Source organism: Malaclemys terrapin, chromosome 17, assembly GCF_027887155.1.
Source record: "Malaclemys terrapin pileata isolate rMalTer1 chromosome 17, rMalTer1.hap1, whole genome shotgun sequence".
Classification (NCBI taxonomy): domain Eukaryota; kingdom Metazoa; phylum Chordata; order Testudines; family Emydidae; genus Malaclemys; species Malaclemys terrapin.
Genome location: NC_071521.1, coordinates 20,421,827 through 20,493,195, shown reverse-complemented (window position 1 = coordinate 20,493,195; position 71,369 = coordinate 20,421,827). Strand labels below are relative to the sequence as shown.

Below are 71,369 nucleotides of genomic sequence, written 5' to 3'. Positions count from 1 at the left end.
CGCCGCGGCACGAAGGGTTTGCAGCACGACGGCCAGGCTGCCCGGCCAGATCAGCAGGACCCATAGAAGTTCAGCCCCCAAAGTACCAACATTCATTTTAAACAAATAGCGATGATCGAAGAACAACAAAGACTGGCTTGCCAGAACATCAGCCTCTGTATCTGTCCAACGTACTCCCTGCTCCTCCAGGAACCTTCCCCTCTCATTCCGGAACTCATATGCAATAACTTTTGCTTTGTCTTTCTTTTTGCTCTTTTCTATGGGGAAACAGACTTGACTGACTAGTCCATAGCTGCCACCAATTATAATTCTTAATACTTAGTAGTTTATATTCTCTCATTCTGCCCTGTGTCTGTTGGGTAACGTAACAAGGCCTCTTTAACAATGCCCCATTTCCTCTGACGTTTTTACTAAAAAAACAAGGTGACAACAATCCCATTAAGATGTTTGAATTCCTTAGAAAGCTCTTCCCTTTCTTTAGCAAAGCCCTTACATACCCATAAAAGGTGCCGGGTTGTTTCTGCCACCTTACAGAGCGCATATAATCCATCTTTGTGTCTGTTTATTTGAAAAAGATTTTTGTTTAAGTCACAATGGCCAGTTAATACACTGAACAAAGGCACTTCATTAATCCCATCCAGGCCCTGAAGTATGTCATTACCTTCAACTCTAGGGCACAATTCAAACAATTTTCATTAATCCAAATTTTTTGCCTCTCTTCTTTTAATTTTTTCTGTACGAGGCTTTTCAATTTCTGTTTACTCGAGGATATTCTAGGTCAGTCGTTCCGTTTCTTACATTGCTTTGTCCACCATTTCATTCCCTGGTTTCCCAGGATGCACTGGGTTCCAAGCTAATGCTACAGATGTCCCCATCTGTACTCTGTTGTTAGAGCGATCACTTCATTGATTAAATCACTTCTATGAACGGAGACACCCTTTTTTATTGCCATAAGGCCTGAGAGTGAATCTGAAAAAAAGTGACACTGCTGCTAGGCGGACATCCCAGATCCAATGTCACGCTCACATTATTGCTGTACTGACAACTATGTAACAGGATATTCTTTTAGATGTACGAAGCCCCCATTTTGGTATACAATGAATATGCCATCCCGACTCTTTCTGGATTTTTCCTTTTTTAGACCCATCTGTGTATATTTGACAAAACCAACTCCACTTTTAATCTCTATACTGGTACACTTCATTTGGAATACCCACCATCTCTTTTTTACACTTACGGTTCTAAAATAAATCTAATTCCATGTTTGGACATGTGACTTTCCATCCATAGCTAGTTTTCCCACGACTACAAGTTCTGACTTCATTTGGCTTTTCCTTGTCTTTCAACCCTGGCCTCCACACTTTAATGCCGATGGCATGTGGAGTTCACCTGTCGAGTTCCCAACAATCCCCATATTTGTTCCATACTTTCATCACTGCAGTTCCCAGTAACTTTGGCCCAGTTAGCTCCAGTAGTTTCATTTGCAGGGTGTCTGTAGTGTACCTAGAGGGGCTGTAACAAGTGTACTGCAGGCAATTCACAATGCCTGGGCGTGTGTTAAATCAAATGTTTTTAAATGCTGATTTTGACGCTGACCCAAAAGCTAGGCGGCCATAGTCAATAAATTGGTTGATTAAGGCTCCGTGTACCATCAGCAATGTTTTCTTATCCCCCCCCCCCCCCCCCATCCCCATTAGTCTCAGCAAGACTTTTAAGGTACGTCTGCACTGCAATAAAATACCCGCAGCTGCCCCGTGTCAGCTGATTCGGGCTCAGGTGAGTAGGGAGGGTCCCAGAGCCCAGGCTCCAGACCAAGCCTGAACATCTACATTTTAATTTTATAGCCCAGCAGCCCAAGTCAGCTGACCTGGGCCAGCTGCAGGCGTTTTACTGAAGTGTAGACATACCTTTCAGCAGGTCGATCCTTTCTGCACATCTCTCTTTAACATTGTGTATGGGAGCTTTCCAGCGTCATTTAGTGCCTAAGGATTTGAATCTTTTAATTGTGTCTGTGCAGAGAACAAAGTTTACATTCCTTTGTAACTTTCCTTTTCGTAAAGATCAACTCTGCTGCTAAAACCAAAGGGAACTTGAAACCCCATGCATTTCCTCAGGCAGCGCTCACCCACACCACTTCCTTGATTCTCTTTGCTGCCACCTCAGTACTTCTGCTCCTAATGCAAATACCACCAGCATCTGTGATTAGAGCGACACCTACACACACTTAGATGTTTCGGGAGATTGTTTGTCATAATATTGAATAAGGCTGGGCTGATAACACATCCCGGTGATGCACCAATATTAGCATTATATATATATTCAACATAACTTTCCCGCCTCCCACCTGCATTGTCCTTTCACTTAAAAATTCTCTAATCCTCCCATACATTCTTCCCTTTATCCCTAGTACACCAGCTTTGTACAAGCCTTCCCTCCGTAGCGTGTCATACGCCCCTTCGATATCTAGAAACACAGCTATCATGAAACCTTTATGCCTCATTCTTTATGGTATTTCGGTTTCTAACGTAACAATGTGATCAATGGTGCATCTTGGTCTCCTAAAACCACTCTGCACTTCATCTAGAATGCCATTGTATCTTTCATTCACCGTTCTCGCCACAATTTTACCCAGACAGGACGTCAGGGCAATTGGTCTATAGGCATCCGTTTTTGTGGATAGTTTGCCTGGTTTTTGTAGTGGAATTCCAACCTACCAGGATCACTCCTTTTTCCCATTCAATGTTAGATAATTCCAAGGGAACCCCCAGATTGCTTTCAGAGAGCTATTTAAACATTATGTAACATATACTGTATTATCTTTACCTGGAGATGTATTCTTGTGATATCAATAGCTTTCTCAAGTTCCCACATACAAAACCATTCATTCAGTATAGTATCTGTAGTTGGGGTGAACACGAAGAACAGATTATGACTCTCCTCAATTGTCTTTTGATCTGGTGGAAAACTTCACTTTGTTTTTCATTATTACTCACCCCTCAAAGTTTCTCCTAAAACTTCTGCTTTCTCGTTATCAGAGCTTCTAACTGAGCTGTCAGTCCCAACAAGACCTGGGATGTGGCTACGCTTAGGCCTGGTCCACACTAACCCCCACTTCGGACTAAGGTACGCAAATTCAGCTACGTTAATAACCTAGTACCTTAGTCCGAAGTACCTTAGTCCGAACTTACCGCGGGTCCAGACGCGGCAGGACGGCTCCCCCGTCGATGCCATGTACTCCTCTCGGCGAGCTGGAGTACCGGCGTCGACGGCGAGCACTTCCGGGATCGATTTATCGCGTCTTAACCAGATGCGATAAATCGATCCCAGAACATCGATTGCCTGCCGCCGGACCCTGCGGTAAGTGAAGACGTACCCGTAGTCTGAATTCCATTCATTCTTCTAATTTGCTTGTATATTTCTGATGTCTTGGTGTCTTTATTCATCTGCCTGCAGTACTTCCTCCAACACATTTTCTTTGATTTTTTTGTAAATAAATTCTTTGTGCTATTGCCTTACGTCTTTTATATGTCATTAGATCTTCACACTATAGTTTGCTTTGTTATAGGCTTTGTTCCTTTCTTTATCTGCCATTTTCCACACCTCATTCCACCATGGAAGTGAGTTTTTAGTTGTGTGGTACTTCAATATCTTAGGTACAGCTACAGTAGCTGCTACTATTAATCCCTTTATTACCTAGTCATTGAAATTCTCTATGCCATCACCCACATAATGATTATTCACAAAATCAGTACAAAAAGAACAGGAGTACGTGTGGCACCTTAGAGACTAACAAATTTATTAGAGCATAAGCTTTCGTGGGCTACAGCCCACTTCTTCGGATGCATATAGAACATATATTGAAGAGATGTATATACATACATACAGAGAGCATGAACAGGTGGGAGTTGTCTTACCAACTCTGAGAGGCCAATTAAGTAAGTGAAAAAAAACTTTTGAAGTGATAATCAAGCTAGCCCAGTACAGACAGGTTGATAAGAAGTGTGAGAATACTTACAAGGGGAGATAGATTCAATGTTTGTAATGGCTCAGCCATTCCCAGTCCTTATTCAAGCCTAAGTTGATTGTATCTAGTTTGCATATCAATTCCAGCTCAGCAGTTTCTCGTTGGAGTCTGTTTTTGAAGTTTTTCTGTTGCAAAATTACCACCCGCAGGTCTGTCATTGAATGACCAGACAGGTTAAAGTGTTCTCCCACTGGTTTTTGAGTATTAGGATTCCTGATGTCAGATTTGTGTCCATTAATTCTTTTGCATAGAGACTGTCCGGTTTGGCCAATGTACATGGCAGAGGGGCATCGCTGGCACATGATGACTCAAATAAATGTGTTAGTCTCTAAGGTGCCACAAGTACTCCTGTTCTTTTTGCGGATACAGACTAACACGGCTGCTACTCTAAAATCAGTACACTTACTTGTAAATAGCTCCCAGTTAGCGTTCTGAAAATTCCAGGTGGGTAAATTTTCTATTACCTTCAACCTTACCTTGCCCTTGAAAAGTAAAAATGGTAGGGAAATGAGTATTCCCCATTCTTTCTTCCTTATATATTTTTCTAGTTGTATCTATTTGCAATATCTGCTATTATAATTCCCAGGTCTAAGCAAGAAAAACTATCATCTGTTGCATTAAATCTATAAAATCATGATTGGTGTGGAGAAAGTAAATAAGGAAGTGTTATTTACTCCTTCTCATAACACAAGAACTAGGGGTCACCAAAGGAAATAAATAGGCAGGTTTAAAACAAACAAAAGGAAGTATTTCTTCCCACAATGCACAGTCAATCTGTAGAACTCTTTTTGAGAGGATGTTGTGAATGCCAAGACTATAACAGGGTCCAAAAAAAGAACTAGATAAGTTCATTGATGGCTATTAGCCAAGATGGGCAGGGATAGCCTCGGTTTGCCAGAAGCTAGGAATGGGTGACAGGAGACAGATCACTTGATGGTTACCTGTTCTGTTCATTCCCTCTGGGGCACCTGGCATTGGCCACTGTCAGAAGACAGGATACTGGGCTAAATGGACCATTGGTCTGACCCAGTCTGGCCGTTCTTATGTTCTTAGCTGGGGTGCCATCATTTAAATTGTTGTCATCAAACTTTTCTGAGCATGTACCATGTTTTCCAGTTATCTTACTTTTTTATGACTATTTAGGTCACCACATATAGTCTGTCATAGGGTCCACTCACTCTCCTCCTGCTAGCCATCCTGGGGATTAGCTCTGCCAGTTGGTATGTCCTCATCAGGTGGTGCTGATCCCATTGTCCTCTCACCTTGCAGACCTGCCTCACTCCAGGAACTACACCATCATCTTCATGACTTGGCCCTCCAGCTGGGTCGCTCAGTGTTCCCCCCCCTTCTGGGATAGCAAAGTCCCTTCTCCTTAGCAGTCCTAAGGAGCAACTGCAGACTTCTCTGCAGTCCCCAAACACTCCTACCACTTGCCCAGGACTAACTGCCCTTTCCCAGCCACCCTGCTCCTGGGCTTTCTAGGCCACACCTCTTCCTGCCCAGCTGAGCCTCATTTACTCAACTCCCTGCTCTTGGCTCCTCCCCCAGGTGCAGCCTGGGCAGTTAATTGGCCTACCTGGCCACTTTAACCCCTTTCCTCTTTCATGCTGAAAGACAAAAAGGAGTTTCTGAAAGAGGAAAGGGCTTGTAGGGGGTGTATGAGGAGAGGGTTCACCAGATGCAACAAGAAACTGCCAGACTTAAGCTCCAAGTCAAAAAAACAATGGAAGAAGAGCAGAAACTGTATCCTCTTGACAGTCCAGTTTATAACAATGTTGGTCTGTTGTATGACTCTGAACAGTTGTCTGTGTTTAACCAGTTTTGCTATGGCCAGGGAGAGGGGGACTCTAACCTGGGAAAGGTGGCAAAGAGCTGTTTGTCTGTGAGTGAAGTTTATGAATGTTTGTCAAATGTCTCAGAAGTGAATCTGGAATTAGATCAAGCACAGAAAGAATTCATTAGTCAGGAAAAAGTTTCTCAGGAGCAGATTAAAGTGGATGGTCGGATGAAAGCCCTAGCGGAGGAAGGAAAGGGAAGATTTTTGATGGGTGATGGATTGTTGGCTAATACAGCTTAAAAAAGGAAACCTGAAAAAGGTGACTGTGATTTGCTGGAAGTAGCTCAGTGTAGTGCGGAGAACAGCAGTTTACCTGGTAAAGAAGCTGCCCCACTCTCCTGGTATTTGTCTGTAACCAGCCCTGTGTGCTGGGACAAGGGAGAGGAGGATGAGGAAGGCAGGGAAAGTTTGCATGAGCCCAGGCAGCCTTGTGAGCTGATGACTTTGTCTAGTCAGCAGTTTGGGAAGGCCAGGAGAGTGGAAGACGAGTGTCCATATACCTTACCTGTTATCTGTGTGGAGAACTGTGACAGTGAAGGAAATGTGCCTGTGTCTGTTAAGGGTATTGACTTGCCTATGGAGGGAGTTACTCCAATCTCCAAGCAGTTGTCTGTGAACAGCCCTGTGTGCTGGGACAAGGGAAATGAGATCCCAAGCTGTGGGTCTGGTAAAGGGGAATGTTTCTCCAGCTCCTCTTTGTCTATGAAGCAGACAGAAAGTGCTTCTCAGTTTATGCTACTTGACAATTTATCAGTGGTCCCAGAATTGGTTCTGGATACAGCTAAAGCCCAGAAAGGGAATGATTCTAAGTTTGTGTCTGCTAGGAGAATAGCACTGTAACTAGGTGGCATCCACTTAGTGTCCTAGCAAATTCTGGTGCTTGTATCTTGCCTGTTGCTAATGTGTCACTGGGAAAGGGTGTAGCAACTCTGTCTGATCAGGGTGATACCCTATGTGGGGCACAAGGAAAGCACAAAGATGATTTGATTGTGTTACCTACTGGCAGTTGGAAAACTTGTAGCAAGAAGGAAAAGATTCCTGAACTTGTGTGTGGCAAAGGGAAGGAGAATGCTTCTGACTTTTGACTATGAAATATAGCAGTTTGCCTGAAAGGGGATTAGGTAGGAATCCGCTGGATGGGCCAAAAGTGATTGTGGATGTAATTGAAACTCCGGAGCAATGCTTCTGTGGAGCAAGGTAAAGGTGAATTGGTGCTTAGAAAGATTCCTGAAGAGAAAAATTTTCAAGGTAGTCTTTGCAAGCAGTTTGCTGCAACTGAAGGGTGTGGAAGTGATTTGATCAAGGAAGTTTCAGTTCCTAACCGCCAGAAATTTTGTGTTGTGAATGGATCCGCTGACTTTCCTTTGGAAAGATCCAGTGTGGATCTCAGATGAAGTAAAAGCCGTTAGAGAGTTGGACAGCCCCATAACCAAGTGGCAGAGCTTGATCAGTTTGTTGGAAAGACAAGGTTGTTGAGAGAGGAATGTCTCCATGCTAATTCAGTGGACTTAACATCTGATTCCATATGGAAGCAGAGGTCGGTAATGAAAGGACAACAGAACTTTGCATCTAACATGCTAGTAAAAATGGATGGTATCTCTTTAAGACAGAGTCCAGCCTTAGAAAATTGGTAACAGTTAAGGATCTGAAAACTGGTAAAGGGCTCCTGTCTATCTGGATGCAAATTAACTGGCTGACAGGGAGAAGAAAGACTTGCTCCTAGCTGCTAGCAAAGAGAGCACACCCAATCAGCCAGTGGATTCTGTTTAAGCAAGAGAAATCAGGGTTTGATCCTTCAGGACAAGGAGGAAAGCGAGAACTTAATTTTGCAAAGGGACGTCACAGGGTAACCCTAAAAGGCCCAAACCCCAGTGGTATTGAACCAAAGGTGTGACATGACAAAAATGATTGTAGATGGACACTTGCAATGGATTTGTTGTTATTGCTAGTGGTGATTTTTGTAGCTAATGTGTTGCTATTACCAGAAACGGTAAAAATGTACAATGTGCCTAATCTTTTGGGAAAACCCGTAACATGTTAAGAGTGATACATAAGAACACACTTTATGTTAAAAGACCTTGTGATACAGATGTTTCTCAGTTAGTGCCTGTAAACAGTCTCAAAACTTTTCTCAGGAGAAATGACATTCCACCAGACTTGATGTGTGGCATGAAAAGGGAAACTGAGGCACACTACCATATTGCTTTCACGGCTAAATGCCAAGATTCCTATACTATGGACAACATTCATATCTACATTGTCTTGATATTAATTGGGTTCCAAACATTTGCCAGAACTTGTATGGATAAAGTAGCTATTTTCATTAGCTCTTGGCAAGATCACATCAGACATACAGGACCCATGCTGCAAGAGCAGATCCAATCCACTATTGTTCTAACCAAGTTTTACCTTGAGTTTGTAAAAAGTTTCAATCATGTTATTGAACATGACTTTGACAAACCATTTCTGTTATACACTGATACGGCTTCTAATCCCATACTGTAGTAAGACAGAACCAAGGATGGGAGCTCTTGGGATGCAGTCAGCGATGTTTGTGTCATCCCTTCCTGCATCAGTTTTTTGTTGGGGGTGTGACGTTATTGACATGAACTGTGACCGTATAGATCATTGTTGCAACCAAGGTCCTATAGTTGCACCAAATCTTGTACAAAGGAGGTTAAGTGAGGTGTCTATGAAAAGGTTTTAATTTGCTGGTTATGATTATGCTGTCTGTATGTGTGTATCATTTTTGTAGTTGAAGTTATAAGTATTGGCTATGTACCTGTATCTCAATGCTTTTGATTCTAAGTAGCATTAATGAAGCATTTGGTCAGCTTCATGAGAAAGGAATTTTCAGATTAAGTGCCCAATCAAGAAACACTGAACTGACAATGGACCTTGGAAGACTCAAATCCACAGATGAGAAGCCTTCTTGGGAACGTTCAAGGTAGCATGTGAGCGATGGCTGCTCTACCTGTAAAGAACTGAGTCATACATGGACACGTGACTCCAAACTCCACCTTGCTACTGTGATTTTCCACAGTAAGAACAAAGGGGTCCTTCCACATGGCAGAGGATATAAAAGGCCCTGGAAACCCCTCCATTTTGTCTTCAATCCTGCTTCTTACCTCTGAAGGAACTTTGCTACAAACTGAAGCTCTGAACAATGGACTGAATGACCCATCCAAATCTGTGGATGTATTCCAAAGTCTTGATTTGTGCCTGCAGTTTATTCCATCACTGCTACAAGCCTGAACCAAGAACTTTGCCATTGCTGTATGAAATTGATTCCTTTAACAATTTTAACTCATCTATATTTCTTTGTATTTATGAATAAACCTTTAGATTTTAGATTCTAAAGCATTGGCAACAGAGTGATTTGTGGGTAAGATCTGATTTGTATGGTGACCTGGGTCTGGTGCTTGGCCCTTTGGGATGGGGAGAACCTTTTTCTTTTACTGGGGTATTGATTTTCATAACTATTCATCCCCATAAGGAGTGGTGCTGGTGGTGATACAAGGGAACTGGAGTATCTGAGGGAATTGCTTGTATGACTTTGGGTTAGCCAGTGGGGTAAAACGTAACTCCTCTCTGTTTGGCTGGTGTGGCGTTCCTTAAGGACACCCAGCCTTGGGCTGTGACTGCCCTGCTCCAAGCAATTGGTCCTGAATTGATACTCTCAGTGGTGTCCTGCCAGAGGCTGCATCATTACAGGATTCAGAGTAACAGCCGTGTTAGTCTGTATCCGCAAAAAGAAGAACAAGAGTACTTGTGGCACCTTAGAGACTAACAAATTTATTAGAGCATAAGCTTTCGTGGACTACAGCCCACTTCTTCGGATGCATATAGAATGGAACATATATTGAGGAGATATATATACACACATACAGAGAGCATAAACAGGTGGGAGTTGTCTTACCAACTCTGAGAGGCCAATTAATTAAGAGAAAAAAAACTTTTGAAGTGATAATCAAGCTAGCCCAGTACAGACAGTTTGATAAGAAGTGTGAGAGTACTTACAAGGGGAGATAGTCAATGTTTGTAATGGCTCAGCCATTCCCAGTCCTTATTCAAACCGGAGTTGATTGTGTCTAGTTTGCATATCAATTCTAGCTCTGCAGTCTCTCTTTGGAGTCTGTTTTTGAAGTTTTTCTGTTGTAATATAGCCACCCGCAGGTCTGTCACTGAATGACCAGACAGGTTAAAGTGTTCTCCCACTGGTTTTTGAGTATTTTGAATCCTGATGTCAGATTTGTGTCCATTAATTCTTTTGCGTAGAGACTGTTATATATGTTCCATTCTATATGCATCCGAAGAAGTGGGCTGTAGTCCACGAAAGCTTATGCTCTAATAAATTTGTTAGTCTCTAAGGTGCCACAAGTACTCCTGTTCTTATCATTACAGGAGTCCTCCAGGATTTCAGCTGGCAAGTCTCTGACGCTCAGGACGTGCTACCTCAGCTAGGGGAAGTATATAATGCACACACCTTCTGGGTGGGTGGGTGTGAGAGGGGGAAAAAAAAAAAAGTCTGCTCTACGGCCTTAGCTAACAGCCAGTTGGCTTTTAGCTCATGCTGTAGAAGCTCATGCCCTAAACTCCAGAGGTTCCTGGTTCGATCCCGCCCACCGACGACCGGGGTCTGCAGCATTACAGAGGCAGCTGCCACCCCAAAAGGGAGAGAGCTGCCATGCCACGCCCGGCCGTGAAGAGGTGCCAAGCAATGAGTTGACACCCTTCAGAGCCTCCTGTGATTGACTGCAAACTTTGGACAATAGCGGGGTGGTAGGAAGTGTCACACCCTTGTGTTGCCCTCAGAGTGTCCTGGGTCAGAGTCCAGTGGGAGGCCCTGGGCTCCCCCACCATCCACCGTGCCCTTCTCCCCCTCGCATGTCGAAGGGCCAAAACCCTGACCACTAGGCAACATCCCCATGAGCGAAGGCCATCATGAGGCGTCCCTCTCTGAAAGTTTGCAGAGGACGCGGGGGCAGAAAGGGGAGAGAGGATGAGGGTGGTTCTTGGGGAGGGGGAGAGCGGGAGCCTTATAGAAATCTCTTGTTTACCGCCATCTACCCAATGATCAGACCATTGATGCCTAGAATGTTCCCTGACGTCTTGTAATTGATTGGATCTAGATTTTAAAACTGTTACCACATTTACAGATGCAGAAATGTCAGTGAGTTGAATAGAAGGCCATTGCAAGCTCAGTTAATTATGCAATGTGGCTCCAGCCCAATTTTCATTCACATTGTTCTGTTTAGTGTTTTTCTCCAAAACACTTTCACTAATCATTTTGGTCAGCTTTGGAAAGTTAGCCCTTTCAGTGCAACAAATATCAGTATTGCTGGTTGGGACTGCCCTCTATTGGTCATAAGAGCAGCCATACTGGATCAGACCAATGGTCCAGCCAGCCCAGAATCCTATCCTCCCACAGTGGCCAGTGCCAGGTGTCCCAGACAAAATCAACAGAACAGGGAATCATCAAGTGATCCATCCCCTGTTGCCCATTCCCAGCTTCTGGCAAACAGAGACTAGGGACACCATCCCTACCCATCCTGGCTAATAGCCAATGATGGACCTATCCTCCATGAACTTATCTAGTTCTTTGTTGAACCCTGTTATAGTCTTGGCCTTCACAACATTTTTGGGCAAAGAGTTTCCCCAGGTTGACTGTGTGTTGTTCAAAGAAATACTTCCTTTTAAACCTGCTACCTATTCATTTCATTTGGTGACCCCTACTTCGTGTGTTATGAGAAGGAGTAAATAACACTTTATTCACTTTCTCCACACCCATCATCATTTTATAGACCTCTACCCTATCCCCCCTTAGTCATCTCTTTTCCAAGCTGAAAACTCCCCCCCAATCTTATTAATCTCACCTCATACGGAAGCTGTTCCATACTCCTAATCATTTTGGTTGCCTTTCCTGTACCTTTTCCAATTCCCATATATCTTTTTGAGATGGGGAGACCAGCTCCAGTATTCAAGATGTGGGCATACCATGGATTTATAGAGAGGCAATATTACATTTCTGTCTTATTATCTATCCCTTTCCTAATTCTTTCCCAACATTTGGTTTGTTTTCTTTTGACTGCCGATGCATATTGAGTGGATGTTTTCAGAGAACTCTCCACGATGACTCCAAGATCTTTCTTAAGTTGTAAGAGCTAATTTAGACCCCATCATTTTAGATGTAGAGTTGGGATCATGTTTTTCAATGTGCATTATTTTGCATTTATCAACATTGAATTTCATTTGCCATTTTGTTGCCCAATCACCCAGTTTGGTGAGCTCCCTTTGTCGCACTTTGCAGTCTCTTTTGGACTTAACTAACTTGAGTTGGTTTGTATTATCTGCAAATATTGTCACTTCATTGTTTACCCCTTTTTCCATATCACTTAGGAGTATGTTCAGAACTCTCTCCATTCTGAAAAGTGACCATTTAGTCAGACCCTTTCTTTCTTGCCTTTTAACCAGTTACCTATCCCAGAGACGACCTTCTATCTTATCCCATTTTGCTTCAGAGCCTTTGGTGAGGGACCATGTCAAAGGCTTTTTGAAAATTTAAGTACACTCGATCCACTGCATCACCTTTATCCACATGCTTCTTGACTCCCTCAAAGAATTCTAGTAGATTTGTGAGGCATGCTTTCCCTTTACAAAAACCATGTTCACTCTTCCCTTCCAAATTGTGTTTATCTATGTGTCTAATAATTCTGCTCTTTAATATAATTTCACCCAATTTGCCTGGTACTCAAGTTAGTATTAGTGGCCTGTAATTGCCGGGAGCGTCTCTGGAGCCTTTTTTAAACATTGGTGTCATATTAGCTCTCCTCCAGTCATCTGGTACGGAAGTTGATTAAAGAACAGGTTACATACCACAGTTAGTTAGTAGTACTGGAATTTCACATTTGAGTTTTTTCAGAACTCTTGGGAGAATGCCATCTGATTCTGGTGACTTATTCCTGTTTAATTTATCAATTTGTTCCAAAGCCTCCTTACCAGTCCTTACTGAATACAGTCAAGTCAGGATCAGTGGCCCCAGAGCAACCACAAACATCCAGTCGAGTGATCAGTTCATCTTTATCCACCACAAGGAAGCCCACAATAGAGTCACCCCTAGCTGGGTACAAAACTTGGTATTAGAAAAGTATCTATAATTTTAAAAAATCTCCAAGGATGATTTACTCCTGGCTATGTGAGACCTCCCCCATCTGTCTCCCAATAGGAAGTCCCCTGGGCTAACCTCATTTCTTCCCACAAGTCACAGACAGGTGCAAAAGGAGAAATGTTTCCTGCTCTCTGGTTTGGATTCAGTGAACTGTACCAGTCCCCCACTGGTTCCCCTGCTGCACTGTGTTAATTAGTTAGCAGATTGATCCCTGTCCATTTGAGGTCCCAGAGTTCTCAATGAGCAAGAACGTCAAACAGGTTATGATGTGTCTAATGCAGGGATCCTCAAACTTCATTGCACTCCGACCCCTTTCTGACAACAAAAATTAGTGCACGACCTCAGGAGGGGGGACCGAAGCCTGAGCCCTCCAGAGCCCCACCACTCCAGGTGTGTGGGGGGAAGCCAAAGCCCGAGCCCCCCCACCTTGCACGGGGAGGCCAAAATCAAAGCCCAAGGGCTTCAGCCCCAGATAAGGGGCCTGCAACCTGAGCTTGACTGCCCAGGGCTGAAGCCTTCAGGCTTTGGCTTCGGGCTCAGGCAGTGGGGCTTGGGCTTTAGCTTTGGCCCCAGGCCCCAGCAAGTCTAAGCCAGCCCTGGTGACCCCATTACAATGGGGTTGCAACCCACTTTGGGGTCCTGACCCACAGTTTGAGAACCGCTGGTCTAATGTGAAGTGTCACCCTGCCCAGCGACACTAACGTTCCAGTCACACTCATCGTCCCACCGGGTTTCCCCATTTCCCTTCCCCAGGGAGAATTTCCGACTCCTCTTCTGTATTGCCCATATTCCAGTGCCAAGAGCAGTGCTGCTTCCCTTCACGAGTGATGTCTTGCAGGGCCCATACACCGCAGCAAAGCATTCCCCTGAGTCCACACTTGGGTTAACCCATCCTGCAGTATCTATAAGCCAGGGAGAGACTCCACCTCGCGTGTCCCTTTCTTCCCTCCCTGGGAAGGTGCCTGGGGAGAAAGAGAACGTGTGCCCAGGGCAGAGGCAGCATGGGAGTGCTGGCGTTGCAGCATGCTCTCCAGGAACCCTCAAGCCTTCCCGATCAGCTCTGCAGCATCAGAACAGCAGCGCCTGGATTGGAGCAAGGGAAAGGCCTGTTTTCCACAGAATCCTTCCCTGCGGCCCGGGGCATTTAGAGCAGAAACCCCTGTGGGAGTTCATGTTGCTCTAAAAAGAGTTGCCAAGGGGTGTGCAGCTTTTTGACAACACCCCGCAAAGTGATCTGTTTGTAGAGATGCCTAAAGCCCTGCACTGACATGTGGCTCCGACCTAGTCCAAAGTAACCTGCCGTACTCCCGCACAAGAGCCATATGCACAGGCAACACTGCAAGCGACCCCCAGGCCTCTCTATTTCCATGACCACATGTATCGGGTCCTTTTTCTGGTGGCTAGTCCAGAAAAAGAGGACAAGCGCCCACTACTGTGACCACCTCAGGGATTTGTTGGGTTGAGATCAGCCGGTAGAAGCATGCACTAGTGACAGGATCTGGGACTTCAAGCCCCTAGAGTGACCTCTTACCTTCATAGACCTGCCCTTTCATCAGACACCGCTATTGTAAAGTTTAGTGTGATAGTAAAGAGACCCCTTTTCAACCCTTCACCGCACAAGACAAAGCCGGCAGTGTTCATCATCCATTCTTTATTTCAACTCTCCTGGCTCCCAAAGGCTTTTCCTCCCTACAGCTGCCAGCCACCTTCGAGTTCTCCCTCTTCTCGCCCCGGCTCTGCTCACTTGATTGCAGCCGCTCAGCGGATGGTCCAGCTTTGCTCTTTCACTTCCGTTCCTCTTCACTTCTGTGCATGGATCATTTGCCATTGAGCAGCATGATGGAAATACCTGAGTCATAGAATCATAGAATATCAGGGTTGGAAGGGACCTCAAGAGGTCATCTAGTCCAACCCCCTGCATAAAGCAGAACCAATCCCCAACTAAATCATCCCAGCCAGGGCTTTGTCAAGCCGGGCCTTAAAAACCTCCAAGGAAGGAGACTCCACCACCTCCCTAGGTAACGCATTCCAGTATTTCACCACCCTCCTAGTGAAATAGTGTTTCCTAATATCCAACCTAGACACCCTCCCCCCCCCCCCACTGCAACTTGAGGCTATTGCTCCTTGTTCTGTCATCTGCCACCACTGAGAACAGCCGAGCTCCATCCTCTTTGGAACCCCCCTTCAGGTAGTTGAAGGCTGCTATCAAATCCCCCCTCAAAATCCCCAGTCCTCTGTCTAGGCACGCAGGCCCAGCAGCTAAAGCCAAGCCCCACTGAGAGCAGTGGGAGATTAGGCTGGAGTGTCAGGAGTGGAGGCTTGGCCCATGGGCACCTCACACACCGCAGCTGCTGCCACCTACATGGCGAATCCTCCAGCCCATCGCCAAATGGCTCTTCTACATTCTGCAAACTGGCCTCACGGGCTGACTGTCTAGGAGAACAGAAACCGTTTGTTAGAGCAGGAGAGTCTCTTCCAACGGCTCCCAGAGGGTCACAGTCAAACACCTGCGAGTCTCTTGGAGGCTCTCAAGGAGTTCCCTGCTCAGTCACTTGGCCCCCACTAGCAGTGGTCGCTGGCAGTGGCATTGCACAGGGGAGCTCAGCAGATGGTCCCTTCTATGGCTTCCTGAGGAGGAGGGAGATTGGTCTTGTCATTTAAGGCCTCGCGGTCAGAGTCAGGGCTCCTGGGTTCTCTGGCTTTGGAAGTGGGTGGAGTCTAGTGGTTGGAGCTGGACTGGTATCAGTACCACGCTTCCTTCCTGCCTCTGGCAGTGACATTGTGGGTGACCTTGCAGCCAGTTGCTTTCCATCCCTGTGTGCCAGCTAAGAGAGCTAATACTGACCCCCCTCAGGGGCTGGCAGGGGTCACTACCGTAATGACTCAAGTTGGAGTGAGTTGTGCTCTTGGCAGCGAAGGGCTCAGATTCAGTCCCCGTGGATGCCCAAGGTGTCTGTATGTGGCCATGGTTTGACTCACCTATTATTACAGGCTGTTTAGCCCGGTCCTGGCCATGCGTGGTGCATCTGCTACTGGCCCTCTCTGGCACACAGCTCCATCACACACAAGAACCTGGCCCACCACAGACAATCTATCAGCTCCCATTTGGGGTTCAGCTCTAAGATCGATGGGAAGACCTAGCCAGACCGTAGAAAGACAGGGGGGTGTTCTTTGATGGAAACTGCTGGAGCTTCAGCCTCTGCTCCCACCTCCACCTCCACCCTCACGATAAGGGCTTCAAAAATGGTCCCTGGCCCCAGGTAAACAAAGTAGCTGAGCTGAGGCCAGGGTGGGTGGAATTACTGCCGGGACTGATCCTAAGAGAAGAGCAGATGTCTCCTCTGCTCTAGGGCTATTCCCATAGGAAAAGCAGCTGGGGTGGGGGTGGGGTGGGGGTGGGGTCAGGGGCAATACAAGCACTACCCCATAGCCCTTGAAGAGCAGCAGCTAGGACTTTGGGAGCCAAGGGACTGGTGTATCTTGCTGGAGAGCAGAAAAGGGCTTTGAAGAAATTGTACAAAAGTCAATGTCACGGCTGGGTCAAGGGCAGCCAGACCTACTGGTCAGAGCCAGAGTCCACACTCACATGACAGGAGTCGAGAGTCAGCTGGGTCAGGATACTGGAAGATCAGAAGCAAAAGACAAACTTCCGATCACCACCACAACTCAGATGCCAGGGGAGCGGCAGCAGAACCAGGCAGCCCACGGTCCAGAACCGGGAGCAGCCCTGGAGTTCAGTCAGTTTCCTGTTCCTGCTGCTGTCTTAAGCAGGGCCAGGGGGCCAATTAGCTTCTCTGGGACTCCTCCAATAGGACCTCAGGAGTGGAGCCTCAAACCGGGGCTAAACTTCATGGGTCCTAGGTAAGCAATTTTCAGCAGGCTGCCAGGTGGAGGGTGGCTGCTCCCATGAACCCTGCAGACCTGGGTTGAAGACCCAGTGACAGTGACAGTGAGTGATCTCTTCCCTGCTCAAACCTCCTGCAGAAAACATTCTCCAGGATCCTGGACACATCCTCTGAGAATAAAATGAGGATATCATGATGAGAAATAGATCTCTGTACCAGGGCTGGGATCCGGGGACAGGGAAAGCTCCCAACCAGGATATGTAGCAGGAGCCCCCTGTTTGTTGCAAGAGCCCCAAGTGGCAGGACGAGTGACCGGTTCTTACCTCCAGGAGGTGCATGGGATCTTCTGTCTGAGCCTCAATGAGACCCATGCTGCTTGGTTTGACAGGATGAGATCACCTGTCCCACTGCTCCCTGAGCTGGGCTGACGGCAGGATATATCTGTGTGAAAGGCTGGCACAGAGCCTGAAAGACAGATGTGACAATCCGAGATCTCTCAGCCCAGGGGGAGAACAAAGGGTTTGAAACCCAAAGAATAAACAATTGAATCAACTGATTCAATGCAGAATTATTGTGCCATACAGGTACATCATAAGGTCCTCTCATGGATTGGTAACAGGTTAAAAGACAGGAAACAAAGGGTAGGACTAAATGGTCAGTTTTCAGGATGACAGCTGGCTCTGTAGTCCTTGCCCAGAGCAGCTCTCTGCAGAGGGGCTGGTGCACAGCAGGTAGGGAGCAGCCAAGCTGCTAGGGATGGGAGCTGGGCTTCCTGGCAGAGTCCAGGACCCAAAGCCCAGCATCTGCAAGGAAGGGATTCCCCACCGAGGGACAACATCATCTCCCACACACAGGGAGTCTCCCCCTGACACTTGATTCATCCTATGGCCTGTTCCCATCTCTGCCCACCGCACCCCCAACTCAGCAGCTCCAGCTACCGAAGGGAGCAAGAACCGGAGGCCTTCCTGCTCCTGGGACAGAGGAGTAGGTTGATGATCTACCTGGATGTGAGCGTTGGCCTTCCCCATGCCCAGGGTCTAGACTCCATTCAGGGCAGCGCACAGGAACTGCGATTCCTATTCTGGATCTAGGGGCGATTTCAGTTTGCTGGCAGGAGACTGTATATGAGGCCTTGCAGTTGGGGGGTGACACAGGCACTAACATGCGCATGGGAGTTTGAGGAATAGGGCAGAGGCCTGTGTGGGGCAAGGAGGGCAGGGATTTGGGAAGAAGAGCAGAGGATCAAACCCTTTCTTAATGTGGGTCGGGATGATCCCCATTTCACAGATGGAGAAAGTGAGGCACCAGGTGGGAGAGTGACCTGGCCAGGATCACGTTACCGATCGGTGGCAGGGCTGCAGAAAACCCGTTCCCTGTTCTCCTCACTGGACCCTGCTGCCCCTCCTGTATGACCCTCCTGCCATCCTCCTCCACAGGCCACCCCCACCACTCTCCAATACCAGGCTATTTCCGTAATGGAAGCAGGCTTGTAACAGACTTCACTCATCGATAGGGAATCTTGTCCTTTCTAGTGACCTCCAGTGCCAACACCCATCCTTGTATGGGGAGCTCCTGCCACCTCCCCCTCAGTGCCCCTGACAGCTGTTCCACCTCCAATCCACAGCTCAAGTACTCAGACCCCTCTCCTCCACCCCCACCCAGGTTGGGCAGGGAGCGGGCTCTAGCGGGGGGGCAGGAGGGATTCTGGCAGCAGTGAATTGGGATGTGGGGAGGTTGAGACCTTTCCCCAAGTCACCCCAGCCACTAATGCTGAAGCCGTAGGATGGCAGCCCTGGTGACTGGGGTGGATCGGCAGCCCCTGCTGACAATCCTCCTGTTCTCTCCAGAGCGGGTCCAGCCCTGCCAGCAGCAGGACAAGCTTCCCCCGCCCCTGTGCCTCAGCCCTGCCTGGTCAGTCGCCATCACCCGTCAGTCCTTGGCCTCCCAGGCCCCCAGTGATGGGAGCAACTCTGGGTGGTGGCTCGGGTGACAGTAGGCCACTGGGAACTGGGTGTGGCTCTGTGGGACAGGAGAGGCTCGCAGAGTGCACTTGGGGGACTCTCCTGCCCTTCCCAAGAGCGATAGCACCGTGTCCTAAGAACATAAGTCTGTGCTGAGGCAATGCTTGTCATTAATTAGCCTGGCTAAAGAGCTGGGTTGGAGCTGCTCCGGGGACAAGCTGGCTCCCTCCTACTCGTGGAGGTGAATTCATCTCCCTTCCCAGGAGCACCTGCTCTCCCTCTCATTGCCCACCAGCCTCCTTGCTGCCAGGCCAGCGAATGGCCACAGGATGGGGATGGGGCCTGGGCCCTGCCCCAATCTCCTGAGTCTAATGCAGCTGCTCACCTTGTCCCCCATCAGCTGCTGGGCTTCCCTCAGGAGGGAGTAGGTGAGGAGCAGCCCAGCCTGGCTGACCTGACCTGCAGCAGGGACTCGTGGATGGCCAGCACTGCCGTGCGGAAGAAGAACCTTCTCTGCTCCGCTGAGAAGAACTTGCCGAACACCTAAAACCAACAGGACGTGAGGCATTAGCAGATTGCCCAGAGCCAGGCTGCACGTCCTGGGGCTAGAACGGCATCTCCGTCTAGTGGCCCCAGCAGACAGCCACTGCAGGGAACCCAGCCACCCCCACTCCCTGAGCTGTCTCATGCCCTGGCAGTGTGTCCTTACCTCCCCCACCCTGGTTGTGTTCCTGTAGCCCAGGAGCCTGCTGTCCTGGTGCCAGTCCCAGCAACACAGGTCTTCAGCCTCATGGATGGTCAGGCCTGGGAGAGAGACACACACACATTTGTCATTCTAGTTGCAGTGCTTGTGTCCTTCCAATCACATTGGTGGCTGCACAGTCGGCAGAGTCCTCGCTGCGTGCCTGGCCCAACAGAATTGCAGGGCGTGGTGTAGAACACAGAAAGCGATCGAGACTCGTCCTCCAGCCGGGGTCAGTCTGAGAGAAATTGGTTGGGGTCCCAGTCTCACTCTTCTAGCAGGTGCCATTTCCCAGCTGGGTTCCTTACCCCTCTGGTGCAGCAGCAGCTGGTAGAGCCGGTAAACCCCCTCCCTGGCCCGCCGGCTGATGTCCTTGGCTGGGTCACGACGAACAGAGCCAGCTGTGCCACGTGGTGACCCATCCTGGGGAATTCAGCTCAGTTCTAATGGACAGGAGAGGGAGAGGGGACTCCATCAGCATTTTCCTGTCAGCTCCCAGTCCCCCCCAGGCCAGGACTCTCCTTCCCCTCAGCCCCTCTGCAGGAGATGCTAGAGGATAGGAACTAGAGCCAGACCCCTAATTTCCTATGCCCCCAAGGGAGCCTGGAGCACAGGGATGCGGGTAGGGCCCTCCATGAGGACTTGTTTCCTCAGCTGCTCCAGAATGACAGGGAGGCATGAACCTGGAGCACAGTCCCCTTAAAAGCCTAGAGTCACCACTTAACTAGGACAAGAAGAACTTGACTCAAGCCAGGCTCATTCTCTGCTCTGACTCTGCTTCCCCAAGAGGAACACTCCTAACCCACAGCCCCTGCAGCAGCAGATCCTCCAGCCCGTCAGAGCCAGATCACCTACGCCTGGAGTCAGGAAGCTGGGGTCAGAGGTCACTTACGTCAAACTCAGGGAGGGTGATGGTGGATCTGAGCAGGGCCGTGTTGCTCCTAACGGCCCTGACTCTCTCTTGCGACACCCTGGACACGATCCAGTAGTTAATGTGCTGTGGGGAAAGGAGGCAGATCAGGATCAATGGGCAGGTGCAGGTGTTGTGGAAATGAGACACACACTCCATCCCCAGGGGGCTGAGACATTGTGCACATGGTGGAATATCTGATTTATTGATCGCAGAGCTTTAGAAGGGGATTGTTGCCCGCAGGACGATTCTTGAATCCTGCAGGTCACAACTTGTCATTGTCTCTCTAGATTGGGACAATGTTCAGTGTCGGGGCTGGTCCCATCCTCCCTGCACTCCTGATACCTGAGCAATCCCCCCAGAAATCTCAGGGCTCATCGGAGAGAAGGGCTGATTCTCTGGGGTTCTCCTGTTTCTCTAGGAAGGAGCGTGTGACTCTTCTCTGAGGACCATCTTCTGGATCTTCCAGGAGGGGTTCAGACTCTCACTCCCCAAGCCAGCCAGAGTCCCTGTGGTTAGTGCTCAACACAAGCAGGAAGAGCTCTGGCTTGAAGTCCGAGCTCCTTCCTCTGACCTTCAAGGAGGAAGGGCCTGACACTGCATTGCACTGACTGCCCTGACCAAGGACGGCCCACTGGGGGCCCAGCTAGGAGGATAGACTCGAAAATGGATCTAAGAGTGAAGGTAAAATTTCCCCCACCCCTCTAATCAGGCTCACCTCCAAGATGTAGTGGAGCCTGTCGGTGTCTGGGGACTCTGCCAGCAGGTTCCCCAGCATGGCGTCCAAGAGGTCTGGCAAGACCCTGTGCAGATCCTGAAAGCAAGGGAGAGCCATGGGTCAGAGTTAGGGAAACTGAGACTACACCTGCCACAGGATGGGAAGAGGGGTCTCTGGGAAGCACTGGTGAGACCCCCAAACACATATCCTGGCCTCCCTCATTCACATCCCACTGCAGGCAATTAGCAAGGATTCATGGCAGGATGACAGCTGGCTCTTCAATCCATGACTTTGGCTGATCTACCTGGACTTGGGCGGTGTCCTTCTCCGTGCCCAGGGTGAAGACGGCGTGCAGGGAAGCTCGGAGGAGGTGGGTCTCCAGCTCTGGCTCTAGGGCAGGTGTCATGGTGCTGGCAAGCGAGAGGAGCCGGCATTAGACTGTGCAGTGCGGGGATGGGACTGGCACCAACACGCAGGTGAAACTGCAGGGAAATAGGCACAGGCTGGCGAGAATGGAAACGGAGGCACCGAGCCAGGGAATGACAAGGCCAAGGTTTCCCAGACAGACAGTGGCAGGGCAGGAATAGCCCCTGTTCCCTGGACCCTGCTGCCCCTCCTGTATCTGATCCTGGGAGTGAGCCTCTCCCCAAAGCCGTTGCAATGTTACTGGAGTGCAAAGAACAGCCCAGCCAGGAGAGAGTGAACCTTCCCCCCACCTCTGCCAGAGGAGCCACCCTTGGGAGGTGACCTGGGAGTGGGAGGGGCAGTGACTCCCAGCCCTGGGCCTGAGCAGCATTGGGGTTAGGGGAACCGGGCCGGAGGGTCTCGGTACCTGAGGTTGCCCACAGCAATCAGGGAGTTAGAGAGGACGGCGCCGGGTGGAGAGTTATCAGGCAGCTCCTCAATGAGCTCCTGTGAGACCCAAAGGAGACAAAGGAGCGTGTGAGATTCGGGCCTCACTGACACTTCCCAGTGAGGAGATTACACAGCCAGGGCCCCACACAGCCAGCAGGATCCCCCCACCTGCCTCCCGCTCCTCCGATTCCTGCCCAATAGTGACCACTCTCCGAATTTCTCCCGTCTCTTCTCCCCAGTCTTCAGCCTCAGCAATTCTTGCCCTCAGCTGCCCCGCCAGCACCAGCCATCCCCCATCCATTGGCCCGGGGAGACCCCTGCCCCTCCCATGTCTGTCTTCCCTCCAGTTGCTGGGCACCGTGTCTCGCTCACCACAATCCTCTCCACCACAGCCGCCCTGCAGCAGTGCGGCTCCAGTGTGTCCTGCCCTCTCTGCTGTGCAGCGAGACGCGGGGTGGATGGCGTGCAGGAACACGAGCTGCTGGGCCTCCTCCTGCACCCACCAGGAGTGGGGTTAGGGGAGAGAGAGCCAGTTAGCCAGGGACCTCCCTGCCCCCACACAGCAGCTGCAGGAATGGGGGATAGAGGGGACCCGCCCATTGTCTAAATCACACTGTCTACAGGACAATCTCGGTTCCAGCACAGCTGGGGAACGTTTGTACCTTTTCTCTGCCCTGGAGCTGCTCTTGGATGTTATTGAGAGCAGCCTCCTCTGTGGCTACACCCCCCATTCCTCCTCCTCGTCCTCTGAGTCCCTGGTGGTCCCTGCATCAGGGAGACAAGGGGACAGGGTGACACCTGCTGCCACTGGGGGGAAGGACAGGGGCATGGTGGGGCAATGTGCCCCCTTCCCACCTCCAGACCCAGGGCAGATCGGGACCCACACTCCCCCCTCTCAGTGATGCCTTCAGCCCCCAACTCCTTCAGGAGCCCATAGCAAAGAGACCCCCCCAGACTGTCCTGGACTCCCTGGGAGGTGCCTCCCCCCCAGCACCACAACTGGAGCACCAAGGACCAAAGTGGCAGCATCTAGTGTCAGTGGGGTTCATGTGGCTCAGGCCAGACCCCTGGCTGGGGACCCGCCCCCATAGCACTGGTCGAGGGCCTGGGCCCAGGGTGTTCACAGCCCCCTCCTCACCCCTCCCTGAGCCCAGCCTGGCTCCTCACCTGGAGCAAAGCAGCGGCGTCCATCGGCCTCGCTGCTGCCCGAGTCCCAGGCACTGCTGCTGTCCCATGGGGAGCGAGCCGAGCTGCTGGTGGTGGGACAGGGATCCTCCACCTCCTGCCCTGGGGAGGCTGGAAGGTCCTCACTGACCAGGCAGGGCGATGCCTCCTGCTGGAAATCAGGGCTGGGCTCCTGGGGCCGCTGCTGCCCACACAACATGTCCCAGAGTCACCCTGCCCGGCTCCGCTCCTGCGCTGGGTCCTGCCTGCCCAGCTGCATCCTGGGCCAGCTCCATTTCGGCCTGGCCTCTCCCACCTCGGCACCTGCGCCGGGAGCGGGTTTTCTCCGCCAGAAGGCTGGGCACTTCCACCTCCTGGCCTGGCCGGGAGCTCCTTCCCCGCCAGCGGGGACGGAGGGGCCGCTCTGCTCCTGGGGAAGATGGCAGCTGCTTCCCTCAGGCTCTGGGGCCACCTGCAGAGCCTTCTTCCTGAACCTCCTCAGGAGCCTGGCCAGCCTGGAACCGAGCGGGGAGCGGGCGTGAGTCTGGGGTCAAGGCAGCCTCTCACTAACCAGCCTGTTTGGTCCCTCCCCATCCCTGCCCCAGCCAGAGCAGCTCTTCCTCCCCCCACAGCTCTTCCTCCCCGCACAGCAGTGCACGTAATGCAATCTACACGCACTGGCAGGAGTTCATTGCATGATCTGCTCCCAGCGTTCCTCCTTGTCACCCCTGGGGCTGCAATGCCCGGGGAGTCTCCTCCTTTTCGAACACTGGATTCAGTCACTTTGTACAAGCAGCTCCCTCCTGCCGTCCCAGGCCACACTCCCCCCCCAGGCTAGAGAAGGAACAGAACCCAGGAGTCCGGACTTCTCCTGGGAAACCATTCCCCACGTCAAAGTCCCGAGGCAGAGCAAGGCCAGGACCCCTGCCTTTCCCATTGATTTCCATGCTCAGCAGCTCACAGGGTCTGGCCCAGTTCAGAGACGCTCAGCCTGGGGAACGGTCTCCCACAAGGGAAGGGTTGGGAGCCCCATTGCTGGGACCTTTCCAAACACACTGGAGACGGCTCTGGAGAAGCCCCTCCCCGGTCTGAGAGCGAGGGGCTCCTGGGGGCGGTTTGCAAATCCAATCTCCTTTGGGAGAGATTCTTTCCCCCTCTTTCTGCCTCTCCCCAGACAGACAGGGGACACCAACGGGGAACACTAATGCCACTCACTTGGTCTGCTGACGGAGCGATGGATGGAGGATGTTCAGTGTCGTCCCTCGCCCTCCTCCTCACTCCCCAAAGCCAAGGCAGGCTGGAGAGGGTGGTGGTGACCTGAGGAGTTACCCTGCCCAGCCAGCAGGCAGGGTGATAGTACTGGGCGATCGACTGGCTGTGAAAACAAGAGTCTGTCTTATTGCCAAGGGACAGAGAAACTCAGCCAGCAGCAGGGGGAGCAGAACACTGGCCTAGTGCGGGGGTGACAGCGCCTCCCAGCTCCTCCCATCCCAGCACTTTGCACACCTTCCTGGAGCCTCCCAACCCCCCTGGGCTGTAAGGGCTGCAACCCCAACCCCACTGATGAGAACCAGGCCTGGGGCGGGGAAGCTACTGGCTCAGGGTCACACCAAGTGTCAGAGCCAGGGATGAGACCCAGCAGGCCTTATTTCCAGGCCCCTTCACTAACCACTGCTGCACACTCCCTCCCACAGCTGGCAATTACAACCAGGCCCTCATGTCCGGTCCCCCTGCTTTGAGAGGGAGTGTGCTCCGCTGGAGTGATTGGAGCAGGGAACTGGGAGTCAGGACTCCTGGGTTCCATTGCTGGTTTCCTATTGACCTGTGGGACTTGGGGTAAGTTGCTGCCCCCTCTAGGCTCTGTCCCCAGCAGTCAAACGGGGATTTCATACTTTCCCACTATTGGAAAGTGCTGGGAGAATCCCCCAGCAAAAGCTGCTCTGACAGTGCTAAGCAGCACCTGACCATTAGAGGTCGGAGCACACTGCCCAGGAGGAGGAGTGTTTGGTTCTGGGCTGTTGGAGTACGGGCTTGCAACCATCTGTGCACAGATATTATACTAATTGCATCTAGACCACATCTCCCTAGTTTGTTTGTGAGAATGTCCTTATTAACACCAAGATGGATCACATCTACTGTTTACCCACCTCCACTAGGCCCATAACCCTGCCAAAGAAGGAGCTAGGATTGGTTTGGAATGATTTGTTCTTGACAAGTCCATGCTCACTAGTCCTAAGAACCAAATTGTCCTGCAGGTGCTGACAAACTGATTGTTTAATAAGGAGTTCCAGTATCTTTCCAGGTATGTTAATGGATGGGAAGATGTTCTTTTTCAGGGATCTTTGACGAGAACTGGGACACAGCACCTAGTTTGTTGAGGCCATAAAATGGAGACAGGCACCTCTTCTCTTCTCCCAGCACCCCAGATACCTAAAAGGGTGGGACTCACATCCCTCAATGGGCTTTAAAAAAGACAATGGTTACAATGTGGCCCTGACCATTTCTGGTTTCTGCAGACTAGATGTTTTAGCAAAGTTTAGAATTCCTTGGTGCTCAACACCGTGAAACTCCCCTTTCTCCTTCACAAAGGGCTTTAACGCCCCTTATCTCACCCAGGCTCTCGACTGCCCAAAGTTGGAGAATTGTCCCTGTTCCCATTGCAGAGCACCCCCCACGACACACACACAGAGTCCTCCTGGTGGTGGGAGGGGAACAGAGGAAAGGACAGAAGATGTAAGAGATGAAGAGAAAGGAGGGAGGGATGGAGGAAAAGGTAAAACAAAAAGGACAAACCCTAATGTCCCCAGTGATTCTAAGGGACAAAATCCCAGGTGGGGAATAAAATTCGACCACCTTAAGCTAGTGTTTTCCATGCTTAGAATTCAGCTGGCGCCAGATACATCATAGACTCATAGACTTTAAGGTCAGAAGGGACCATTATGATCATCTGGTCTGACCCCCTGCATGCTGCAGGCCACAAAACCGTCCCTACCCTTCCCTTGACTCTGCTGATGAAGTCCCAAATCCTGTGTCTTGGTGACTTCAATTTTCAGAGAACTCTCCTGCTAGCGATCCCTGCCCCATGCTGCGGAGGAAGGCGAAAAACCTCCAGGGCCTCAGCCAATCTACCCTGGAGGAAAATTCCTTCCCGACCGCAAATATGGTGATCAGTAAGACCCCGAGCATGTAGGCAAGAGTCTCCAGCCTGACCCTTGTTAGTCATTATACTATTTACCTGCTATTGCTCGGTATTCCCCACCAATTATGTTTTACCATTAAACCATTCCCTCCATAAACTTATCTAATTTAATCTTAAAACCAGACTGAACAGGTTCCAAACCTCTCGGAGGCTCTTACCTTCTAAACAGGGACGTCTGTTTTCTAGTAAAATCAGGAAAAAGAAAAGAGAAAACTCAAAAGAGGTTCCTCCTGGCGCTCATGTACGTGAACCTAAATACTCTCAGTCCTCAAAGAGAGACCCTGAGAAGGAGACTTGCTGAAGCAAAGCTACAGGGGACTCTGAGGTTTCCCTGGCCCTGCGCCCCTGTCCTGCCTGGCTGATGTCAGCATCTCTCTGTGAGGTCACCACATCCCCAGCACCTTTGACCAATAGACTGAGGTCCTGAAAAAGGCCTTTGTGATGTCACTGCCACACCTACTCCTCCCCTGCAGTGCTAATGTCCTGCCACAGGCCAGACACTTTGGAGGTTTGAGCTACTCCCTGTGGATCACCCAGCTCAATGAATGTTCATTCTAGGAAGCAAGCCGGCTAGACAGTAAAACATCACATGCTGCTCCCACTACTACACTCGGTTTCTCAGAAATGAGTAGACTTTATGGGCAGAAGAGACAGTTAGAGCATCTAATCTGACCCCCTGCATATCACAGGCCTCCTGTCTCCCACAATACCTACTGTTGGGGCAAACACATTCCGGAAAGGCATCTAGTCTTTATTAAATGACATCAAGAGACGGAGAATCCACCACTTTCCTGGGTAGCTTCTTCCTGTGGTCAGTCATCCTTGCTGTTGAAAATTAGTGCCTTATTTGTCATAGGAATTTGTCTTCCAGCCATTGGGTCTTGTTATGCCTTTTTCTGCTAGACTAAAGACCCCTTTAATATCCAATATTTTCTCTCCTTTAAGGCATTTTAACACTTCAATGAAGTCACCTTTCAATCGTCTTTTGATAAGCTAAACAGGTTGAGCTCTTTCAATAGCTCACTAGAAAGCATTTTTCTCCAGCCCTCAGAACATTTGGTGGCTCTTTGCTGCCCCAGCTCCAATTTCTCAACATCTTTTTCAAAAGAGGACACCAACACTGGAGGCAGTATTCCAATAGCAGTCTCACTGCTGCTGTGTCACCTCCCTATCCTACTCACGGCTCTGCTCCTACGTCTAATGAGGGCTTTAGCCCTGTTCACCACAGCATCACACTGGGAGCTCATGTTGAGCGGCTTCTCCACTATGGCCCCTAAATCCTTTTCAGAGTCACTGCTTTCCTGGATACACGTCCCCATTCTGGAGGTGTGGCCGGCGTGCCTTGTGGCTACGTATAGGACCTTGCATTGGGCTCTGCTCAAACTTGTTTTCTTTGAATGGGTCCAGCTGGCCGAATGAGTCAGATCGCTCTGTATCACTGCCCTCTCCCCATCAGGAATTACCACTCTGCCTGTATTTTGTCACCCCCCAATCTTATCCGCAGTGATTGTGTTTTCTCCCAATTCATTGATAATAATTATTTTAAAAAAATTAGTCCTTGAGAGCTTCTTCAGACCCTTAGTACCTAGGACCTGCTCCCCACAGCACAGTGAGAAAGGATGTCCAGCCCTGCTGGTACATAGGGGATAAGCACAGAACAAACGCACATTTAGGAGCTGTGTTGTCCATAGGCTCTGAAAAACATGGGTGGGGGGGAGTCAGCAGCTTACAAATGCATGACAGACCTGTAGTGTAGACAGGTCCCAACTGTGTCTCGGTTTCCCACCCTGTAAAATGGGGAGAACAAACAAAACCTTGATTGGATCTATTTGATAGTTGGGGAAAACCGAGGCACCCAGTGTTGAAGAGACTCGCTCATGGTCCCAAAGCCAGGAATAGAAAACCTGCCTCCTGCTCCTCCGATTCCCCATTTACATAGTTCCCCATTGACAGGGAGCCAGAGCAGTACCTGCAGCAGGGAGCGGGTTGCTGGTGGCCTCAGAGGCAGAGCCCCTGCAGCGCCTCGGGCACCTGGCGCAAGTGCCGGATGATGCGGAGCTGGCGCATCACATTGGCCGTGACGTCCTCCTGCTGCACGGGAACGAGAACCTGTCAGAGACTTAGAGGTCCCTGAGGAATCAGGGGGGATTAAGGACCCCTGGAAACAGCAGCATTTCCACCTAACCCCTGCCCACCTCTCAGGGATGCATTCTCCCTCCTGACCCCCAGGATGGAGTCTTGTTGTCCTCTCTAGTGACCTCCAGTGCCAACCCCCATCCTTGTACGGGGAGCTCCTGCCACCTCTCCCTCAGTGCCCCTGACAGCTGTTCCACCTCCAATCCACAGCTCAAGTTCTCAGACCCCTCTCCTGCACCCCCACCCAGGTTGGGCAATGAAGGGGCTCTAGGAGGCGGTGCAGGAGGGATTCTGGCAGCAGTGAAGTGGGATGTGGGGAGGTTGAGACCTTTCCCCAAGTCACCCCAGCCACTAATGCTGAAGCCGCAGGATGGCAGCCCTGGTGAATGGGGCGGATCGGCAGCCCTTGCTGACTGAATCCTCCCGTTCTCTCCAGAGCGGGTCCAGCCCTGCCAGCAGCAGGACAAGCTTCCCCCGCCCCTGTGCCTCAGCCCTGCCTGGTCAGTCGCCATCACCCGTCAGTCCTCGGCCTCCCAGGCTGCCAGTGATGGGAGCAACTCTGGGTGGTGGCTCGGGTGACACAGACACCAGACAACTGGGTGTGGCCCTGTGGGACAAGAGAGGTTCGCAGAGGGCACTTGGGGGACTCTCCTGCCCTTCCCAAGAGCGATAGCACCGTGTCCTAAGATCATAAGTCTGTGCTGAGGCAATGCTTGTCATTAATTAGCCTGGCTGAAGACCAGGACTGGAACTGCTCCGTGGACAAGCTGGCTCCCTCCTCCTCACGGAGGTGAATTCATCTCCCTTCCCAGGAGCACCTGCTCTCCCTCTAATTCCCCACCAAGCTCCTTGCTGCCAGGCCAGCAAATGGCCACAGGATGGGGATGGGGCCTGGACGCTGCCCCGATCTCCTGACTCTAATGCAGCTGCTCACCTTGTCCCCCATCAGCTGCTGGGCTTCCCCCAGGAGGGAGTAGGTGAGGAGCAGCCCAGCCTGGCTGACACGCAGCAGAGGGTTGTGGATGGCCAGCACTGCCGTTCGGACGAAGAACCTTCTCTGCCCCTGAGAGAAGAGCTTGCTGAAGACCTAAAACCAACAGGATGTGAGGCATTAACAGATTGCCCAGAGCCAGGCTCCACGTCCTGGGGCTAGAACGGCGTCTCTATCTAGTGGCCCCAGGAGGCAGCCACTGCAGGGAACCCAGCCACCCCTACTCCCTGAGCTGTCTCATGCCCTGGCAGAGTGTCTTTACCGCCCCCACCCTGGTTGTGTTCCTGTAGCCCAGTAGCCTGCAGTCCTGGTGCCAGTCCCAGCAACACAGGTCTTCGGCCTCATGGATGGTCAGGCCTGGGAGAGAGACACACACACACACACACACACACATTTGTCCTTTTGGTTGCAGTGCTTGTGTCCCTCCAATCCCATTGGTGGCTGTACAGTGGGCAGAGTCCTCGCTCCGTGCCCGGCCCAACAGAATTGCAGGGCGTGGTGTAGAACACACAAAGAGATAGAGAGAGACTCGTCCTCCAGCTGGGGTCAGTCTGAGAGAAATTGGCTGGGGTCCCAGTCTCACTCGTCTATCAGGTGCCATTTCCCAGCTGGGTTCCTTACCCCTCTGGTGCAGCAGCAGCTGGTAGAGCCGGTAAACCCCCTCCCTGGCCTGCCGGCTGATGTCCTTGGCTGGGTCACGACGAACAGAGCCAGCTGTGCCACGTGGTGACCCATCCTGGGGAATTCGACTCAGTTCTAATGGACGGGAGAGGGAGAGAGGACTCCATCAGCATTTTCCTGTCAGCTCCCAGTTTCCCCCGGGCCAGGACTCTCCTTCCCCTCAGCCCCTCTGCAGGAGATGCTAGAGGATAGGAGCTAGAGCCAGACCCTTAATTTCCTCTGCCCCCCAGGGAGCCTAATGTCCCCAGTGATTCTAAGGGACAAAATCCCAGGTGGGGAATAAAATTCAGCCACCTTAAGATAGTGTTTTCCATGCCTAGAATTCAGATGCCCCAGATGGATCAGACTGAACAGGTTCCAAACCTCTTGGAGGCTCTTACCTTCTAAACAGGGACGTTTGTTTTCTGGTAAAATCAGGAAAAAGAAAGGAGAAAACTCAAAAGAGGTTCCTCCTGGTGCTCACGTACGTGAACCCTAATACTCTCTCAGTCCTCAAAGAGAGACCTCGAGAAGGAGACTTGCTGAAGCAAAGCCACAGGGGTCTCTGAGGTTTCCCTGGCCCTGCGCCCCGTCCTGCCTGGCTGATGTCAGCATCTCTCTGTGAGATCACTACCTCCCCACCATCTTTGACCAATACACTGAGGTCCTGCAAAACGCCTTTGTGATGTCACTGCCACACCCACTCCTCCCCTGCAGTGTTAATGTCCTGTCCCAGGCCAGACACTTTGGAGGTTTGACCTACTCCCTGTGGATCACCCCGCTCAATGAGTGTTCATTCTAGGAAGCAAGCCGGCTAGACAGTAAAACATCAGAGGCTGCTCCCAATGCTACACTCGGTTTTTCAGAAATGAATTGACTTTATGGGCAGAAGAGACTGTTAGAGCATCTAATCTGACCCCCTGCATATCACAGGCCTCCTGTCTACGATAATAGCTACTTTTTGGGCAAACACATTCTGGAAAGGCATCTAGTCTTTATTAAATGACATCAAGAGATGGAGAATCCACCACTTTCCTTGGTAGCTTCTTCCTGTGGTCAGTCATCCTTGCTGTTGAATATTTGGGCCTTATTTGCAATATGAATTTGTCTCTTTTCACCTTCCAGCCATTCCCAAACCTGAGCTGGCTTTTGTAGGTGACAAATCTGAGGAATTGTCACAGATTGAGGTGTCACTAGAGGAGGTTTTGGAATTAATTGATAAACTTAACAGTAACAGGTCACTGGGACCAGATGGCATTCACCCAAGAGTTCTGAAAGAACTCAAATGTGAAGTTGCGGAACTATTAACTATGGTTTGTAACCTGTCCTTTAAATCGGCTTCTATACCCAATGACTGGAAGATAGCTAATGTAACGCCAATATTTGAAAAGGGCTCTAGAGCTCATCCCGGCAATTACAGACCAGTAAGTCTAATGTCAGTACTGGGCAAATTAGTTGAAACAATCGTAAAGAATAAAATTGTCAGACACCAAGAAGAACTTAAATTGTTGGGCAAAAGTCAACATGGTTTCTGTAAAGGGAAATCATGTCTTACTAATCTATTAGAGTTCTTTGAAGGGGTCAACAAACATGTGGACAAGGGGGATCCAGTGGACATAGTGTACTTAGATTTCCAGAAAGTCTTTGACGAGGTCCATCACCAAAGGCTCTTAAGTAAATTAAGTTGTCATGGGATAAGAGGGAAGATCCTTTCATGAATTGAGAACTGGTTAAAAGACAGGGAAAAAAGGGTAGGAATAAATGGTAAATTTTCAGAATGGAGAGGGGTAACTTAGTGGTGTTCCCCCAGGGTCTGTCCTACGACCAATCCTATTCAACTTATTCATAAATGAACTGGAGAAAGGGATAAAAAGTGAGGTGGCAAAGTTTGCAGATGATACTAAACTGCTCAAGATAGTTAAGATCAAAGCAGACTGTGAAGAACTTCAAAAAGATCTCACAAAACTAAGTGATTGGGCAACAAAATGGCAAATGAAATTTAATGTGGATAAATGTAAAGTAACGCACATGGGGAAAAATAACCCCAACTATACATACAATATGATGGGGGCTAATTTAGCTACAACTAATCAGGAAAAAGACTTTGGAGTCATCGTAGATAGTTCTCTGAAGACGTCCACGTAGTGTTCAGCGGCAGTCAAAAAAGCAAACAGGATGTTAGGAATCATTAAAAGTGAGATAGTGAATAAGAGGGAGAATATCTTATTCCCCTTATATAAATTGATGGTACGCCCACATCTTGAATACTGCGTACAGATGTGGCCTCATCATCTCAAAAAAGATATACTGGCATTAGAAAAGGTTCAGAGAAGGGCAACTAAAATGATTAGGGGTTGGAAACGGGTCCCATATGAGGAGAGATTAAAGAGGCTAGGACTTTTCAGCTTGGAAAAGACGAGACTAAGGGGGGATATGATAGAGGTATATGAAATCATGAGTGATGAGGTGAAAGTGATTAAGGAAAAGTTATTTACTTGTTCCCATAATACAAGAACTAGGGGCCACCAAATGAAATTAATAGGCAGCAGGTTTAAAACAAATAAAAGGAAGTTCTTCTTCACACAGCGCATGGTCAACCTGTGGAACTCCTTGCCTGAGGAGGTTGTGAAGGCTAGGAGTATAACAGGGTTTAAAAGAGAACTGGATAAATTCATGGAGGTTAAGTCCATTAATGGCTATTAGCCAGGATGGGTAAGGAAGGGTGTCCCTACTCTCTGTTTGTCAGAGGGTGGGGATGGACGGCAGGAGAGAGATCACTTTCTCATTACCTCTTTGGTTCACTCCCTCTGGGGCACCTGGCATGGCCATTCTTATGTTCTTATGGGTCTTGTTCTGCATTTCTCTGCTAGATTAAAGAGCCCTTTAATACCCAATATTTTCTCTCCATTAAGGCACTTCAACACTTCAATGAAGTCATCTTTCAATCTTCTTTTGATAAGCTAAACAGGTTGAGCTCTTTCAATAGCTCACTAGAAGGCATTTTTCTCCAGCCCTCAGAACATTTAGTGTCTCTTTGCTGCCCCAGCTCCAATTTCTCAACATCTTTTTCAAAAGAGGACACCAACACTGGAGGCAGTATTCCAATAGCAGTCTCGGTGCTGCTGTGTCACATCCCTATCCTACTCACGGCTCTGCTCCTACGTCTAATGATGGCTTTAGCCCTGTTCACCACAGCATCACACTGGGAGCTCATGTTGAGTGGCTTCTCCACTATGGCCCCTAAATCCTTTTCAGAGTCACTGCTTTCCTGGATCCACATCCCCATTCTGGAGGTGTGGCCGGCGTGCCTTGTGGCTACGTATAGGACCTTGCATTGGGCTCTGCTCAAACTTGTTTTCTTTGAATGGGTCCAGCTTGCCAAATGAGCCAGATCGCTCTGTATCACTGCCCTCTCCCGATCTGGAATTACCACTCTGCCAGTATTTTGTCACCTCCCTGCTCCCCCGCCCCCAATCTTATCCACAGTGATTGTGTTTTCTCCCAATTCATTGATAACAATTATTTTAAAAAATTAGTCCTTGAGAGCTTCTTCAGACCCTTAGTACCCAGGACCTGCTCCCCACAGCACAGTGAGAAAGGCCGTCCAGCCCTGCTGGTACATAGGGGATAAGCACAGAACAAACACACCTTTAGGAGCTGTGTTGTCCATAGGCTCTGAACAACATGGGAGAGTCAGCAGCTTACAAATGCACTACAGACCTGTAGTGTAGACAGGTCCCAACTGTGTCTCGGTTTCCCACCCTGTAAAATGGGGAGAACAAACAAAACCTTGATCAGCTCTATTTGATAGTTGGGGAAACCGAGGTACCCAGCGGTGAAGAGACTCACTCATGGTCCCATGCCAGGAATAGAAAACCTGCCTCCGGCTCGTCCAATTCCCCATTCACAGGGAGCCAGAGCAGTACCTGCAGCAGGGAGCGGGAGTTGCTGATGGCCTCAGAGGCAGAGCCCCTGCAGCGCCTCGGGCACCTGCTGCAAGTGCCGGATGATGCGGAGCTGGCGCATCACATTTGCCATGACATCCTCCTGCTGCAAGGGAATGAGAACCTGTCAGAGACTCAGATGCCCCCGAGGAATCAGGGGGGATTAAAGGCCCCTGGAACAAGCACCATTTCCACCCAGCCCCTGCCCACCTCTGAGGGATGGATTCCCCCTCCTAACTCCCAGGATGGAGCCTTGTTGTCCTCTCTAGTGACCTCCAGTACCAACCCCCCTCCTTGTATGGGGAGCTCCAGCCACCTCTCCCTCAGTGCCCCTGACAGCTGTTCCACCTCCAATCCACAGCTCAAGTTCTCAGACCCCACTCCTCCACCCCCACCCAGGTTGGGCAGGGAGGGGGCTCTAGCGGGGGTGGGAAGGGGGCAGGAGGGATTCTGGCAGCAGTGAAGTGGGATGTGGGGAGGTTGAGACCTTTCCCCAAGTCACCTCAGCCACTAACGCTGAAGCTGCAGGATGGCAGCCCTGGTGAATGGGGCGGATCGGCAGCCCCTGCTGACTGAATCCTCCCATTCTCTCCAGACAGGGCTGGTGCAAGGATATTTTGCACCCTAGGCGAAACTTCCACCTTGCACCCCCCCTCCGATGTCCAGCCCCCACCTTCCTATGGCCAAGTCCCCCCCAGGGGCCCAGATGTTCACAAAATGCAGGGGGTACCGGGGGGGGGGGCTGCAAAGAGGGGGGTCATATGGGGACTCTTCCAGGGAGTGAAGGTGGCAGAGAGGGGGGGTGCACAGGATTGTTGCAGGGGGTGGAGGTAGCCAAGAGGTGGAGGGGGCGGGGGTGTAGTGGCAGGGAAGAGATTACACAGAGGCAAAAGGGGCTCATTGCAGGGGATGCAGTGGCAGGGAAGGGTTTGCACAAGGGAGAAGTGGGCAGGAGGGGGTTGTTGCAAGGGGCTGGCAGGTGGGGGGGTGTCTGTGCATGGGGTTGTTGCAGGGGGTGAAGGTGGCAGGGAGGGGTTTGCACAAGGTAGGAGTGGGCAGGAGGGAGATGGCAGGCGGGGGAGGGGTCCTGAGGTTGATGCAGGGGTGAAAGTGACCATAGCTGGCTCGGGGGGGTTGCCGGGTGGTGGTTGCCTAGAGGCAAAAGAGGCAGGACAGGGTGGGTTGGTGGGGCGGGGGGTGCACAGGGGAGAAGGTTGGTGGGTGTTGGAGGCGGTGGCGCTGGCTGGGGGAGGGGTGCCCGGGTTGCTCCCACATACACCATTCCCCTGGCCAGGGACTGGACCTGCCCACCCCCCAGTGCTCCGCAGGCCTGTGCGGCTCCCCAGTACCTTGCAGGCGGAGGAGACACCCAGCTTCTCCGCCCGAAGAGCAGAGCACAGCTGCGCCTTCTTTCCTGCACCATGGGCCGAGCCGGGCTCCCCGCCGTCCCTGGGCTCTCAGAGGCGGCACAGGCAGCCAGCCGCACCCCCCGCTCCCAAGCCTGCCACCGCCATTGCTGAGAGCCCTGCGGGCGGCGGGGAGCTCGGCTTGGCCCGCGGTGCAGGGAAGAAGACACCGCGGGCAGCCCATCTGGAGCCAGAGAGCAGCAGCAGACTTGTGCTCCGTTGTTTAAAAAAAATTGGGGGGCACCGCTTTTTGGCACCCCCAACCACTTGGCGGCCGCCTAGTCCGCCTAGTAGTTGCACTGGCCCTGTCTCCAGAGCAGGTCCAGCCCCGCCAGCAGCAGGACAAGCTTCTCCCACCCATGTGCCCCAGACCTGCCTGGTCAGTCGCCATCACCTGTCAGTCCTTGGCCTCCCAGGCTGCCAGTGATGGGAGCAACTCTGGGTGCTGGCTCAGGTGACACGGACACTAGGAACTGGGTGTGGCCCTGTGGGACAGGAGAGGCTCGCAGAGGGCACTTGGGGGACTCTCCTGCCCTTCCCACGAGCGACAGCACCGTGTCCTAAGAACATAAGTCTGTGCTGAGGCAATGCTTGTCATTAATTAGCCTGGCTAAACAGCTGGGCTGGAGACATACTGGCTCCCTCCTGATCCTGGAGGTTAATTAATCTCCCTTCCCAGTACCACCTGCTCTCACTCTCATTCCCCACCAGGCTCCTTGCTGCCAGGGCAGCGAATGGCCATCAGGAATGGTAACATACATAAGCCAGTAAGTGAACACTTCGATCTCCCTGGTCATTCTATTACAGATTTAAAAGTCACTATCATTGAACAAAAAAACTTCAGAAACAGACTTCAAAGAGAAACAGCAGAACTAAACTAAATCACTGAGAGCTGGTGGAACCTCAAGAGACCAACTCGCAGAGGTCACAGTGGCAGGTGGCAGCAGAAGGTGACGGCGCAGGGCCATTGGCAACAGAGCGGTGGAGTGAACGGTGGCACAACGAACAGAAGTAGCCAGAGCGAACAGTGAGCAGCTGGAGGAACGAGCAAGGTGCCTTCTTGCCCCCCACCTGGGAGGTGAACTCACATGAAAGCACCTATGAACTCTGAGTCTTCACTGACCAAGGACAACCCTGGTGAGTGGGATGCAGTGGAGGGAAAAGTGAGGGGCACGTTAAATAAACATTTGTTTGTTGGACTATTGTCAAGGCTGTATCCCCACTTTGAACTTTAGGGTACAAATGTAGGGGCCTGCATGAAAACTTCTAAGCTTAACTACCAGCTTAGCTCTGGTCTGCTGCCACCATCCCAAGGCTAATTTCCTTCCCTGGGTAGCCTTGAGAGACCTTCACCAATTCCCTGGTGAATACAGATCCAAACCCCTTGGATCTTAAACCAAGGAGAAATTAACCATTCCCCTCCTTCCTCCCACCAACTCCTGGTGAATACAGATCTAACCCCCTGGGATCTAAAACAAGGAGAAATTAACCATTCCCCTCCTTCCTCTCACCAACTCCTGGTGAATCAAGATCCAAACCCCTTGGATCTTAAAACAAGGAAAAATCAATCAGGTTCTTAAAAAGAAGGCTTTTAATTAAAGAAAAAGGTAAAAATCATCTCTGTAAAATCAGTATGGAAATTAACCTTACAGGGTAATCAAACTTAAAGAGTTCAGAGGACTCCCCTCTAGTCTTAGGTTCAAAGTACAGCAAACAAAGATAAACATTCTAGTAAAAGGTACATTTACAAGTTGAGAAAACAAAGGAAAACTAACACGCCTTGCCTGGCTATTTACTTACAAGTTTGAAATAGGAGAGACTTGTTTAGGAAGATGTGGAGAACCTGGATTGATGTCTGGTCCCTCTCAGTCCCGAGAGCGAACACACTCCCAAACAAAGAACACAAACAAAAGCCTTTCCCCCCCCCCCCCCCAAGATTTGAAAGTATCTTGTCCCCTTATTGGTCCTTTGGGTCAGGTGTCAGCCAGGTTACCTGAGCTTCTTAACCCTTTACAGGGAAAAGGATTTTGGAGTCTCTGGCCAGGAGGGATTTTATAGTACTGTACACAGGACAGCTGTTACCCTTCCCTTTATAGTTATGACAACTATATTTTAGTGACTTTGCTCCAGAATGCTAAATTTGTGACTGGGAATGGAAACTTATATAAATATGTTTCCTAGTAGGCCAAGATTTTTAAAAGGCATTATTTGCCAAGGTTGTTATCTCACATCGTTGCTATCTTGAGAGGTCATTATACTAAACACTTTTATTATTATAATTAATTTTTACATAAGAATGATCATATTGGGTCAGACCAGTGGTCCATATAACCCAGTATCCTGTCTTCCGACAGTGGTCAAGGCCAGGTGCTTCAGAAGGAATGAACAGAAGAGGGAATCATCAAATGATCCATCCCCTGTTGCCCATTCCCAGCTTCTGGCAAACAGACTAGGGACACTCAGAGCATGGTGTTGCATCCCTCCCCATCCTGGCTAATAGTCACTGATGGACCTATTCTCCGGGAATTTATCTACCGTATTTTCCGGCGTATAAGACGACTGGGCGTATAAGACGACCCCCAACTTTTCCAGTTAAAATATAGAATTTGGGATATACTCGCCGTATAAGACTACCCCTCTTCCAACGCACACCAAAAAAAAATTAAAAAAACATCAGATTTGATTTCAATATGGTAATTTTAATTCAAATGCTTATGACATGCAGGTACTTAGCAGGAAAACTGTCACTTATAAACATAAGGCTGTTTGTCATCAGACATGTAAACATAAAACAGTGCAAGCAGATTAAACTTTTCCTAATTCACTCTAAAGCTGAAAGGAAGGATAAGACAATAAACCCATGGGAGCTGCCATGCTGTTTGTTTTCTAAGCTGTCAACCAAACTGGAACTGATGATGATAGGAGGAAGATAACAAACAAGAGAGAGAGAGCAAGTGCCGGGCAAGTCCCTGGCGACTTAGCAACGCCCATCATAACTGCAAGCTACGGTATTTTTACAGGTTTTGCTGGCGTGACAGTTTCCCTTTAAAAGCCTTCAAAATCCTCCTGTTCGTCATCTGATATCATAAGTACATCAATGACATCTTGTGATACATTTGTAAGGCAGTCATCGTATGGATCGAATTCCGTATCAGATGGTGTGGTCTCAGCTTCGGCTTCCTCTTCATCTTGCCACAAGTAGTCGTCCTCCATACCATCTAATGAATTTGATATGCCACACTTCTTGAAAGACTTGATTACTGTTTCTGCATCAATATCATTCCAGGCTTTTATGACAAACTTGCACAAAACATCCAACTGTGGAGCACGCATGTTTCCTCCTTTTGTGAATGACTTTTCGCCGCTAACCATCCATTCATTCCACTGTTCTTGAATGCGATCTTTAAATGGCTTGTTTAGGCACACATCCAGTGGCTGTACCAACGATGTCAATCCTGCAGGAATAACTGCCGCATCTGTGTTTAGTCTTGCAAGCATTTGCTTGGTGCTGGGAGTTAAATGAGCCCTGAACATATCCCACACCAGTAGACTACATTTTTGAATAAGTCCACCTGGTCGCCTGCTCCATACATTATCAAGCCATAGCTTTACCCCTTCTTCATCCATCCAGCCTTTTTCATTCACATGTACAAAACAACCAACAGGGAACTTGAATTTCGGCATTGTTTTTCTTTTAAAAATAATCATTGGTCTCAGTTTGGCGCCATCAGCTGTGCATCCTAGTACCACTGTAAAACTGGACTTCTCATGTCCTGTTTTAATTAAAATTGTTTTTTCACCTTTTTGATGGACAGTTTTATTTCCAACCATATCCAAATTCATTGGAGTTTCATCCATATTTCCAATACTACTTAACGCATAGCCATGTTTAGTGCGCTGTTGTATTACGTATCGATGGAAACTATTTACTTTGCTATCAAGATCTGCAGGTAATTTTGGGGCAATTTTCATCTTTTGCCTCAGTACCATATTATGCCTTCCCATGAATCTAGTACACCAGGATACAGTGGCCTTAAATCTGTTGCTGTGATCTGGGTTAGATTTGGCCCACTGAAGTGCAAACAAATGTATTTTATTTCGTGTCACTACATAACCGTTTTGGCGATGCTCATTCACCATGTCTGCTACATGTTTTTCGAGTTCTGGCCAATGTGGAGTGCCTCTTCTTAATGCACACTTACCCCTTGGCATACTCTTTAATGCTTTTTCATTTGCTTTCCAGTCCCGAACCATCTTTTCTGTTACTCCATATTGTCTTGCAGCAGCGCAGTTATTATGTTCCATGGCAAAGTTTACAACTTTAAGTTTGAAACTGGCTTCATATTTCTTTCTTCTTGCTGGTGGAGCCATGATGGGGTTTTGACTGTTGGACATTTGTATACTGTACTGTATGTACTGGTGCTATACTGTATGAACAGGTACAGATACTGGTGCTGTACTGTATGTGGTACCCAGTATACAACAACCAGCCAATCACGGCAAGCGATGTACCTTACCGGCGATTGGCTGGTTGTTGTATACAAAGCCTGCTTGGATTGGTCAGCTCTCCCTGCCTGCCCAGCCCTCCCTGTCTCCAAGACTATCAGAGCGGTAGCGCAAACACGCCTCTTTCACCCGTCTGGCCCGCCCTTGTATCCTATTACCTCCTTCTCTGCCTCTCAGATCTCGCACATGCGCGCCTGCGCCGCTTCACTGCAGTCCTCAGGAGCGAGATCTGAGAGGCAGAGAAGGAGGTACGGTAATAGGATACAAGGGCGGGCCAGACGGGTGAAAGAGGCGTGTTTTTCTGGGCACAGCGCCGCTCTATCTCTTTTTTCCATACCCCGGGCGTCCCGGACGCCTGCAGCTTGCTCCGCCCTTCACTTACACCTTCCCGGTGAGGCGCCCCCTCACCTCGTCATCGGGCGGGGATGCGGCCGCGGACGTTTTTGAGCTCCCCCCACCATATGCGGCGACCGCAGATTCTCCAGTCCGGCTCGGAAGTTTCAGCACCTGCCCTATAAGACGACACCCGGCGTATAAGACGACCCCCGACTTTTGAGAAGATTTTCCTGGGTTAAAAAGTAGTCTTATACGCCAGAAAATACAGTAGTTCTTTTTTTAATCCTGTTATACTTTTGGTCTTCACAGCATCCCCTGGCAAAGACTTCCACAGGTTGACTTTATGTTGTGTGAAGAAGTACTTCCTTTTGGTTTTTTTAAAACCTGCTGCCTATTAATTTCATTGGGTGACTGCTAGTTCTTGTGTTATGTGAAGGATTAAATAACATTTCCTCATTCATTTTCTTCACACCAGTCAAGATTTTATAGACCTCTATCATATCCCTCCTTAGTCGTCTCTTTTCTAAGCTGAAAATTCCCAGTCATTTTAATTTCATACCCCTAATCATTTTAGTTGCCCATCTCTGTACCTTTTCCATTTCCCATATATCTTTTTTGGGATGGGGTGACCAGATCTGCACACAGTATTCCAGGTGTGCACGTACCATGGATTTAGATAAAGGCAATATGATATTTTCTGTCTTATTATCTATCCCTTTCTTAATGATTCCCAACATTCTGTTCGCTTTTTGACTGCTGCTGCACATCGAGTGGATGTTTTCAGAGAACTATCCACAATGACTCCAAGATCTCTTTCTTGAATGTTAACAGCTAATTCGGAGTCCATCATTTTGTAGGTATAGTTGAGATTGTTTTCCAATGTGCATTACTTTGCATTTATCAACATTGAATTTCATCTGCCATTTTGTTGCCCAGACACCCAGTTTTGTGAGATCCCTTTGTAACTCTTTGCAGTCTGCCTGGGACTTAACTATCTTGAATAGTTTTGTATCACCTGCAAATTTTGCCACCTCACTGTTTACCCCTTTTTCCAGATCATTTATGAGTAGGTTGAACAGTAATGGACCCAGTACCGAACCCTCAGGGATACCACTATTTATCTCTCTCCATTCGGAAAACTGATCATTTATTCCTACCCTTTGTTTCCCATCTTTTAACCAGTTACTGATCCATGAGAGGACTTCCCTCTTATCCCATGATGGCTTATTTTTCAAAAGTCAATTTAAATTAAATACATTTTTTTTAATTTATATTTTTTTAGAAATCTAGACCTGTTATGTGTTTTGGTGTAACTTGAATTATCCTTATGTTAAATTTGCATTATCCTAACAAAACATTTACTTTATTCATATCTCTTTTATATATCTCGTCGGCCCTGACACCGCCCCCCGCTGTAAATTCGAACACCCCCCCTAATTTCAATTCCTAGGGAAACCACTGCTCTCCACCACAGCCGCCTTGCAGCAATGCGACTCCAGTGTCTCCTGCCGTATCTGCTGTGCAGCGAGACGCGGGGTGGATGGCGAGCAGGAACACGAGCTGCTGGGCCTCCTCCTGCACCCACCAGGAGTGGGGTTAGGGGAGAGAGAGCCAGTTAGCCAGGGACGTCCCTGCCCCACCCACAGCAGCTGCAGGATAGTGGGGACCCACCCATTGTCCAAATCACCCACCACTCCAATACAAGCAGGGTCAGGAACTGGGACAGTGCCTGTGGGGGGAGGAGACCCTGGCTGCTGTGTGACAAACACCCCCACCTCCGGGGTCCCAGATCATGGAGGAGAAGGTCCCCATTAGGGCTGGTGGATCATCAGGGACAAGACCCTCTGCAGGGGGTCAGGGTGCTGGGAAGGGGCAGGACAATCTCGGTTCCAGCACAGCTGGGAAACATTTGTACCTTTTCTCCGCCCTGGAGCTGCTCTCGGATATTATTGAGAGCAGCCTCCTCTGTGGCCACATCCACCCATTCCTCCTCTTTGTCCTCTGAGTCCTTGGCTAGGGTTACCATACGTCCGTTTTTTCCCGGACATGTCCGACTTTTCGGCAATCAAACCCCCGTCCGGGGGGAATTGCCAAAAAGCCGAACATGTCCGGGAAAATGCCGGCCAGGCACTTCCCCTCCCGCGGCTGCTCTGCTCCTCCCCTGACTCTTCGGCTGTGTTTAAGAGCCGAGCTGGCCGAGCGCTATGGGCTTCAGGCAGCCCCCTTGCCTCCGGACCCCAGCCGTCGGCCGGGCACTTCCCCTCCCGGGCTCCGGCGGCGCAGGGTCCGGAGGCAAGGGGGCTGCCCGAAGCCGGTAGCGCTCGGGCAGCTCGGCTCTTAAACAGAGCCGAAGAGTCAGGGGAGGAGCAGAGCCTCCAGCCGCGGCGGCTCTGCTCCTCCCCTGACTCTTCGGCTCTGTTTAAGAGCCGAGCGCTACGGGCTTTGGGCAGCCCCCATGCCTCCGGACCCTGCGCTGCTGGAGCCCAGGAGGGAAAGTGCCCGGCCGGGGGTGCAGGGTCCGGAGGCATAGGGGCTGCCCGAAGCCCAAGCGCTACCGGCTTGACGGTTTGCCGGGCAGCCTCCAGACCCTGCGCCCCCAGCTGGGCGCTTCCCCTCCCGGGTTCCAGCTGCGCTGGGGAAGCGCCGGCCTGGGGCGCAGGGTCTGGGGGCTGCCCGGCAAACCGTGAAGCCGGTAGTGCTCAGGCAGCCCTTTTCGCGTGGCTGGGAGTGGGAGGGAGGAGGGGGCGGAGTTAGGGCGGGGAAGGGGCGGGGTTGGGGCGGGGCTGGGGTGGGGGAATGGGCGGGGCCAGGGCCCCTTGGAGGGTCCTCTTTTTTTATTTATTAAACATGGTAACCCTATCCTTGGCGGACCCTGCACCACGGAGAGAAGGGGACAGGGTGATGCCTGCTGCTACTCGGGGGAAGGACAGGGGCACCAGACTCCGCCCTCTCAGTGATGCCTTCAGCCCCCAACTCCTTCAGGAGCCCATAGCAAAGAGACCCCCCCACACTGTCCTGGACTCCCTGGGAGGTGCCTCCCCCCCAACTGGAGCACCAAGGACCAAAGTGGCAGCATCTAGTGTCAGTGGGGTTCATGTGGCTCAGGCCAGACCCCAGGCCGGGGCCGCGCCCCCATAGCACTGGTCGAGGGCCTGGCCCCAGGGAGTTCACAGCCCCCTCCTCACACGCCCCTGAGCCCAGCCTGGCTCCTCACCTGGAACAAAGCAACGGCGTCCATCGGTCTCGCTCCCAGGCACTGCTGCTGTCCCATGGGGAGTGAGCCGAGTTGCTGGTGGTGGGACAGGGATCCTCCACCTCCTGCCCTGGGGCGGCTGGAAGGTCCTCAGTGACCGGGCAGGGCGATGCCTCCTGCTGGGAATCAGGGCTGGGCTCCTGGGACCGCTGCTGCCCACACAATATGTCCCAGAGTCACCCTGCCCGGCTCCCCTCCTGCGCTGGGTCCTGCCTGCCCAGCCGCAGCCTGGCCCAGCTCCATTTCGACCTGGCCTCTCCCACCTCGGGGCCTGCACTGGGAGCGGGTTTTCTCCACCAGAAGGCTGGGCACTTGCACCTCCTGGCCTGGCTGGGAGCTCCTTCCCCGCCAGTGGGGACAGAGGAGCCGCTCTGCTCCTGGGGAAGATGGCAGCTGCTTCCCTCAGGCTCTGGGGCCACCTGCAGAGCCTTCTTCCTGAACCTCCTCAGGAGCCTGGACAGCCTGGAACCGAGCGGGGAGCGGGCGTGAGTCTGGGGTCAAGGCAGCCTCTCACCAGGGCCGGCTCTAGGCACCAGCTCTCCAAGCACGTGCTTGGGGCGGCACTTTCTAAGAGGCGGCATTCCGGCTTCCCTTTTTTATTTTTTTGCTTGGGGCGGCATTGCCGGGAGCCGGCCCTGGCCCAGGCACTCGCCCTGCCAGCGGGAGCTGGGATCCGCGCCCCCTGCCCAGCCCGGCGGCGCCCTGTACAGCGCTGCCCTGGGGAGACTCGGCGCGGCAGCGGCAGCAGGACCCCATCTCCCTCCCTGCATCCCGGGCGCCGCTTCCCTTCCCCCCTCCCCCACTCCGGGAGCCCCTCTCGCAGCCGTGGCAGCCCGGGCTAGAGCGGCTCCCGGAGCGTGTGAGGAGCGCGGAGGGAGAGAAGCAGTGCCCCCTGGAGCCGAGCCCGGGCTGCGGTGGAGGTGAGAGGGGCTCCCAGACTCAGGGCCGCCCGGGGGGGGCAAGTGGGGCAATTTGCCCCAGGCCCCGGGTATGTCCAAGGCTCCCCACACCTCCGTCTTCCCCAATCCCCCGGCATCTCAGCCGGTAAGGGGGCGGGGCTGCCAGCTGCGGCCGAGCGGCGGGAACTCAGGCCCCGCTGGAGACAGCAGGCGGCTGCTGCGATGTTTGGGAGAGGGGTAAGCGACATGGTAAGGGGCCGGGGCTCGTCGCTGAGCAGGTAGCCCCGCAGCCAGAGATCCTCGCCTTCCCGCCCGCCGGGGCTGGGCCAGGGCGCAGTGAGGCTGAAGAGCAGCAGGTCCGGGGGGCTCTCCAGGTCCTCGGCTGCCAGCATGTCAGGGGTGAGGGCGCTGAGCACAAACTGATCCACCTTGGCCACCAGCAACACCGCAAAGCCCAGGGAGGGGCCGTGTTCTCCGCGCCGCCCCGCAGCCGCACTGCCACCTGGAAGTACTCCCACTCCGCGCTGCCCAGCAGCTCCACCCGCATGGGGACAGAGTCACGGCTGGTCCAGGGCTTGGCCGCCGTGTGCTGGTAGCGGATCCCACGTTTGGGGAGGAGCCCAGTGCTGGGGTGGCAGGGGGTGCGGGTGGGGGGGGGGCACTGGTGGGCTGGGGGGGGCACCCAAAATTTTTTTTGCTTGGGGCAGCAAAAAACCTAGAGCCGGCCCTGCCCTTCTCTGTTAGTTGCGTGGGGCTGGGGCTGGGGTGGTCTCTCAGCTTTTGTACAGCACCTAGCACACCAGGGCCTCGGGCTGTAGAGTGTCACGTTACTCGCCATGGCTGTGCATGGGCAGGTTCCCAATCCCTTCTCTAGGGTGACCAGACAGCAAGTGTGAAAAATCAGGACGGGGGTGGGGGGTAATAGGAGCCTATATAAGAAAAAGACCCCAAAATCGGGACTGTCCCTATAAAATCGGGACATCGGGTCACCCTACCTTTCTCCGAGCACACAGACCCTGAGTTAGCCTCTGCCCTGGCCTCTTGCCTGGGGTTTGGCTTTCCTGGTGACTCGTGAGTGGGGCTCTTCCGGGGTCTCCCTACAGTGCCTGCTGCCTTGTTCCCTGTGGCCACTAGGCAGGGATCTCCCAGCGCGGGGCCCTGGCACCCGGGCCTGGACGGCTCGGCAGGAGAGTCTGCATGCCATGCGGGGCTCGGCTGCCCCCATCCCAGGGTGACTATGGCACATTGACCTACGGTGCCCTCCCAACTCTGGCATCTCCCCCCCTCCCAGCAGGCTGGGGTGGAAATTTCTTTGAACCCTTTCCTTGTTGTTGCAGCTGATCCAGTGCTTGAAGCAGGGAGCTCTGTCCCACACAACTGCCAGCACCCAGATGAATGTCCAGAGCTCCCGCTCCCACGCCATCTTCACCATCCACCTGTGCCAAATGCGAGTCTGTGCCCAGCCCGACCTGGTGAGACTGCGTGAGAGGGACAGGGGAGCGCTCTTCGCCCCACAGCACGGCAGGCGTGAGCCGCTGTCAGGCTAGTTCCTACGTCTCCCTGCCACGTGCTGGTTGACAGCGAAGCCGCAGCGGGATGCTCTGCGAGGGGGCGGGTTGGGATCTAGCATAGCAGAGGGATAAAGCCCTGTTCCCCTGCGGGAGGCACTGACGCTGCAGCGTGTCTGCTTGCCAGGTGACTGGCCTTGCAGAGGGATCCCAGGCAACCAGCGAGTACGAGACCCTCACCGCCAAGTTCCACTTCGTCGACCTGGCTGGCTCGGAGAGGCTGAAGCGGACGGGAGCGACGGGCGAGAGAGCCAAGGAGGGCATCTCCGTCAACTGCGGCCAGGTAGGCTCTCAGCGGGTGGAGGAGACTGGGACAGGCTGCAGTGGATATAAAGGGGCTGCTGGACACAGGCAGACCCTGCCTGGCTCACTAGCTCCCAGCCTGAGCCACCACGGGTCACCACTAGGGGTCGCGCGGTGGACTCGGTGGTGAGGGATGGGGCCACTAGCTGCGCTAGCCAGCACTTCCCCAGTAGGGGTAGATTCCAGGATCTGGGGGCTCGGGAATAACGTGGAGGCAGGAGAGGGGCTGCACACTGGCTGGCTGGCATAGCTGCACTGACTGGCTGCTAGTGCATTGGTCCAGAGCCCCCTGCTCCCTGGAAAGAGGTGGCTCCGATCACCCTGAGCTTTGTTTTCTACAGGGAGGGGCCCTCCCCAGCACGGGGGAAAAACTCAGTCCCTTCCCTTTTTTGTTGGCAGCTGGCGTTGGGAAACGTCATAAGCCCCCTTGGAGACCAGAGCAAGAAAGCGGTGCACGTACCCTACCGAGACTCCACCCCTCCCTGCCATGCCCCAAAGTTCCACCCGGCGATTCTTCTGGTGCCCAGCCCTGCAACTCTTAGCTGAATTGTCCCATGCTTCACCCTGTTCGTCCAGGGGCTCCTCCCCCTTCCACTACAGCCCTGCTTTACCCTGGGACAATGCCCAGCCTGGGGTGTAGTCTGTCTGCATGATCCCCACCAGGCACTGGCAGGAGCCCTGCTTTACATTAAGGTTCTTTTGGTGATGGGCTAACCTTACCCCGTCCTGCATTTCCAGTGTGAACAGCTGTAGATGGAAACCCAGACAGTAGAGATGGAGCAGGACTAATCGTGGTCACTTGGTCTAGCCCTCACCCTGTGTCTATACTGTACAAGTGTTGCAAACAGCAGGTGCATTTTCCTGCCCTGATATGATTTTGGAGATGTTAACGCTTGCTACGGCTTTCTCACTGTATGGGTTGTGGGATCCATTGGAGCGGTCTGTGTTCTGTGTACAGGACAAGATGTGTAGATCTTTTATACCTCGATGTATTACTGTAATTACAATTATTTAATCAATAAGATGAATAAAAGCATTAAAGTACATCAAAAAACATCACAATGAAACAGAGGATTGCTATGTGCAGGGTGGGGGATTGCATGTGAGTGATGTTCGTCCATCGTTATCGATGAAGACCTCAACAACTCATTCTTTCGATGACCGGGCTCTGTACGTCCGAAGATGACTGATCAGTCCGATTCGGGCGTGGAACGTCCTGTCACACGTCGGGCAGACAGGTCATGGCACTGTCCATGATGTACAAGCAGCTCTGGCCTTGCGCAGCTCACGCTTTTTTTCAGCCTCAGCAATACGCCTCGCCTCAGAGGTATTACTGCCTGTGTGAATGAGGCTGCGCCATGCTGGACGGTTCAGTGTGAAGGTTTCCCATGTGGCGGTGTTGATCTCCAAGGACTTCAAAGAGGTCTTCAGCGTGTTCTTGAACCGCATCTTTTGTCCTCCATGGGAGCGCTTACCCTGAGTGAGTTCTCCGTAGAAGAGCTGTTTAGGAATAAATTCGTCTGACATTCTCACGCCATGTCCGGCCCACCTGGTCTGGGCTCTCATCAGCAATGTGTGAACTGACGGCAGACTGGCTCTAGTAAGGACATCAGTATCAGGCACTTTGTCCTGCCATCTGATTTTTAGAAGCTTTCGCAGACAGGAAATGTGGAAGTGGTTGAGCCTTCGTGCATGACTCCGATAGACAGTCCACGTCTCGCAGGCATACAGCAGAGTTGGAAGCACCACTGCTCGGTAGACCTTCAGCTTCGTTGGTAGGCTGATCCCTCGACGTTCCCAAATGCTGGAGCGCAATTGGCCAAATGCAGAGCTGGCTTTAGCAATTCTGCAGTTTACTTCATCATCGATTGACACTGCTCGGGAAAGGGTACTGCTCAGGTACATGAAGCGGTCCACTGGCTGAAGTCTCTGTCCATTTACAATGATGGACGGTTCTGAGTACGGAGCGTGGGGAGCTGGCTGGTGCAATACCTCAGTCTTCTTGATGTTAATGGTGAGACCGAAGTTGTTGCATGCAGTTGAAAACTTGTCCATATTGGCTTGCATTTCTGGCTCTGTACTAGCATTCAGAGCACAATCAATCATCGGCAAAGAGAAAGTCTCGAAGTACAGTTTCCTTCACCTTGGTGATGGCATGCAGTCGCCTCAGATTGAATAGTTTCCCGTCTGTTCTATACTTCATGCCTACTCCTTCAGAGCAGTGTTGAACGGCATCAGTCAGAGTGGCAGAGAATATCATGCTGAACAAAGGGGGCACTAAAACACACCCTTGCTTGACGCCGTTGGTGATTGGGAAGGCCTCAGATGTTTCACCGTCATCCAGGACACGAGCCATCATACCGTGATGAAATTGACGTACCATTCGTATAAATCTGTCTGGACAGCCAAATTTCAACATGATCCTCCACAGGCCCTGGTGACTGACAGAGTCAAATGCTTTCGTGAGGTCCACAAAAGTTGTGTAGAGTTCACGATTCTGCTCTTGACATTTCTCCTGTAGCTGACGCACAGCGAAGATCATGTCAATAGTCCCACGTCCCTTGTAGAAGCCACACTGTGATTCTGGCAGTAAACCCTTCTCCAGGTGAGTGATCAATCGGTTCAACTGAACCCGTGCAAGAACTTTCCCTGCTGTAGAAAGCAGCGAGATTCCACGGTGATTGTCGCATACCTGGCGATTGCTCTTCCTCTTATAGAGGTGCAAGATGGATGCGTCTCTAAATTCTTGTGGAATGGTTCCCTGCTTCCAGAAGGACTGAAACAGCTCAGTGAGTTTCCGCAGCAGCACGGGTCCACCAACTTTGTACACCTCTGCTGGTATGGCATCTGACCCTGGGGCTTTGCCACTTGACAGCTGATTGATAGCTTTCTTCACTTCGTCCTCTTCTGGTGAAGCATCCATTGACTGCAACCTGGGGCATCTTGTCAATGGCCTCATCACTGATGACTGAGGGGCGATTCAGAATTGCTTCAAAGTGTTCAGCCCATCTCTGGAGAATCTGCGTCTTCTCTGTAAAGAGCACAGTACCATCAGAGTTCAGGAGGGGAAAGCTCCCGGTGGACTATAGTGTGTGTTGAGGGCTTCATAAAACTGCTTATAGTCATTCCTGTCCGCATATGCCTGTATTTCATCTGCTTTGATGCTCAGCCACAAGTCCCACATTTTGCGCAGTTGGTTCTGTACTGTTCTGCAAGCGTTGATAAAGGCGGTCTTCTTTGCCACTGAGGATGGATCGTTTTGATATGCATGATGCAGGCAGTGCTTCTCAGAAAGTAAGGCCTGGATTTCTGCATCATTTTCGTCAAACCAGTCTTGCTGCCTGCATGTGGAGGGCTCCAATATCTTCGATGCAGCTGTATGGACAGTGTTGCGGAATCGCTCCCAGTCTTTCTCAGCGTCCTCCTCAATACGAAGATCAGCAAGCTCATTCTCTAGGTCTTCCGCTAGATTTTCAGTGATGCGGCTGTTCTTCAGCTACGACACGTTGATCCTTTTGAGAGCCTTACAGCCTTGTGGTCGTCTCTTCAGCATGATACGGAGCTTCATTTTGGATACTATGAGCCTATGATCCGTCCAACAGTCAGCACCACACATCGTTTTTGTAACCCTGACATCTTGTCTGTCCCTTCTCCTGATGATGACATAATCGATCAAATGCCAGTGCTTGGAACGGGGATACATCCACGAAGTCCTGTTACGGGTAGGAAGGCGGAAGACCGTATTGCTGATCAGAAGGTCATGGGCTGCACAAGTTTGCAGCAGTAACAGGCCATTGCTGTTACGCTTTCCCACTCCATTTTTCCCGATGACTCCTTCCCAGGCTGCGGCATCACATCCGACTCTTGCGTTAAAATCGCCAAGCAGAATCAGCTTGTCTGTGCGCTGCACTGACGATAGCAGAGTATCTGATTCTTCGTAGAATTTATCCTTCACATCCTCTGGGTTGGTCATTGGAGGAACATATGCGCTGATCAAAATAGCTTGTTTTCCTTTTTGAAGCGGAAGCTGCATTGTCATGAGCCGGTCATTCATACCCTTGGGGGAACTGGCAAGTTTCCAAACAAGATGATTCTTGATGGCGAAGCCAACTCCAGATTCGCGACGCTCATCACTGCTGCGGCCACTCCAGAAGAATGTATAGCCACCACCTGACTCGGACAGCTGTCCTTCATTAGCAAGGCGAGTTTCGCTAAGGGCTGCAATGTCAATGTTGTAGCGTGCGAGCTCTCTAGCGACAAGTGCTGTTCTTCTCTCCGGTCTGTCTGCCGTGATGTTGTCCAGTAACGTGTGCACATTCCATGTGCCAATAGTGATCGGGGTCACTCTAAGTTTTGTTTTTGTTCGACCGCTTTTGTGGGATCCCCGCCAGCCGCGGAATGCTGGCCAGGGTAAGGTGAAGCAGGCAATGTTTAGGGCCCCTTTTCTAGCCCCCTCCTCATTCTACGGAGGTGAGCAGTGCAATCCTGAATAGGGCTGCTCAGTCGCTCAAGTAGATGCCGAGCTCCACTGCTGCTTCGGTCAGTGAGGAACGACCATTATGCCTGAGCCACCCATGTGCAGGTTCGCGGCTACAGCTCCCAGTGTATCCACACCTGCTGCTTCGTCGCTCGCCCATCGCCACAGGACGTGATATGATGTAATATGATATGATATTATGTCAAGACGCGTGAATTGGATTAAAGTGAGGGAGAGTTGCGCGACGTCAGCCTCACTCTCTCTTCCCAGTTCCTATCTGTATCCAGTGGCAGGACAGAAGTCGAGACGGCTGGAGATAGGGCAGGGCGCAGTGGATGACCAGGACGCCTACGTGTCTTGTCGTGCTTTAAGCGTTCCACAACGCTTGCTATCATTGCCTTCCTGACCATTGAACCAGGTTGCCTCAGTCAGCCGGATCCAGCCTTCGCATGCAATGGTTAGACAGGCCCTAACTCACCAAGAGTCTCATACTCATCGGCTACCCTCAAGTGGTTTAGCCCGCCAGTCGAGACGGTCTCCGGGGTGTGGCCGCTGTCGCATGCTGACAGCTACTTGGAGCCACAGGTGAGAGCTAGGTGTTCTCAAGTGGGGACCAAAGTGGATGAGCTACTCCTAGGAGTACGACTGCTCCCCCATCAGAGGTACTACCCCTCCCTGACAACCCCATGTGAGTAGGTAACCGCTCGATAGCTTTCATCACCATATAGTTTTTGACAGGTTTCCACATCCCGTCCCCATTGCCGGCGCCGTCCCCATTTTTCTGTGTTTGGCCGGGGGAAGGTTGCGTGCTTGTGTTTTGACATATTTAGAGGAAAAGTATGAAAGACTAGAAAGAGAGGCTGTAAGGGTTTGCAGCTCCCTCCCCGTCCGTCTGGGCGGGAGACAACGGCCCTCGCTATGATACTTCTGGAATACCTTGGTTCAGGGGAAAATTAGCTCAGTGTTAATAGTTCAGGCCTGCAGTCAGACCGAGCAAAGATAGAGAGTCTGTGTCGCAGGGCAACGATTCACCGGTGAGGGATGATCTCTTCCAGCCTCTAAGTGCTCTCTACAGGCCGGTGTCTCGCCTGCCGCTGGTCCCGGTGTACCTCCCAGACCCTGGTGCCCCTCTACGTCAGGGTCCTGCCCCCGGCAGTAACCCACTATCTGGGTGTCCAGGGGCCCAGGGGAACCCCCAACCCTCTAATCACACCTTGCCTCAGTGGCTACTGCCAGTCACTGTCTAGCCCCCGCTCACTGGGGCGGACTGCAGTATATAAACCACGCATCATCGGCAAGGGGGGTTGGACCAGCTGCCTCTGCTTATCTCTGGGCTGCCCCTCTGCAGCCCGAGTACCTTTTGTAGGTGTAAGAGTATCCGGACTCACCCCTGCGGCGCCTCCTGCTGGTCGTCCAGGGAATTAGCTCTCCAGCCTCTGGAGCGCCCTCTGCAGGCCAGTGATCAACCTGTCCTCTGCACTCAGGCTCCCGTGTCCCTCCCAGGACCCCGGTGCCCCTTGCTCTGGGTGCTGCCCCCTGGCAGTACCCACACATGCTAGGTCTCCCCTCCCATAACCCCACCTCACCTCAGGATAAGTGGCTACTGCCAGTCACCAGCTAGGCCCCACTCTCTGGGGCAGACTGCAGTATAGGCCACTCATCATCGGCAAGGTTGGGTTCGGACCTGCTGCCTTGGCCTCGCCCTGGGCTGCCCTCTGCAACCCCCAGTACCCCTTGGCCTATTACCAGGCCACAGCCTGGGGCTATCCAGGCTGGAGCTCCCCAGCTCCTCAGCCTTTCCCCAGCCCTGCTCCACTCAGTACCCTGTCTAGCTCCCTGCAGCCAGGCCCTTCTCTCTCTGCACTCAGAGAGAGTCTCTTGAGCTCCTGGCTCCCAGCCTCTTATACAGGCCAGCTGGGGCCTGATTGGGGCATGGCCCAGCTGTGGCTACTTCCCCAATCAGCCCAGTAGCTTTTCCCTTTGCCCCAGCCCTCTGCCAGGGCTCTTTTAAACCCCTCAGGCGGGAGCGGGGTAGCCACCCTGCTACAGTAGGCCTTTATCTAGGCCTGCAGCCTGGGGTTTTGCCCAGAGCCCTCAATCAGGGCGGGGCGGCAATCGAGAAGGGGCTGTGGCCTACAGGCAGGCAGGCAGAGCAACAGAAGGTCCATTTGCCTAGCCACTGATCAGGGTGGGGCAGCAAGCAAGTAGAGGGGCTCTGGCCTACAGTCCAGCAGAGCTGTGGCAGTCTGAGGGAGGATACCTCTCTGGTGGGAGAGGCGGCACAACCGTCTGGCGTCCGGATTCAGGTGGGAGCCAGACCAATGCAGGCCTCCTGACAACCAGGTGGGGAGGCTACCACTCCTGATGTTGGGTTAATGAGGGTAGGGGAACCCAGGCTAGGGTGACCAGATCACCCAAATCAAATATCGGGACGAGGGGGAGGGTGACGCGGCATGGGGGGGGGCAAAAAAAAAAAAAAAAAAACACCCTTCCTCCACAAGCGCTGGAGGGAGGCCCGGAAGACACAGGGGAAGCGTGGGGCCGGGGTCAGTGAGAGTCCGGCCTGGCCCCCAGCAGGCAGGACTCAGTCGGGCGGTAGGGAGAGGAGGGGGGCGGCCCGTGGTGCCAGGCGGCGGCTGTTCTCCCCCCCGGGCAGCGGGACTCGGGAGCAGCCGCTGCTGCAGCTCCCACTGCCGCGGGGGGAGGAGGCGGCCATGGCGCTCGGCGGCTGCGGCTCTGGCACCTGCGAACCCCCCGAGCCGGGGCCTGATGCGGGGACCCAGCAGTGCACACACTGCGCCCAGCCCCTGGCCAGTCATGTCTGGGCTGCTGCCCATCTGGTGCTATCCTGCGGCGGCCCCGGAGTGGGGGCAGCAGGCCCCAGCCCCCCTGTCCTGCTCGGGTCCTGCAGGGGAACGAACGGGGCTGGGCTGCCGATGCCTCCGCCCCGGGGCCGCCGCGGGATTGCACCAGCTGGGCAGCAGCCCAGACGTGACTGGCCAGGGGCTGGGCGCAGCGTGCGCACTGCTGGGTCCCCGCAGCAGGCCCCGGCTCGGGGGGTTCGGGGGCATCAGAGCCGCAGCCGCCGAGCGCCATGGCCGCTTCCTCCCCCCGCGGCAGTGGGAACTGCAGCAGCGGCTGCTCCCGAGTCCCGCTGCCCGGGGGGGAGAACAGCCGCCGCCTGGCCCCGCGGGCCGCCCCCCTCCTCTCCCTACCACCCGACTGAGTCCTACCTGCTCGGGGCCAGGCCGGACTCTCACTCACCCCGGCCCCGCGCTTCCCCTGCGACTTGCCGAGGGAGGAGGAATGGTGAGCCTGGGGAAGAGGCGGGGATTCGGGGAGGGAGCCAATCGGGGGAGGAGGGGGCGGAGTCGGGGCGGGGGGCGGGGCGAGCACTTCTGGGCTCTGGAGCATTTCCTTGTTTGTCCAGTGTCCCGACCGCACGTCAGTCGGGACGCGGGACAAAAAAGGAAATATCGGGACAGTCCTGATAAAATCGGGACGTCTGGTCACCCTAACCCAGGCCCTCCCACTCACCTACGTCCCATCCCAGGGCCCTAATAGAAGCGGGGTGGCCTGCCACACCCCCTCTATCTATCCCCATACACCCCCATCTATCTATCTACATACTCCCCCTCTATCTATCTATCCCCAGACATAATCCCTCTCTATCTACCCCCATACACCCCCACATCTATCTATCTCCATACCCCTCTATCTATCCATCCCCATACACCACATCTATCTATCCCCATACACAACCCCTCTCTCTATCTACCCCCATACACCCCCTCTATCTATCTATCTATCCTTACACCACATCTATCTATTTATCTATCTATCCCCATACACCCCCCTCTCTCTATCTATCTATATACTCCCCCTCTATCTATCTATCTATCCCCATACTCCCCCTCTATCTATCTATCTATCCCCATACTACAAGCTGGCCAGCATGTTGCGGTTGGACTTTTGCCGCTGACCCAGTGGCGGACAACTCCACCGCAGTTAGGGCCCTGGGCTGGAACGCAGTGGAGTGGGAGGGCCTGGGTTCCTCTACCCTCACCAACCCAACGTCAGGAGTGGTAGCCTCCCCACCTGGTTGTCAGGAGGCCTGCATTGGTCTGGCTCCCGCCTGAATCCAGACGACAGACAGTTGTGCTGACTCTCCCACCAGAGAGCTAACCACCCTAGACTGCCACAGCTCTGCCGGACTGTAGGCCAGAGCCCCCCTACTTACTTGCTGCCCCGCCCTGATCAAGGGCCAGGCAAATGGACCTTCTGGTGCTCTACCTGCCTGACCGTAGGCCAGAGCCCCTACTCAATTGCTGCCCTGCCCTGATTGAGGGCCCTGAGCAAACAGACTCTCTACCATTACTTGGCCTGACTGCAGGCTAGAACCATTAACACTGAGCTAATTTTCCCCTGAACCAAGGTACCCAGAACTATCATAGCAAAGGGCGTAGTCTCCCCTTACAGTCTCTCTTTCTAGTCATTCATACTTTTTCTCTAAATATGTCAAAACACAGGCACACAACTTTCCCCCGGCCAAACACAGAAAAATAATACAAAATACATTTCAAAATGGCCGACGGCGCCAAAAACATACACGACCGGAAACGGGGACGGAGGGCGGGACGTAAATGCTACACAGCAAGTAAGGCCTGGATTTCTGCATCATTTTCGTCAAACCAGTCTTGCTGCCTGCATGTGGAGGGCTCCAATATCTTTGATGCAGCTGTATGGACAGTGTTGCGGAATCGCTCCCAGTCTTTCTCAGCGTCCTCCTCAATATGAAGATCAGCAAGCTCATTCTCTAGGTCTTCCGCTAGATTTTCAGTGATGCGGCTGTTCTTCAGCTTCGACACGTTGATCCTTTTGAGAGCCTTACAGCCTTGTGGTCGTCTCTTCAGCATGATATGGACCTTCATTTTGGATACTATGAGCCTATGATCCGTCCAACAGTCAGCACCACACAGTTTTTGTAACCCTGACATCTTGTCTGTCCCTTCTCCTGATGATGACATAATCGATCAAATGCCAGTGCTTGGAACGGGGATACATCCACGAAGTCCTGTTACGGGTAGGAAGGCGGAAGACCGTATTGCTGATCAGAAGGTCATGGGCTGCACAAGTTTTCAGCAGTAACAGGCCATTGCTGTTACGCTTTCCCACTCCATTTTTCCCGATGACTCCTTCCCAGGCTGCGGCATCACATCCGACTCTTGCGTTAAAATCGCCAAGCAGAATCAGCTTGTCTGTGCGGTGCACTGACGATAGCAGAGTAGCTAATTCTTCGTAGAATTTATCCTTCACATCCTCTGGGTTGGTCATTGTAGGAACATATGCGCTGATCAAAATAGCTTGTTTTCCTTTTTGAAGCGGAAGCTGCATTGTCATGAGCCGGTCATTCATACCCTTGGGGGAACTGGCAAGTTTCCAAACAAGATGATTCTTGATGGCGAAGCCAACTCCAGATTCGCGACGCTCATCACTGCTGCGGCCACTCCAGAAGAATGTATAGCCACCACCTGACTCGGACAGCTGTCCTTCATTAGCAAGGCGAGTTTCGCTAAGGGCTGCAATGTCAATGTTGTAGCGTGCGAGCTCTCTAGCGACAAGTGCTGTTCTTCTCTCCGGTCTGTCTGCCGTGATGTTGTCCAGTAACGTGTGCACATTCCATGTGCCAATAGTGATCGGGGTCACTCTAAGTTTTGTTTTTGTTCGACCGCTTTTGTGGGATCCCCGCCAGCCGCGGTATGCTGGCCAGGGTAAGGTGAAGCAGGCAATGTTTAGGGCCCCTTTTCTAGCCCCCTCCTCATTCTACGGAGGTGAGCAGTGCAATCCTGAATAGGGCTGCTCAGTCGCTCAAGAAGATGCCTAGCTCCACTGCTGCTTCAGTCAGTGAGGAACGACCATTATGCCTGAGCCGCCCATGTGCAGGTTCGCGGCTACAGCTCCCAGTGTATCCACACCTGCCGCTTCGTCGCTCGCCCATCACCACAGGACTTGATATGATGTAATATGAGATGATATTATGTCGAGACTTGCGCGTTTTTGACAGGTTTCCACACCCCGTCCCCATTGACGGCGCCGTCTCCATTTTTCTGTGTTTGACAGGGGGAAGGTTGCATGCTTGTGTTTTGACATATTTAGAGAAAAAGTGTGAAAGACTAGAAAGAGAGGCTGTAAGGGGTTTGCAGCTCCCTCCCCGTCCGTCTGGGCGGGAGACAACGCCCCTCACTATGATACTTCTGGGATACCTTGGTTCAGGGGAAAATTAGCTCAGTGTTAATAGTTCAGGCCTGCAGCCAGACCGAGCAAAGATAGAGAGTCTGTGTCGCAGGGCAATGATTCACCGGTGAGGGATGATCTCTTCCAGCCTCTAAGTGCCCTCTACAGGCCAGTGTCTCGCCTGCCGCTGGTCCCGGTGTACCTCCCAGACCCCGGTGCCCCTCTACATCAGGGTCCTGCCCCCGGCAGTAACCCACTATCTGGGTGTCCGGGGAACCCCCAACCCTCTAACCACACCTTGCCTCAGTGGCTACTGCCAGTCACTGTCTAGCCCCCGCTCACTGGGGCGGACTGCAGTATATAAACCACGCATCATCGGCAAGGGGGGTTGGACCAGCTGCCTCTGCTTATCGCTGGGCTGCCGCTCTGCAGCCCGAGTACCTTTTGTAGGTGTAAGAGTATCCGGACTCACCCCTGCGGCGCCTCCTGCTGGTCGTCCAGGGAATTAGCTCTCCAGCCTCTGGAGCGCCCTCTGCAGGCCAGTGATCCGCACTCAGGCTCCCGTGTCCCTCCCAGGACCCCGGTGCCCCTTGCTCTGGGTGCTGCCCCCTGGCAGTACCCACACACGCTAGGTCTCCCCTCCCAGGGGAACCCCCACCCACTAACCCCACCTCACCTCAGGATAAGGCCACTGCCAGTCACCAGCTAGCCCCCACTCTCTGGGGCAGACTGCAGTATAGGCCACTCATCATCGGCAAGGTTGGGTTCGGACCTGCTGCCTTGGCCTCGCCCTGGGCTGCCCTCTGCAACCCCGAGTACCCCTTGGCCTATTAGCAGGCCACAGCCTGGGGCTATCCAGGCTGGAGCTCACCAGCTCCTCAGCCTTTCCCCAGCCCTGCTCCACTCAGTACCCTGTCTAGCTCCCTGCAGCCAGGCCCTTCTCTCTCTGCACTCAGAGAGAGACTCTTGAGCTCCTGGCTCCCAGCCTCTTATACAGGCCAGCTGGGGCCTGATTGGAGCATGGCCCAGCTGTGGCTACTTCCCCAATCAGCCCAGTAGCTTTTCCCTTTGCCCCAGCCCTCTGACAGGGCTGTTTTAAACCCCTCAGGCGGGAGCGGGGTAGCCACCCTGCTACAGTAGGCCTTTATCTAGGCCTGCAGCCTGGGGTTTTGCCCAGGGCCATCAATCAGGGCGGGGCGGCAATCTAGAAGGGGCTGTGGCCTACAGGCAGACAGGCAGAGCAACAGAAGGTCCATTTGCCTGGCCACTGATCAGGGTGGGGCGGCAAGCAAGTAGAGGGGCTCTGGCCTACAGTCCAGCAGAGCTGTGGCAGTCTGAGGGAGGATACCTCTCTGGTGGGAGAGGCGGCACAACCGTCTGGCGTCCGGATTCAGGTGGGAGCCAGACCAATGCAGGCCTCCTGACAACCAGGTGGGGAGGCTACCACTCCTGATGTTGGGTTGCCGGGGGTAGGGGAACCCAGGCCCTCCCACTCACCTACGTCCCATCCCAGGGCCCTAATAGAAGCGGAGTGGCCTGCCACTGGGTCAGCGGGGAAAATCCGGCTGCAACACACTGGCCGGCTTGTAGTCAATGACACAGCTGAATCTGATTTGGCTTCCCTGGGCTCCTTCCTACAAGACCATTCTGTGTGTACATGGGTTCCAGGGTTGTTGTTTGCTTTGGACCATGAAAAAGTTCAAGGAGCTCAGATTACAGAAAAGTCCCATAAAATGTAAAAGGGCTTAAAGCCAATGGGGTTCTCTCTCTCCCTCTTTCTCTCTTCACATACACCACATCTATCTATCTATCCCTATACACAACCCCTCTCTCTATCTACCCCCATACACCCCCACATCTATCTATCTCCATACACCACATCTATCCCCATATACCCCCTCTATCTATCTATCCATCCCCATACACAACCCCTCTCTCTATCTACCCCCACACTCCCCCTCTATCTATCTATCTATCTCCATACACCCCCCATCTATCTCCATACACTCCCCCATCTATCTATCCCCATACATCCCCTCTATCTCTCTCTAACCCCATACACCCCCTCTATCTAACTATATCCATACACCCTATCTATCTATCTATCTATCTATCTATCAAAAAAGATGCTTGGGGCCTGTTTTTTTAGATAAGAATAAGGCAGTTAAAGGGGGTGCGTAGTGAGGGGAGGGGAGGGAGAGGGCTATTGTTTAAAAATCTTGGATTGATAGGATTGGTTCAGGAAAATGCATTCTATGACACAGCTGTAGAACATTTTCTCATTGGTCCGCCCGAGAGGCGGAGATAACCATGCTGTGGGCTGTGAGCCTTGGGAGCTCTCTCTTTTCCCGGGGACAGCCGCAAGGGTAAGTTCTGTTCCCCACTCCCACCCCCCCGCCCTCCCTTCAGCTTTCTATACTTTCCTTCTCTCACTAAGCCAAAAGGATCTCTTGCTGTTTTCTATACTCTCCCTCTCTCAGGTCTGGTCTACACTAGTCGTTTATTTCGGAATTAGCTGAGTTAATTAAAAAAAAATCATTCCGTCCACACGATCAAACCGTTTTCTTCGATTTAAAGGGCTCTTTAATCCGATTTCTGTACTTCACCTTGGCAAGTGGAGTAGTGCTTCAATCGAGATCGCAATCCCGGGTTAAAGGTATTGTGGACGCAATTCGACGTTATTGGCCTCGGGGAGCTATCCCAGAATGCTCCCTTGGAGCACGCTCTGGACAACACTCTCAACTCCGATGCACTAGCCCGGTGGGCAGGAAAAGCCCCGGGAACTTTTGAATTTCATTTCCTGTTTGGTCACCAGCAGCACAGGTGACCAGCAGCACAGTCCACCATCACAGGCGACCATGCAGAGTCCACCATCACAGGAGATCATGCAGTCCCAGATTCGCAGATGAAATCCAGCATGGTCCGAACGGGAGGTACTGCATCTCATCGCATGTTGGGGAGATGACTCTGTTATGGTAGAACTACGTTCCGAAAAAAGGAATGCAAATACGTACGCTAAAGTCTCCAGAGCCATGACGGAAAGAGGCTACTTCAGGGACACAGAGCAGTGTCGTACAAAAATCAAGGCGCTCGGGCAAGCATACCAATAAGCCAGGGAAGCGAATGGGTGCTCTGGATCACAGCCCCATACATGCCGCTTCTACTGTGAGCTGCATGCAATTATGGGGGGGTGACGACACCACTACCCCACCACTCTCCATGGATACCTCCAAGGGGGGAGTTGAATGGAGCGAGGAGGATGAGTTATTGGAGGACGAAGAGGAGGAGGAGGACAGTGCACAGGCGGCAAGTGGGGAATCCGTTTTCACCCCTAGCCAGGAACTATTCTTAATGCAGGAGCCAATAGCCCACCCCCCAACTCCCAAGGCGGGCTCTCAGACCATGACCCTGGAGAAGGTACTTCTGGTGAGTGAGCCTGATCGGAGCCACGCGGTGGGGGGCTGGGGGGAAACACAGCCATGCTGGGCTGTTCGCATTTAGTTTAAAGGGCTCATCCCTGCTCAGAGCCTCGTCGGAGTCACGCGGTGGGTGCGGGAGGGGGGCGGGGGGTTGTGTGAAGCGATCATCCCAGAGAGCCCGCAGGCCCTCCTTTTATATTGCAAACCCACCAGGCATTGCTTGCTATGGGAAAGGGGGCCCGGCAGTTTGAAAGCATTGAAATGAATGCGGAAGAAGCAGAACCCCACGTGCCCCTAGGGCTTACCGTGGCTGGCTGCAAGCTAAATTCTGTTGCCCGGACATGTATGATGTGCTGTGTACTATGAATTGCCCATTTCACTGAGAAACAGTGTGTCCTTTGTTCTCTGAAATGTATCTTTTAAAATACTACCCTCCCTTTTTCTCCTCCCACAGGTGCAGATGGTTCAACGTGGCCCCTATCTACTCCATCCAAGAGGCTGGTCCAGATTAGAAGGTGGAAAAAACGAACTCAGGACAACATGTTCGCCGAGCTCATGCAGTCCTCCAGCATTGATAGGGCCCAGCTGAATGCGTGGTGGCAAACAATTGCGGAGTCCCATAAAGCATTACAGGAACACGAAGAGAGGAGGGAAGCATGCGATGAGAGCAGGCAGGACGCTGTGGTCAAGCTCATGGGGGAGCAAACTGCCATGCTGCACTGTTTGGTGAATCTAATGCAGGAAAGGCAGCAAGACCACAGACTGCCGCTGCAGCCCCTGTTTAACCGCCCTCCCTCCTCCCCAAGTTCCATAGCCTCCTCACCCAGACGCCCAAGAACACGAGGGGGGAGGCTATGGGGACCCAAACACTCAACCCCAGAGGATCGCCCAAGTAGCAGAAAGCTGGCATATGCGAACTTTTGATTTGGTTTCTGGACTTGTCCTTCCCTCCTCCTCCACCCCCATAACCCAACCCACCCCCCCATCTACCTTTTTATTTCTCTCAATGTGTTGTGCAACAAATAATAAACAATGGTTTTTAAACAATTGTGACTTTATTTCCTTTCATATATATATAGGGGGTGGGTAACTTCAAGATAAACAAACACAACTGTCACACCGTACCCTGGCCAATCATGAAACTGTCTTTCAAAGCTTCTCAGATGCGCAGCGTGCCCTGCTGCGCTCTTCTAATTGCCCTGTTGCCTGGCTGTGTGAAATTGGCCGCCAGACCAGTTGCCTCAACCTCCCACCCTGCCATAAACGTCTCCCCCTTACTCTCACAGATATTGTGGAGCACACAACAAGCAGCAATTACAACTGGAATATTGGTTGTGCTGAGATCTAACCGAGTCAGTAAACTGCGCCAGCGCGCTTTCAAATGTCCAAAAGCACATTCTACCACCAACCTGCACTTGCTCAGCCTATAGTTGAACTGCTCCTTACTACTGTCCAGGGTGCCTGTGTACGGCTTCATGAGCCATGGCAATAAGGGGTAGGCTGGGTCCCCGAGGATAACTATAGGCATTTCAACATCCCCAACAGTAATTTTCTGGTCTGGGAAGTAAGTCCCTTCCTGCAGCTGTTCAAACAGACCAGAGTTCCTGAAGATGCAAGCGTCATGCACTTTTCTCGGCCATCCCATGTTGATATTTGTGAAATGTCCCTTGCGATCCACCAGTGCTTGCAGCACCATGGAAAAGTACCCCTTACGGTTTACGTACTGGCCGCCCTGGTGTGCCGCGGCCAAGATAGGGATATGCGTTCTGTCTATCACCCTGCCGCCGTTAGAGAAACCGAGAGCATTAAAGCCATCCACAATGGTCTGCACATTTTCCAAAGTCACTACCCTTGATAGCAGCTGGTCAATGATTGCGTTGGCTACTTGCAGCACAGTAGCCCCCACAGTAGATTTGCCCACTCCAAACTGATTCCTGACTGACCGGTAGCTGTCGGGCGTTGCAAGCTTCCACAGTACTATGGCCACTCGCTTCTCAACTGTGAGGGCTGCTCTCATTTTGGTGTCTTTCCACTTCAGGGCAGGGGACAGCAAGTCACAAAGTTCCATGAAAGTGGCCCTATGCATACGAAAGTTTCGCAGCCACTGGGAATCATCCCAGACCTGCAACACTATGCGGTCCCACCAGTCTGTGCTTGTTTCCCGGGCCCACAATCGGCGTTTCATGGCATGAACCTGGCCCAACGCCACCATGATCTCCCAAACGCCACATGCCGTGCTTCTAGGAACGTAGGTGTCCATGTCCTCATCAGTATAGTAATCGCGCTGTCGTTGCTTCCTCGCCCGTTTTTGCAGATACTGCACATACTGCTGGATAACGTGCAAGGTATTTACAATGGTCAAGACTGCACCGGAGATCTGAGCGGGCTCCATGCTTGCCGTGCTATGGCGCCTGCACGGGTAATCCTGGAAAAATGGCGCAAAACGTAGGAGAGCTGTTTGGTTCAAGATGGCCGATAAAAGGCGAGAAATGGTTGCCTTCTGTAGCTTCCACTGGGGCCCAGCACCGACAACATGGAGACATTTGCTAGTGATGCAAGAATGGGAGAGCAGAGTTTGCGCGGAAGCTGTGCTGCTCGGTTCACGATGGCCAGACAACAGCGGGAAATGGTAAGGAATTTTCTCTCTTTTGCACAGCTCTGTTTTCTGCTTACTAACAAAAAAGGATCTCGCTATCTCTTGCTGTTTTCTGTACTTTATACAGCCCTGTGTCACTGACACAGGATCTCTTGCTAATTTTTCTGCCATGTGATTTCTTTCACTCAACCTTCTCAACCTTCCTTTATATTTCCCTCTTTTATTTAATTAGCCTTCACTTTTTAAAATTTATTTCAATTTTTTTACTCTTATTCTTTTTTAGTCCCAACAAAAATAACCTTTTACCACATTCTTACTATTCTATAAAACAAACTCCTCTCTCTTGTTGCTTTCTCTAGTTTCCCCTCTTTCTTCTATTTAAAATAACCTTTCTTTCCTTTTTTCCTCTAAGCCTAACCAATCTTTCTTTTTTTAAAACTCCTTTCCTTTAAGGCCTCTGTAGCGAGGGGGCGTGGTCTCCCGCCCTGACAGACAGGTAGAGAGCCATGAACGCCCCCTGTTGGGCAGAACCGGGACTTCCGCGGCCACCCCACCGGAAACAGAAGGGCGGGACAGGAAGCAGAACTATAAAAGGCTGGTCCTCCAGCTCAATCGGGCGAGAGCTGCCAGAGGAGCAGGACGTCTCTTCCCCGCTGCGTGACCCCAGACCTAACGGAGACCGCTATCCTGACAGAGACCCAGAGGGGCTGACAGAGCTGCAAGACGCCGGGGTCTCTGACGAGCTGGTGGGGCTGCCACTAGCCGTCTACCCCAGCGAAGCAAACAACAACCCTGGAACCCATGTACACATGGAATCGAGTGTAGGAAGGAGCCCAGGGAAGCCAAATCGGATTCAGCTGTGTTATTGACTACAAGCTGACCAGCATGCTGCGGTTGGACTTTTGCCGCTGACCCAGTGGCGGACAACTCCACCGCAGTTAGGGCCCTGGGCTGGAACGCAGTGGAGCAGGAGGGCCTGGGTTCCTCTACCCCCACCAACCCAACGTCAGGAGTGGTAGCCTCCCCACCTGGTTGTCAGGAGGCCTGCATTGGTCTGGCACCCACCTGAATCCAGACGACAGACAGTTGTGCTGACTCTCCCACCAGAGAGCTAACCTCCCCTAGACTGCGACAGCTCTGCCGGACTGTAGGCCAGAGCCCCCCTACTTGCTTGCTGCCCCGCCCTGATCAAGGGCCAGGCAAATGGACCTTCTGGTGCTCTACCTGCCTGACTGTAGGCCAGAGCCCCTACTCAATTGCTGCCCTGCCCTGATTGAGGGCCCCGGGCAAACAGACTCTCTACCATTACTTGGCCTGACTGCAGGCTAGAACCATTAACACTGAGCTAATTTTCCCCTGAGGGAAATTCCCTGCACTGTGTAGCATTTACATCCCGCCCTCCGTCCCCGTTTCCGGTCGTGTATGTTTTTGGCGCTGTCGGCCATTTTGAAATTTATTTTGTATTATTTTTCTGTGTTTGGCCAGGGGAAAATTGTGTGCCTGTGTTTTGACATATTTAGAGAAAAAGTATGAATGAGTAGAAAGAGAGACTGTAAGGGGTTTGCAGCTCCCTCAGGTCATTCACTGCACAGCCCTCGCTGGCAGGAGCAGGGGAATCGGTGGATACCTGTCAAAAAGTACATGGTGATGAAAGCTATCGAGCAGTTAACTACTCACATGGCTGCGCAGGGCAGGCGGCCAATGGGGAAGAAGCCATGGTCTGGCACGAAGCCCCCAGGGAAGGGAGGCTGGCTGCTCCCAGAGCTAGGGCAGCTGGGCAGCTTCAATGACCGGGCTCTCCTTAGTGCACATTCTTGTTATCCTATGAAAGACTGTCCGTAGGCTGCAGCGGGCTGGAGGGTGGTTCTTGAACTCCTCCAGGATGAGGATGGTCTGAGAAGCCAGGCTTTGGACCGAGGCGTTGCTGTCCTGCCGCAAGCCTTTGAGGTCTAAGATTTAAAGGAAGGAAATGGAGGTCAGAGCCACAGCGCTCTGGAGAGCCCCAGCAGACCAAGCCAGCGCTGTACCTCTCGGCCTGTGACAAGCAGGCTGGGAGGCGGGAGGCAGGGGACTAGCAGGAACAACCAGCAACCCTCACTAAACATCCCTGCTGCCCTCCACAAATGGGGGAGCCTCCAGACACAGGCAAGAAGTCCCAATGAACCCCATTCACTCACTATTTCTAGGACTGCCCCGTCGCTGCAGTATCTGAGCACCTCATCCCTGCCTGTATTTACCCTCCGCCTTCCCCCCAGTGCACAGATGGGCACTTAGGTCCAGAGAGGGGGAGAGTCACAAAGGGGGCTTGGACATTGTTAGGCTATGCCGAACTTTAGGTGCCCTGCTGCCCTCCAGGAAATGCCGAGGAGGGAGCTCAGCCATTCTTGTATGTAAGAGAGGAGTATGATTGCTCAGAGCTCCGGTATGAAACTGCAGAAAAACCTGAGAGTCTCTGGATAAAGTTGAGAAGTGTGAGCAACAAGGGTGATGTCGTGGTCGGAGTCTGCTATAGACCACCAGACCAGGGGGATGAGGTGGACGAGACTTTCTTCTGGCAACTAGCAGAAGTTGCTAGATCGCAGGCCCTGGTTCTCATGGGAGACTTTAATCACCCTGATATCTGCTGGGAGAGCAATACAGCAGTGCACAGACAATCCAGGAAGTTTTTGGAAAGTGTAGGGAAAAATTTCCTGGTGCAAGTGCTGGAGGAACCAACTAGGGGCAGAGCTTTTCTTGACCTGCTGCTCACCAACAGGGAAGAATTAGTAGGGAAGCAAAAGTGAATAGGACCCTGGGAGGCAGTGACCATGAGATGGTCAAGTTCAGGATCCTGACACAAGGAAGAAAGAAGAGCAGCAGAATACGGACCCTGGACTTCAGAAAAGCAGACTTTGACTCCCTCAGGGAACAGATGGGCAGGATCCCCTGGGAGAATAACATGAAGGGCAAAGGGGTCCAGGAGAGCTGGCTGTATTTTAAAGAATCCTTATTGAGGTTGCAGGAACAAACCATCCCGATGTGTAGAAAGAATAGTAAATATGGCAGGCGACCAGCTTGGCTAAACAGTGAAATCCTTGCTGATCTTAAACGCAAAAAAGAAGCTTACAAGAAGTGGAAGATTGGACAAATGACCAGGGAGGAGTATAAAAATATTGCTCAGGCATGCAGGAGTGAAATCAGGAAGGCCAAATCACACTTGGAGTTGCAGCTAGCAAGAGATGTTAAGAGTAACAAGAAGGATTTCTTCAGGTATGTTAGCAACAAGAAGAAAGTCAAGGAAAGTGTGGGCCCCTACTGAATGAGGGAGGCAACCTAGTGACCGAGGATGTGGAAAAAGCGAATGTACTCCATGCTTTTTTTGCCTCTGTCTTCACGAACAAGGTCAGCTCCCAGACTGCTGCACTGGGCAGCACAATATGGGGAGAAGGTGACCAGCCCTCTGTGGAGAAAGAAGTGGTTCGGGACTGTTTAGAAAAACTGGACGTGCACAAGTCCATGGGGCCGGATGCGCTGCATCCGAGGGTGCTAAAGGAGTTGGCGAATGAGATTGCAGAGCCATTAGCCATTATTTTTGAAAACTCATGGCGATCGGGGGAGGTCCCGGATGACTGGAAAAAGGCTAATGTAGTGCCCATCTTTAAAAAAGGGAAGAAGGAGGATCCGGGGAACTACAGGCCAGTCAGCCTCACCTCAGTCCCTGGAAAAATCATGGAGCAGGTCCTCAAGGAATCAATTCTGAAACACTTAGAGGAGAGGAAAGTGATCAGGAACAGTCAGCATGGATTCACCAAGGGGAAGTCGTGCCTGACTAACCTAATTGCCTTCTATGAGGAGATAACTGGCTCTGTGGATGAGGGGAAAGCAGTGGATGTGTTATTCCTTGACTTTAGCAAAGCTTTTGATACGGTCTCCCACAGTATTCTTGCCGCCAAGTTAAAGAAGTACGGGCTGGATGAATGAACTGTACGGTGGATAGAAAGCTGGCTAGATCGTCGGGCTCATCGGGTAGTAATCAATGGCTCCATGTCTAGTTGGCAGCCGGTTTCCAGCGGAGTGCCCCAAGGGTCGGTCCTGGGGCCGGTTTTGTTTAATATCTTCAATAATGATCTGGAGGATGGTGTGGACTGCACTCTCAGCAAGTTTGCAGATGACACTAAACTAGGAGGCGTGGTAGGTACACTAGAGGGTAGGGATAGGATACAGAGGGACCTAGACAAATTAGAGGATTGGGCCAAAAAAAACCTGATGAGGTTCAACAAGGACAAGTACAGAGTCCTGCACTTAGGATGGAAGAATCCCGTGCACTGCTACAGACTAGGGACCGAATGGCTAGGTAGCAGTTCTGCAGAAAAGGACCTAGGGGTCACAGTGGACGAGAAACTGGATATGAGTCAACAGTGTGCTCTTGTTGCCAAGAAGGCATTTGGGGCTGTATAAGTAGGGGCATTGCCAGCAGATCGAGGAACGTGATCGTTCCCCTTTATTGGACATTGGTGAGGCCTCATCTAGAATACTGTGTCCAGTTTTGGGCCCCACACTACAAGAAGGATGTGGAAAAATTGGAAAGAGTCCAGCGGAGGGCAACAAAAATGATTAGGGGTCTGGAGCACATGACTTATGAGGAGAGGCTGAGGGAACTGGGATTGTTTAGTCTCCAGAAGAGAAGAATGAGGGGGGATTTGATAGCAGTCTTCAACTACCTGAAGGGGGGTTCCAAAGAAGATGGAGCTCGGCTGTTCTCAGTGGTGGCAGATGACAGAACAAGGAGCAATGGTCTCAAGTTTCAGTGCGGGAGGTCCAGGTTGGATATTAGGAAACACTATTTCACTAGGAGGGTGGTGAAGCACTGGAATGCGTTACCTAGGGAGGTGGTGGAGTCTCCTTCCTTGGAGATTTTTAAGGCCTGGCTTGACAAAGCCCTGGCTGGGATGATTTAGTTGGGAATTGGTCCGGCTTTGAGCAGGGGGTTGGACTAGATGACTTCTTGAGGTCCCTTCCAACCCTGATATTCTATGATTCTATGATTCTCTAGCTCTGGTCGGGAGGCCCAGCTGTGAACCTGCTCTGGGAGTGAGAAGCCTGAGCTATATCACTCCCCCTCACACCCCCATTCGCCAACAAATGTGGAGATGCTGCTCTGCCCTGCGCTGCCCAGGGGTCCGGGCACGCAGGAAGGAGGTAGGTGACCGGACGTCACCTCGGCCTCATTTGGAGCAGTGGTTTGACCCCAGGCACCCCGCGTGGAGGTGACTGCTCCAAACTCTGGGCTAGTGAGTGCAAGGGGGGAGGCAGCACCCCACCTCGGCTGTGTTTGGGGCGGGGCAATCATCTGCAAAGGCCAGCCAGCTCAGGCCCAGTTTGGGGATCTGCCAGGCCGCAGCTCTGAGGTCAGGGCTAAGTGCCTGGGCACATGCCAACCAGCAGACACGACAGGGTGAGGGGGCAGCTGATCAGGGGTTTGGGGATCTACATTTTGCATCCCTTTGTGGCTCTCGCCCGAGATCATGTTGCTGGTGTCGGAGATTGAACCCAGCCCATGGCCCTGGGCCGTTCATCCCCCTAGCGCTCAGTGCTCAAAGCAGGTACCACCCACCGTTGCAGATGGCATCCAGCTTGTCCTGGCTCCTCTGGTCCAGCTGCCAGGCAGCGAGCCCTACACATACAAACAGCTCGTCACATCCCCACATCCCCAGCGAGGGTGTCAAATGTCACCCTCCAAGCAACCCCTCGCTGGCCAGGACACGCTCCCGAGTCCCCAGGGGAAAGGGCGAGTCCCCAGGGATGGTTACGGGGCTGGTTGCCAAAGGAGAGCACAGCACCTTGAGGGTCCACTACCAAGAGCCCATGGTGGGGTATGGGGGGGGGAATGGGGAGCAGTGGGGTTAGAGGGGCCCATCAGCCAATCAGGGTAGGGTTACCATACGTCCGGATTTTCCCGGACATGTCCGGCTTTTGGGGGCTCAAATCCCCGTCCGGGGGGAAATCCCCCAAAAGCCGGGCATGTCCGGGAAAATCGGGAGGGAGGGCTGGGCCGGGGTCGCGGTGCCGGGCGCGCGGTGCCGGGCCGGGAGCCGGGCCGGGGGCCGCGGGGTCGGGCCGCCGAGGGGGTGCGCGGGGCCGGGGGGTCGGGCCGGGAGCCGGGCCGCCGGGGGGGTGCGCTGGGCCGCGGGGCCGGGAGGTCGGGCCGGGAGCCGGGCCACCGGGGGGGTGCGCGGGGCCGGGAGCCGGGCCACCGGGGGGGTGCGCTGGGCCGCGGGGCCGGGAGGTCGGGCCGGGAGCCGGGCCGCCGGGGGGGTGTGTTGGGCCGCGGGGCCGGGAGCCGGGGAGTCGGGCCGGGAGCCGGGCCGCCGGGGGGGTGCGTTGGGCTGCGGGGCCGGGAGCCGGGGGGTCGGTCCGGGAGCCGGGCCGCCGGGGGGGGGGGGTGCGTTGGGCCGCGGGGCCGGGAGCCGGGGGGTCGGGCCGGGAGCTGGGCCGCCGGGGGGGGGGTGCGTTGGGCCGCGGGGCCAGGAGCCGGGGGGTCGGGCCGGGAGCCGGGCCGCCGGGGGGGTGCGCTGGGCCGCGGGGCCGGGATCCGGGGGGTGCGCTGGGCCGCCGGGGCCGGGATCCGGGGGGTGCGCTGGGCCGCCGGGGCCGGGAGCCGGGGGGTGCGCTGGGCCGCCGGGGCCGGGAGCCGGGGGGTGCGCTGGGCCGTCGGGGCCGGGAGCCGGGGGGGTGCGCTGGGCCGCCGGGGCCGGGAGCCGGGGGGTGCGCTGGACCGCCGGGGCTGGGAGCCGGGGGGTGTGCTGGGCCGCCAGGGGCCGGCTGGCAGTGCTGGGCGGGCCGGGGGTGGTCGGCCGGGGGCCGGGGCCGGCACCCCAGGGCCGTAGCCGACCCAGGCTGGAGCCGCCGGGGGGCCAGCCTGGGCCGCACCTCCTCCCCCCACACCGCCCCTTACCTGCCCAGGCTTCCCGCGAATTAAATGTTCGCGGGAAGCAGGGGAGGGGGCGGAGACTTTGGGGAGGGGGCGGAGTTGGGGAGGGGGAGGGGGCGGGGCTGGGGGCGGGGCCAGGGCCCCGTGGAGTGTCCTCCTTTTGGAGGCACAAAATATGGTAACCCTAAATCAGGGCAGTTTGGGGTGAGCTTGCCCCTGCGGACTTCTGACACCCTTGATCCTTCATTAGACAATCAGGAGCCCAAGGGTTACTTCTCGCTGCTGGCAGGGACTGTGGAGAGCCTGGGACCGGATCCAGCCCCCCTGCTAAAGGGACCCCTGATCTGTGGTTACCTATGATGGCCGCTTCTTTAATTGGAGCCTGTGGGTTCTCCAGAAAGGCCTTGGTCTGGCACAGAAAGTTGTTGGCTCTCCCCTTGTAGCGCGTCACCTAGGACCAGAACAAGGGAGCACAAGGTTATTAAAGGCCTTTCCGTCCCGCAGGCCGGGTTCCAGGTGTGTGGAGCGCACGTCCTGTTTTCACCTCTCCTTCCTGTGCCGGGGTGATCACGCAGAGGGACTACACCCAGGGCCAGGAGTGGTCCCGGGGCTGGGGCTCAGTGTGGGCACAGAGCCGGGCAATGGGGGGTACCCTATCTACCGATTCCCCCGCTCCTGCCAGCGAGGGCTGTGCAGTGAATGACCTGAGGGCTCCCTCACCAGACAGTCATAGCTTTGCCAGGTTTCCTTGCGCTGGATGAAGCCACCGAGCTGGTGCCACTTCAGGAATTCTGCAGCACTGCTGAGGGTGTCCCAACACCCTCAGCAAAACAAGTGGGGCCAGGGCGAGCCGGCCACGGTTACGGGAGCTGGAAGCCACTAGCCTCGTTACCCGGAGGCCGGGGAGGCCGTGCGTGCTGAACGCTTCCCGGCCCCAAGTTGCTTGCGGAAGGGCGGCGGTGTGGCTAAGGCAATGGCTGGAGACCAGACTCAATTCCCAGCTCTCCCTGCGGGAACTCAGGCAAGTTGCTTAGGCCCAGGGCTGCAAAGGGATTTAGGTGCCTAATGCCTATGGGTGATCAATACTTTTGAGGCGCTAGGCCTCATGCTGTGCCTCAGTTCCCCACCTCATGGTGGGCAGAAGGGTGAATTCATTAGTGCTGGTGACATTTGGCTCCCAAGTGATGGTGGCCATGAGTGCTAGCATGTGCACAGACACCTGGGGCGGGGGGAGAGGGGGCGGCTTGGGCATCTCATGTCTAGTACGGGCTGTCCGGGCTGCTTGGCCAAGGGCACACTGGGTCCTGC

General features: G+C 52.7%; 1 protein-coding gene across 1 annotated transcript; it reads right to left on the bottom strand.

Annotated features, from left to right (window-relative positions):
- Nucleotides 1–47,522: 47,522 nt before the first annotated feature.
- LOC128825395 (uncharacterized) lies at nucleotides 47,523–51,062 on the bottom strand. Its single transcript, XM_054007882.1, is given in 5 exon segments — nucleotides 47,523–48,516; nucleotides 48,518–49,147; nucleotides 49,631–49,890; nucleotides 49,954–50,717; nucleotides 51,040–51,062. Coding segments are annotated over 5 exon segments (2,529 nt in total). The 3' UTR covers nucleotides 47,523–47,664.
- Nucleotides 51,063–71,369: the final 20,307 nt, after the last annotated feature.